At 42.0% G+C, this 56,963-nt stretch overlaps 4 protein-coding genes across 5 annotated transcripts; 2 read left to right on the top strand and 2 right to left on the bottom strand.

Moving 5' to 3' along the window:
* Window positions 1-1,912: 1,912 nt before the first annotated feature.
* c9h19orf44 (chromosome 9 C19orf44 homolog) lies at window positions 1,913-11,512 on the top strand. The gene is made up of 9 exons (XM_062396321.1): window positions 1,913-2,286; window positions 4,793-4,929; window positions 5,054-5,498; window positions 7,170-7,503; window positions 7,996-8,075; window positions 8,810-9,245; window positions 9,458-9,538; window positions 10,612-10,778; window positions 11,074-11,512. The coding sequence occupies exons 1-9, from the start codon at window positions 2,155-2,157 to the stop codon at window positions 11,131-11,133; spliced, it is 1,872 nt and encodes a 623-aa protein (XP_062252305.1). The 5' UTR covers window positions 1,913-2,154; the 3' UTR covers window positions 11,134-11,512.
* A 1,654-nt stretch (window positions 11,513-13,166) lies between these two features.
* Window positions 13,167-19,230, bottom strand: akr1a1b (aldo-keto reductase family 1, member A1b (aldehyde reductase)). Of its 2 annotated transcripts, none has more exons than XM_062396055.1 (9): window positions 19,076-19,230; window positions 17,261-17,356; window positions 16,640-16,759; window positions 16,330-16,481; window positions 15,760-15,955; window positions 15,461-15,660; window positions 14,093-14,165; window positions 13,889-13,975; window positions 13,167-13,472 (listed from the first exon to the last, which is right to left on the bottom strand). In XM_062396055.1, the coding sequence occupies exons 2-9, from the start codon at window positions 17,339-17,341 to the stop codon at window positions 13,407-13,409; spliced, it is 975 nt and encodes a 324-aa protein (XP_062252039.1). In that variant the 5' UTR covers window positions 17,342-17,356; window positions 19,076-19,230; the 3' UTR covers window positions 13,167-13,406. The 2 variants fall into 2 exon arrangements, with proteins under 2 accessions (XP_062252039.1, XP_062252038.1); XM_062396054.1 differs by lacking the exon at window positions 19,076-19,230 and adding an exon at window positions 18,995-19,066.
* An 831-nt stretch (window positions 19,231-20,061) lies between these two features.
* Window positions 20,062-30,996, top strand: uhmk1 (U2AF homology motif (UHM) kinase 1). Its single transcript, XM_062395038.1, has 9 exons — window positions 20,062-20,829; window positions 21,275-21,404; window positions 22,862-23,048; window positions 23,144-23,341; window positions 23,661-23,755; window positions 23,885-23,961; window positions 24,043-24,141; window positions 24,241-24,329; window positions 25,084-30,996. The coding sequence occupies exons 1-9, from the start codon at window positions 20,553-20,555 to the stop codon at window positions 25,228-25,230; spliced, it is 1,299 nt and encodes a 432-aa protein (XP_062251022.1). The 5' UTR covers window positions 20,062-20,552; the 3' UTR covers window positions 25,231-30,996.
* Window positions 30,997-31,981: 985 nt separating this feature from the next.
* On the bottom strand, window positions 31,982-47,544 carry LOC133960438 (meprin A subunit beta-like). Its single transcript, XM_062395036.1, has 15 exons — window positions 45,970-47,544; window positions 45,832-45,859; window positions 45,412-45,462; window positions 45,287-45,324; window positions 44,745-44,823; window positions 44,539-44,656; window positions 38,156-38,334; window positions 37,603-37,821; window positions 35,938-36,087; window positions 34,259-34,474; window positions 33,472-33,728; window positions 33,184-33,394; window positions 32,930-33,106; window positions 32,239-32,492; window positions 31,982-32,126 (listed from the first exon to the last, which is right to left on the bottom strand). Exons 1-15 carry the CDS (start codon window positions 46,102-46,104, stop codon window positions 32,082-32,084), a joined length of 2,157 nt encoding a protein of 718 aa, XP_062251020.1. The 5' UTR covers window positions 46,105-47,544; the 3' UTR covers window positions 31,982-32,081.
* Window positions 47,545-56,963: the final 9,419 nt, after the last annotated feature.

Consider the following 56,963-nt stretch of genomic DNA (forward strand, 5'->3'; position numbering starts at 1 on the left):
TCCAAAAATCCAAGAGGATTCTCCCTACCCTGTCTAGTTCCCCTGAGCAAGGCACCTTACTCCCCCAACATCTGCTCCCCGGGCGCCGTACATGGTTGCTCACTGCTCTGTGTGTCCTGCACCAGATGGATTAAAAGCAGAGGTTAAATTTCCCTACAATTGCATGAGTGTGCCTGTGAATGTCTGTGCATGTGTTTGGCATAAATAAATGTACCTTTGTTCTATTCTATAGTGAAGCTTTGTAAACAGAGATCAGGATCTGTTAGCCTGGATGCCAGACGAACTTAGCCCCGCCCACAACATTTGAGGTCGGGAAGTTTGGTCTGGAGTCGCTCCGTTGGGGAGAAGTTATGCCCGACCGGGCCAATCAGATTGTCAGGGCGGGCTTTATACGAGGATGGACAGATGATCAACGGTAATGTAATCAACCACGTCATCAAAGTGCCCTTGGGTTGAATTCACCCGTTGATCCAGTAGTATAAAAGCATATACTTACTTGTTGCTCCAACATTAAGCAACAGCGTCCCAACATTTGTCTTTCTTGGTGTTGTCTTTATACAACATGTTCCGAGGATCATACAACTCACTGTACTTCTCCACTTCAATTATTAATTTAATGTCATCCATGTTGAAGAACTTCTCCGCTGTTTGCTCCGTTAAATGTCGGGTGTCGGGGGTAAATTACGTATTCTCCACTCAAGCCTATGTGGAGAATAGGTAGCCCCCTCTCTCTCTCTCTCTCTTTATCTGTATCACTGCTTGTGTGGCTGTAGTGGATGGGCAGAGGGGGACATTTAATAATGTCATTGGTCAAATTAAAACTCCAGGACAACGGAAGAGGACTTCAAAGTATGGGATGCATATTTGATCATTTATATCATATAAGATATGTCATCAACATAGTTTAAGATCGTTTTTCAGTGTTTCCTGGTGCGATACACTCGCGTCAAGCGCAAAAAATAGACTCGATGCCGAAACGATCGCTGCACGCAGCCTTGGCGCAGCGCGGTGCTTCAGCCTCCGGTGTGACCCGCACAAAGTTTTAACATGGGAGTGGATGGGAGCCAGCTGTTATTTAAGGCTTGGCGCTGCACTATAGCGTCGCTACGGCATCGCTTCAGTGTCCGGTGTGAACCCGGCGTTAGTAAATAGCTCACAATGCGTCGCTTAACATACGTCACATACTACGTTGCTCTGATTGGTTGTTGGTCTATCCAATTGAGCGAAGAGGAATTTTATTTCCTGGTTCGGTTGAAACACGCCCCATAATCACAGCCCAATGGAGCGATCTCAGACACACATTCTGACTAGAATTGTGAGTCTGACAATGTCAGGCTAGGATCCTGTGCTTATCTCAACTAGAATTACAACTGCAAGGGCAGAATGAACAAAGATACAACAGTATCTGAGCACATGTGTAGTGCTAATTATAATTTGTCTTTACATATAAAAACATGAAACATATGACTTGATTAAAGTCAGATATTAAACAGGCTTAAGGGAAATTACCTGTATTTATACAGCACTTTTATAGTCTTGATGTCCACTGACGTGCTTTACAGTACTGTGCTTTACAGTTGGCCATTCGCTCATACTCGATCAATCAGGGTTCAGCATGCAGATGGGAAGACTGGGATGGAACCGCCAACCTTCTGGTTGGAGGCGGATGCTCTCCCGCTCAGCCACAGACTCAGTTAAAAAAGTAGAGCATGATTGATAAGCTTCCTATTTTCCCTAAAGGAAGAAGAAGTATTACTTTTACTATGATTATTTTAAATATTTATCTATTTATATATTGTAATGTTAGATGACCCGATAACCCTCCACACCAGTTGGTGGCGGTAATGCGAAACAAGGTTGCTTGCATATTGCTACAAACATCACGCAGAAGAACAAACAGGAAGCGCCTCCATGGAAACAAGGGAGTCCATATAATGTTCGCTAATCTGTTTACATCACACAGTAACTCAAATAATCATGAAGGTCTACAACTCAATCTATGACGAACCTTTTATAAATATGCACCGTGTGTGTTGCTAGCCAGTAGCAAGATAGCATGCTATTGGCCGCTAGCTAGTTAGTAACTTTGCCTGTAACGAAGGATGAAACAGTTGTAAACACGCGCGGCTGCTGGTGGAACAACGCAGTGTGAAGATGTGGAAACGAGGCGGGGGGAGCTCCGCACTTGACCGGGCTGAGGAGCTGCTGTCCGCCAAGAGGAGCAGCAGAGGAGACGCTGTTGCTGAGGCCACACAGCGAACTGCACCCACAACACCCCCACACACCGTGAGTCTCCCACATGCGCTCTCATGTTTGTCACAGTGCTGGAAGAAGCACGGAGTAAAGTTCTTATGAGTTAATGTCAAGGTGCTTCCTCTGTTTCATTGTATTCACAATAACTATAGTAAATTAAGTGTACATGGGTATCAAATGTATACGTGCCAGATTCAATGATCCATGTCAAGGTGCAATAGGCTCCTTTTATTTAAATAAGATAATATATTATATAATTGTTCATTTAGAAGTGGATTATTATCTGAGCATAATTTGAATATTACAGCTGCCTAGTACAAGTTTATCTTTTATAAATATTTATTCAGTAGTTTAAGCTGAACTTAAACATCATAGAACGTCCACTTTGCCCTAAATTGCTCAAGCTTCATCACTGCCCCGGCCTGAACAGATCCATCTCTGTGTAGTGAAAGCGCCACCTACTTGCAACCAGAAGTAAGCCTTGTTTTACAACCTTAATTAAACATTAAATTTCCACTGTGTGGTCTGCACTTGATGACCTGGACCACAATAGTTTTTTTTTTTTTTTTAATGGCTCTAGATTTTATGACCCACATGTAACGTAACATGACGCACAAAGTCATGACTTCAGTGTTAAAATTAGCGGAATGATCCAGAGTCTTGATCCGACATCATCGATTAATAACTAAATACATGTGATTATCAGTTTTTGTGAAGAGTAACAGAGACGAGGGCACACACACATACACAAACAAACTCCTGCAGACAGAAGTCCTTCCCGCCGTTAGCCGTTACAGTTTTTTTTAGATTGCTTAAGCACGATCTTCAAAACAGGGCCCGTGTTTCAAACACTAAACACAATCAGCACAACCACACACCCAATCAGCAGAACACCTCAGATCCTTTGCAAAACTAAACACTCTTGTAAAAACTATACACTTATTTATCAAAACAATATTTTTTTGCCATATGAAACACACACGCTTCATATTTCTTAATTCTGCTTTAGCCAGTTACACACTGCTGTTGCTAACCTTAAACACTTTTAGCAATTCCAGTTCACAGTGATTAGTGTACTGTAAGGAAAGTGCAAATATACAATAAATTCACCAAACACTACACAAGACCAATGCTGCAGAATCATGAAAATATAATTTATTTCTCTCCATATGCCCAAATCATCTTTCGAACATGTCAACATGGAGAATCACAACAAAACATGTCCCAGTTTTCATGCTACTACAGGAGTGTGCATAACACTGTAAGCTCGACAATATCAGACAAGCAGAACATTCTGTATCCAGTACAGTTTCAATGAGGGGTACCTGAGCCTTGGGCCGGAGATCGTAAACCCTCCATCACCATGCCGAGAAAAACTCTTTGATTGGGTTTAGAAACGGAGAGTATGGTGGAAGGTATGGTTCTGTAAACTGTGGATGGTGTTGAAACCAGTTCTGGACCAGAACAGAGCGGTGGAATGACTCATTATCCCAGATGACAATGTATTGCATCTGTTGCATGTGGTTTACTGCTGTGACCATGTTGTGTAATCGGTCCAAACATTTGAGAATATGAGGTGTGTTGTAAGGGATCACATTGGCGTGACAGAGGAGGACCCCATTCTGTGTAGTGGCAGCACAAAAGCTGTTGTTACCCCCACGTTGCTCTGGGACATGGATTGTAGCCCCCTGGCCAATGATAATTCTGCCTCTCCTTTTTGCTTTTGTCCTATGAACCCTGCCTCATCTATTTATATGAATTCATGCGATTACCTCAGCATCCATCTGTAAAACTCTCAGAAATATAGTGAAAGACAAGATTGTGTTGTTCAGCATAGATCTGGAATACAGTACATTTACATTATGAAAGTTATGTGTGAAGTATGCAACATCACACACAACATCATTGCTAATGCCGCAGCCGCAGCCTTCTCCACCTCCGAGGATTCCCCCTCTTACCCTCACTCTTCTTCTTTTTTTAGCACAAGCTCCATTTTGGTTGAAAACAGGTGAACTAGGCTGCTGCATTGCTATAGTGCTTAAACCTGATTGGTGTGTCTACAATTAAGCAATGCTGTGTTTAAATGCAAATTGGTTAAACATGGTGTGTTAACCAATTGGCTCATAGGGGTGGTCATTTGACAGGCAGTGCTTTGGAATTGCAAGGAAGTGACATCATGATATCCTTCTGTGTTCAATGTATACAAGTGTGTTTAGTGTTTTGCAGATCACTGTGTGTATTGTTTTGCAAAAAGTGTGAAGCTGACATTGTGCTTATAGTGGTGCAGATCTGGGCCCATGTTTTGCTCCTTGAGTGTCAGGTGTGATAATTGTGTTTATACTTGGGATTTTAGTGTTTATGCAATCGAAAAAAACTGTAATCCAGGTACATAAATATGAATTCAGCAGGTTTTTTATAAAGTGAGCATTTAGAAAACATCAGAGGAGTCTCTTAAAGTGGATCATTTGTAAGGCAAGTTTGACAACAAGCTTCCACTTTTTGTGATGCTGCCTGACCTCGTCTCATTCTCTTCTCCCAGGGCCTCAGACCTCAGAGCTCTATGGGAGGAGGAGGACAAGGAGGGAGCAGGTTTTTGAAGAAGGCGCCACTGTCTGCAACCATCAGCAACCATTCAGCTACCAGCAAGAGCCAAACACAGCAGATCCCTGAGCCAAGGTACGGTTCTGTAGATTAAAAAAAGTCATATTGAGAACCTGAACTGAATGGATGTTTCAGTTCAAATAATCACTGTTCAAATGTTATACTTGTCTTGATTCATCATCGCTCCCCATCTGGTCAGATGTGTGTCATCCTCCGAGACTGCTGCTCTGAGTAGACTGGCTCAAATTGAGAGCAGCCTCCGCAGCCGTAAGCAGGTCCAGGAAGCAGCCAGACAGCCGATCTCTCCTCCACCAGAAACCACCAGTGTGCCGGTCTCGGTCCAGTCCAGCAGTGACCAGAGTCTAAATGGGAAACGTTTCCTCAAGAACAAAGCAGCAGCCAAAACTGCTGCTGCTTCTGGGTTTCCAAATGTGCCAGATGTGGGCGTCAGGTCCAGGTCCAGAGCTGCTGATGCAGAGCTCTCTTTGGCACGCTTGGAGATTAAGTCCATGAGAGTTGTAAGAAGTGTGAATCTGGAAAGTGATGAAGAGGACATGAGGAAACTGCTCGGAGACTCTTTGGATTCAACAGACAACAGCTTGTTAAAACTGGGGATACCGTCCTCTGTGAGAACAGCAGACGAGGTACCTTTAACTTTGATGTCTGAGAGAGCCATGTTATATACTGTTATCAGGATGTGAGATTAATGCCAAAATTTTACATTTAACACATAAGATGCAAGTGTCAGTGTATGAGAAACATGATGAAAAATATGAATATATTTAGAGTTTGGCAGCATACTCCCCATCATGCTCCAGATGATGCAAATTGCAATTACGGAGTCAGCACATATTCGCATTTGAAAATTCATTCTGCATTATTGCTATCAGGCACTATTAGCACTGCAGCCTTGAATGCACAGAGCAGTCTGAATTTAATTACCTTTAATCTTTATAAAAGACTAAGGCCCTGTTCAAATCTGGTATTAGCATCCATCTTGGGTGAACTGATCACATGTGAGCTTATGATCACTGTAACTACATTCAGAGTTTATCTGGAACACATGTTTCCACATACTTTTCACTGTGTGAACACAAATGTTTCCTGGGCCACAATTAAGGATGACCTACTCAGCTGACGTGTCTGACCTGCCACTGTTTCATAATGAATCAAAAGTATTTTTACACCTACCAATATTTCAGATAGACAGATTTATTTGTGGTCACCTCAACACTACATGGACCTGCCACATATTGAAAGTCTTCTTAATGCATAACTATTTGACTTAACTGTTATTGATTCACTCAGCATCCCCTTTTCCTACTTACTTCCCTCCTTCCTCCTCATTGCTCTCACCACACACACACACACACACACACACACACACACACACACACACACACACACACACACACACACACACATACCCAAACATACCCAAATACGTTGATGATACACATCCATCTCTAATATCCAGACTGGCTACACATAAAATGTCTTAGGTTTTGAATGATATGTATTTGCATAGAGCAGGGGTGCCCAAACTATGGCCCGCGGGCCAACTGCGGCCTGCCATCAATTTTGAATTGGCTCGCATTAAAAACAATTTAGAAGCACTTAAGTGGCACTTACCTATAGCACTTTGTAGTTTGGCTTTATTTTTTGAAGAAATTCTGAAATTTAAATTTCTTGATTGATGTTGTTCTGGGTTTGTACCCTCAGGGTTGAATGCACTTATTGTAAGTCGCGTTGGATAAAAGCGTAAGCTAAATGAAATATAATGGACCATTACTGTATGGCACTTCTCAGTTTAGACACTAGGTGGCGCCCAACTCACCCCTGAACCTGCCAGCTGTCCCTCAGTGAGTGGCGCAGACCTTCCTATTTTTTCTGTGTGTGCCCCTCAGAATATAAAAAGTTTGGACACCCCTGGCATAGAGAGAGTGGGAGTAAGATCCATGTGTGAACAGAGCCTATAAGGATCAAGAGCCTAAAGTTAACTTTATTCAAAATAGATTCATGTAGATTCATGCTTGACAGACATCACAGAAACATCTACAAGTCGAAAGAGCAGTTGAACTGATTCAATCTGATCTGTACATGATTGATGCTTTCATCGATGGCATCATGCATCAACCTGGAGGACTATTCCAGTTTTACACTGAAGGAGGATGAGCAGACACAGAAATTTGCATTTGGTGGTTGCATATATCAAATCAGTTCAGTCTCAGTCTTCAAAATCTGTATTTTAAGACAGTGGTTGTTTACATTGCAAAACAAAAGATATCCCAATGCTCTGCTTTCCTCTCTTACAGAGCAAAAGTACTCAGAAGGTCCACTCCACAACTCCTCAAGGTGCTGTTCATCCTTTGCCACCTTCCAACGCAGCACCACCTCGCTCCCCCAACTCTCCCTCCCCCCGTTCGTCTCCCTTTCGCTTCACTGGGCAGGTCCAGGCCCACTTCAGCCCCTCTGTGCTCTCTCCCGTCCCCTCTCCCCCAAGGAGATGGAACTCTGCTCGCAGGATGGCCAGTCCACAGCGCTCCCTCTCCTCCATGTCAGGCCACAGTGAGGTGCACTCTCTGGATGAACTCTTCCCAGTGACGCTTGGCTCTTCCCACAGCGAGATGAGCTCAGTTTCATCTGAAGGTGAGAGAAGTGTACACAACCAATCGGATACATCAGTAAGAGATAAAACGTCAAGAGTCAATGGAATCTTAAGTCAACAGAGTTCCTCAGCGATATGTCATAATATTATTGTTGAGATGGCTTACTAGTGTGAAAGTATCCAGCCTATCATTTTTCATACCAAAGAAGCAACACACTGCTTTTTTTCATTAATCATTTTCTTTCTGAACTCTTTATCTCATGCATCCTAGATGGACAACAAGGTACAAACATCTTTCCATTGTAGAGTTTAAAACAGAGTTTTAATTACTTTACCCTTCAGCATATACCCTTTAAAACATAAATGTGTTTAAAAATGATAATCACCTTAGACACAGCCACCTAGAAATACCCAAATAGTCTTTTTTAATAATTTTTGATATCTTGTGTATTGTTGTACTACTATTAGCACACATGGCAGTTGTGTGAATATACGCTGTTGTTTCATAAAATTTGGATCTTGTGCTATTACAGACTTCAAGATAAATGTGATGACGTTAGATGACCTTGTCCCGGCTTCGTTTGGATTTACAGAGGAAACACCAAAACAGGAGGTGGGCAGTGACAGAAAAATTATAAATAGATCAGTATAATAAAACAAACAGTAGTAAAAAATCCCATACCCGTACAATAGTGAAGGGGTCCTGGCAGTAAACATGGATTAATGGAAATATGGGTTTTATAGAAAAAAACTGGCTTTTGTTTAAAATAATATCATTTTGGAATTTTGACAATAATTTCTACTTACAAACTTAAAATAAACAACATCAGCTGCAATAATTATTATTTTTACTTGTAAAATAATAGATCCAATGACTGTGTAATGTGAAAATGTTGAGTGACAAAACCACTGAGTATTTTTCTTCCAAATAAGTAAGTTCCCATCAGCTACTCTGTTTGCAGCTGCTGTTGTTATATGTTTAGCTCTGATAAACTCACCATCAGACATTACACAAAGCCAGGAGCTAGTCAAAGGCTCAGATATTCCACATGGTAAATTGTTAATATGTTAACAACTTGATCCACTGATCTTAGTGATAACATTTTTTATTATGCTGCTTTAAATGTTTAGCTTTTAATTAACTGTTTGATCATAAACTGTATGAGTGCTCTGTGGAATTCTTTTTTTCTAAATTGTTTTTCAAGCCATCATTATGGTTGATAAGAATAATGGCTTGAATAAGCATAAACCTTAACAAGTATATGCATTTTATGGCCCTAGTAATGGGAATCTTTTCTGATTTCCTGATGGTTGATGTCTTTTGAATCCTTTTTACTGCATGAACAGAGAGAACACAAGGAGAGGGAAGAGGAACCACAAGAGAAGGAGGAGGGGGACATATTTGACTATCAAAGTGACTTTAAGAGTGAGAGCAGGTCACAGCCAAAACACAGTGCCAGCCAGGTTTCAGAGCACCTGCAGGGAGACAGAGATGACGTGGAGGAGGCGTTGGAGGTCAGAGAGGAAGCTTCGAATTCAGACGTGTTCCACGAGAGAACAGAAGACGATTACTCAAGCACTTTCTCGGACACAATTTCACAGACCCCAGGTCACAGTCAAACATCGAAGTCATTCAGCCGAAGCGGAGACTCAAGATCCTCAGTGTCACACGGTCGCAAGACCTCAAGCCACCGATCAGGGAGACGGGCTTCAGAAAGAAAGGTTTTTAAAGAGGCCGCAGTACAGACGCAGCCTGATACCATGTCGCACACATGGTCAACTGGTCAGTCCTACAGCATATTTCATATTGTATTTATGATGTTGTAAAGGCCCCTTTCTTCACCATGGTCACGCTACTGTAAGTTATCAGGATTCATTTGATAATGACATTGACAGTAAAAGAACTACATGTATGATATTTACTGAGTGTGATCTGAAGTTTATGACTAAACAACAATGTCTGTTTCCGATCTCTAACTCCCTCCTTCTCTGCAGGCGTAGCTGCATTTGACCCCACAACCTACATAAAGCCCACCCCAGTGGCTGCTTATACGCTCAGTGCAGAAACACTGGAAGGTAAGAGACAGTGAAATAGAGAATAAGAGACAACATGAACAGACATAACAATCCTTTATATTGATAATAGAATATTGGCAGTGGTTTTAAAACTGCACTAGAACGTTGATGCACTGACAAATATGCACATGGAAGAGACACACAACAGTGCCAGTTTTTTTAATAGTAGCAATGATGTCCACTGAGGAGAATATCTTGGTTTTGTTCAATAAGAATATAATGCAAAATTTCCTCTGAGGTGCCAATTTACTCTGTCCATGTTGCTGCAGCACCATCTGTTGCTGAAATGCTTGGAGCCATTTCACACAATACCTGCAAGAACTTAAAGTAAAAAAGTTTGTCTACCGGATATCAAGTAGATTTCTGGATACATTCCAGATATCTATTGGAGGAACAGAAAAAGTTAAAACTATTTGGGAGTACTAGGGTAGCTTAATATGTTCATGCCATACTGCAACTGAAGGAGGAGTTAGATATTTTGGTGAATACACCTCTTTCCTTTTTGCTAAGTTTGCTAAGTTAATGCTCAATATTAAATTGGTCACAAAGCATTTGGCTTAGGAAAAAGAGTGGGAACAGGTTTAAACTCCCAGCCAAGAGATATCATTTGGTGAGGCTTAGAGATGTGCAAAGTTAGCCAGCTGCTACTTGGATGTAGCTCAAGCTGTAAATAGGCAGAAAATGTCTTCTTAAAATGTCCAAATGTTTAATTGTACTGCATTCTGCCACTAACATGTGGACAAATCATGTTAAGTGTAGTGATGAAGTCAATCATTAAGTGTCATACTGTCACTTTCCTTTAAAACCAAAGCAGGTGAAACTGATTCACAATCACTTGTGCTTCCTAAATGGACAGATTGATAAACCTGAATTTTAACTTACTGTGTTATACTGTGTTGTACTCCTACTATTAAAGCAGACAACACATGAATGCGTATATTCTCCCTGTAAAATTACACATAACCTAAAGTTAGGACTTTTCTTTCAGACTTTTTCTTCACCAAGCTGGCCTATATAAGTGCTTTAGTCTTAGTAGTATTCTTTTAAAGTGTGCCCCATGTCGTCCTCCCCAGCTGTCAGCAACTTCAACCCAACTGCGTTTGTAGTCAATGAAATGCTGAAGCAGCAGCTCGCCTTGACAAGACGGTTCATCGAGAGCAGCCGACACCTTCACTCCAGCCTGGTGCAAAGTCTGGAACCACCCAACTACAGATACACCACACTGGAGGGCACCATGCAGGTAAAAGCACATTGCTTATACACACACACACACACACACACACACACACAATTACTTTCTAGAGTGAAGTTGTGAATGACTCAAGTAAATGACAAAAATGGAAAATTGTGGAGCATTAAAATTCGATTTTCCCTTCACATGTATCTTTGTGCAAGAGAGGAATTTGACTGCTTTCACCAGTGATGCAGCAGAAACCTGTCACCCATATAATTGCTGTTATTTTCAAATTCCATGCTTCATTGGAGCTGTAGTTAACTCACAAACCTTTTACAGCAGTTTTGTATTCTTTCCACAGTACATTCGCAAGCACAGATGTTCCAAACCCCCAATGGAGAAAGTCGTAGAGGAGGTGTAGCAGGAGATGATGACTGTTTGTGAGTGATGACTCCGTCAAACTGGATTAGTGAATCTGCTGGTGCAGAGCAAGAGACAGTTTCCATATATAAAGTTTTACATAGTTGATATTTTTAATTTTCTATGAATTATTTGTTGTCACTTCGTCAAATGCCATGAACAACAAATGCCTTAAGTGTCTTCAGTGAGAAAAACATGTCATCCATTCAGTTAGAATCATGTGATACCAGTATTTGTGAATGGATCAGGCTTTTTTTAATTGTCTTAATGAGTGATTTAAAGGACTTGACTGCCCCTCCTTCCACTGCTGAAATAATATAAAGTGTCCACGCTGTACTTTGTATATTTTCAAGAAACAATGATAAACAGTCTTAAACCTTCATGACTGTGATTTTGTAGTTTTGCATTGGATAAAGTCCAAGTCTAGTAGCTTATTACTCCTTCTAAATCTTCTGTTTTCCACAAGATTACATATTGAAAATGTTTGGTCATTAAAAACTTCCCACCATGGCTTTGAAATGGCCAACTCATAACATATTAAGGTCAAAACCTTAAAATGTACAGCGAAATGCAACAGTTCCCACAATGAGCGAATGCTTTGGAAAGAGGGGGAGAGAGAAAGACAAGGAACATCACATTTGAACACGAAGTCTCGTTGTCGTAATGAAAATATTAATGATAGTCTTTAATTGTACCTTTGCTTCATCAGGTGTTTCAGACTTATAATCGCAATAACGTTAAAATCCAAACCTGAGACTGAAGGTTAATCTGACAAATAAATAAAACATTAAGCCTCTTCCAGCTACTGAGCCCCACCAGGAAGCTGATAGGATTGGTTCCTTAGCTTTGTGACATCACAAACCCTGGCAGTTAGCATCTGTTTTAAAGACTGGTATTTGTTTAAGTGTTAAATGGATTTGTATTTATATAGTGCTTTTCAAGTCTTGATTGTCCACTCAAAGCTCTTTACAGTAGTTTTACATTCACCCATTCACACACACATTCATACAGTGCATCTATTAGCAGCACTTTGTCGTTCTATGAGGGGCAACTCGGGGATCAGCATCTTGCCCTAGGACACATCAGCATGCAGATGGGGAAGGCTGGGGATCGAACTGCTGACCCTCCCCCTTGTTAAGGAGAGTGTTAAGGTCGAAATACTTAGCCATGGAGCTTCTTATTTAGCAAGAAATGTTAAATATATTAAAAGCAAGTTGGGGGACATGTTACCATGTTTAGAGAATTGAAATTATGGAAATGCATTGCTGTCGCAACAGAATACAAAAAAACATCTGCATCACAATTTAAAGTTAAAAAGTTTAAAGAAATATCTGGGACGAGCAGAGGAAAAGGGGAAAATAACTGCAGTTAAGTTGGAAATAGGATGCACAGATGGTCCAGCTCCTCCAGGATGACACATCCATATGTGTGGAAGCAAGAAGGTTTGCTGTGTCTCTCAGCACAGTCTCAGCACAGAGCATGGAGGAGATAGCAGGAGACTGGCTGTTACACAAGGAGAGCTGGACAGGGGCGTAGAAGGGCATCAACCCAGCAGCAGCTCCTTTGTGTGAGGAGAAACAGGAGGCGCACTGCCAAAGCCTACAAAATGACATCCAGAGGGCTACTGGTGTGCATGTTTCTGACCAAACTGTCAGAAAGCGCCCAGCACCGTGCAGCTCGATTGGCATTCACCAGTGAACAGAACTGGCAGGTCTGCCATTGGCGCTCTGTTCTCTTCACAGATGAAACCCCCCAGAACACCATCTTCCAACTCTTTAGGAGGATGCCCAGACGTCGTCAGGAGTGCATGAGGACATATCTATTCATAACTTATTGATCTACCTTTGAAGAATAGAATAAGATTACGTTTTGCTTGTCTAATGTTTTAATATTAAAATCTGCTGCATTGTTTATGTGAATGGACTCAATAGAAACACTCCAAATCTTGTAAACATTTATAGTCTGAGCGAAAAGTCTACAACATCACATTGTTGATTTGAAGAATAAACCTGGTCAAAGACAGACACTTCCAAGTGAGGTAACAAAATGTTTATTTAAAAAATAACACATACATAATGTGTACAGTCAAGATTTTCCAGTCTCCATCATCAACATTAACCTGAAATGATAACGTGCAACAATTCACATGAACGAAAGACAAATTCTGAAGCCAGGATCCAGAACATGTTACTAGTGATGTGCGAGGGTGGTGTTTTGAGGCGTGGAGCTGATGGGGGTAGTTGAAGGCACGAGTTTAGATTGAAGTGCGAGTCATCAGTAGGGGTCGTTGAAAGGGTAGTGAGGATGTCCTGCATCCCGTTGAACTCGTTTTCCCTCGACCTGCAACATCCAAACCAGAGCTGAAACTTTGCCCTCTAGTCTTCACTGATGGGTTTATGTCCACCTCTTCAAACTTTATTTTTTTAAATCACACATTCACTTCAGGTGCCTCTGCTTCCACCAATATGCTTGATTAAATGCAATATGGAGATGTTTAAACTAAAATTTAAACATCTGTAATATTTTGTGCCAATATCCTATTCATTTACCCCATTTTTACTATTTCCAGGATAGAAGGAACCTGATGATAACTTATATCAACATAGAAAAGTTAATTTAGCTTAAAATCTTCTTCTGACCTAACAAGTTGGTCACTATCAAGTGATTATAACAGGCTTCATTATAGTATATCTTAATTATAGTATATCTTACAAACTGGAATAGAACATTAAGTTGGTCAGTGAAACCCCACTTACTTCAATCATTGGCACAATGTAGCGCCAGCCTTTGTTCAACGCTGTAATACTTTTCATTTCCTCTGGCTCCAGGGTAAAGTCAAACAGCTGCAACAGACAATTTCATCAGCATTGTTTGAATTAAGAAGATCATTAAGGAGAACATCCAAAACACAGGTATCTTGATATTGAAGTAAATTACTGTGGCTAATACTCCTGTGGCACCTGAATGTTCTCTTTGATGCGCGACTCCGTCACACTCTTGGGGATTGTTACCACTCCTCGCTGTGTCTGCCACCTGCGGATGCAACACACTACAGTCACTGGAGAGTTTCCTTCCTTTAACCGCTGCATATTTAAGCCCTGTTACCACAAATGAACCATACAATGATAATGCTGTTAACAGTTCTTCTTGATTGTTTTAATTGAGCCTGACTTACTGATACCAATGCATTAAGTTTTCAAAAATCTCCATTATTTGGCCAAACATGAGTTTTTTTTTTACATAATTATGAAAAATCTAGAAAGGAACAGAATACATCTGATCGAGAATTATGAGAGTTGGATATTTTTCAGTGGGAAAATAAACCGGTCATTGTTTTCAATGTGACAGAGGCACTGATTGTAAATAGAGTTCAGTTTGCACCTACTTTCTACATTTGCTCACATGCAGTATTTTTTACTGCATGTGTTGTGTATGTGTTATCAAACTAGTAAGGTTTTTGTATTTAATTAATTTGCTTGTGTCTTGAATATTTGGAGGGTTTTGTTTCTTTAGCTGCTGTGAGTTGAGCTGCCAGGTCCAATGTAGCAGACAACTTAAGACACTGCAGCATAATTTAGTAAATGTTAATGGTGCAGACCTTATTGTTTCTTATAGTCAAGCTAAAACACCAAAAAAATGCTGAAGAAGAGAGATTGTTTTACATAATTAACCAATTCATTCAAAGCGACTTTCCCACTATATTCTTACCGTTTGAGGCGTATTTTGAAGTAAATTCAATATCTTGGGCTTAAACATGTATTGGCATATGTCAGCTAGAATATGTATACGGATATTTTCAATAAATTATCATGATCAAGACAAATACAGAGTTTTACTGTAACAGGGACAATGTTTTAAATGTCTGTATTTATATAGCAGTTTTCTAGTCTCAAAGCACTTTACAGAAAAGACGACCCCTGAGCCCCAGCGGCCCTTCTACCTCAAAACTAATTTGTTCTTTCAGTGCTACAACTAAATAAACACCAATAACTTTTTAGTAAGATAAATAATAATCTAGATGTATCAGTCTGGCTGATTTATGAGGAAGCACAAGCGGATGTTTGCGATCAAAGGTGGGACAGTGTTTAACTTTCACTGCATCAGAGAATAAGTATCAGGAATATATCGATCATTATTGGGACGTGGAATCAATAAAAAATTGTCAATAAAGAAACTAACATTTTTAAATCAAAGTTTGAAAATGTGAAAACCTCAGACAATTTGATTTAAGAAAAGAGCTTAAGTTTAAAAACTCAAAGGGAGATTTTTTTATCTGAAGATATAGTGTATCATTTAGCAAAAACACCTTCACATAATAGTGACATCACCTCAGAATGATCTGAGCTGGGGTCTTTTTATATTTCTCTGCGAGGGTGGCGAACACAGGTTCCTGAAGCACCACAGGTTCATCTGGATGTTTCCACGCCCGGTCAGGGGAGCCCAGAGGGCTGTAGGCTGTCATCACCAAGCCTCGGTCCCGACAGTGGGCCAGCAGCTCTACCTGGGCCAGGTAGGGGTGGCCCTCAACCTGTCCAAGCAAAATAAAGAAACACCAGTGTGACTCAAGACTTTTACTACCAGTTTCTTACCTCAACTCTTTTGTGCAGTTCATTGAAACATCATGTACCTGTAGGACAGTAGGTTTGATGCTGGCAACAGAGAGGATCTCATCTATCTGCCGACTGTTGAAGTTGGACAGGCCGATGGATCTGACGAGACCCTTCTCCACCAGCTTCTCCATGGCAGCCCAGGTCAGCTTGTAGTCTGTGTCGTCATACAGCATGGTGCCATCCTCTTTCCTGGGGAAAGTAGCATCTCCTCGTCTGGTGGATAAAAAGGGGGTGAGACATTTAAGAGATTAAAAGCAACCAAAGACAGACTGAGGAAGGAAGCAGGCAAACTTTACATTTTCCTTTCCTTGTTCCCTCACAAAATTTAGCTCTACAAGTTTCACATTAAATGTAAATAGCAATAACTGTAATTTATCTAATTTTCCCCAAATACCCACAGTCATAACAGGTTAACCATCTTGTCATCTTGAAATAACAACTTGATTACCTTGTTATCTCAGGATACCAAAGATGTTTTCACCTGATTATATTTGAATTACCTCGTTATCAAAAGAATACAAAAGTGGTTTTCTCAGGATAACAAGTTCATTCTCTCATTATTAGACCTCAGGGCAGCTTGAGCTCACTGGAAGGCATGGGGCCAGTGGATGAGGTAGAGGTCCAGGTACTCAAGCTTCAGGTCCTTCAGGGTCTTCAGCAGGGACGGCTCCACGTCTTCCGGGTGATGTTTGGTGTTCCACAGCTTGGATGTGATGAACACATCTTCTCGCCTCAGGGACTTGTGCACACAAAACATGTTGGGTGAAGTCAGAAAAAGTGTTGAAATTATAATAGAGGAATTGTGAAATGAGAAAAAACAGACTATTGATAGAGATATCTGAAAGAGATCAGGATATTAGCATGAGCTTCTCAGGCAGTTTGGTGTAGGTGTGTCACCTTGTTAGGGCCCAGTGTCTCCTGCAGGGCTTCTCCAATCTCAGCCTCGTTGCCATAAATGGCTGCACAGTCAATGTGGCGGTACCCAGCATCCAAGGCCCAAACAACTGCTTGTTTTACCTGCAATTGGGATATAATGTGGCAACCGGTACAGTGAAATACAGATTAGAAAAGATACAAGGACAAATTATTTACAGACATGGGCATCAACTGGTAAATTGTTGAACTTGTCAATATTTTTAGTGAGTACACACTCTCTCAGCAGTTGTCCTTAAAATAGTGTAAACATTAAGATACCATCTGACTGGTTTTGACAGATTTGGTTGATAAATGAGGATCTATGTAGTTATAGCAGCATTAAATAATACTTTGTGGGTGAAGTGCAATGTTAAAATATTATTGAGATACAAAATGTATATATTAAACCTTTAACTAAACCATTGCCTACTGGCATATGCAGCAGACACAGAGCAACACTGACATTCATTTAGAGCTGTGTGTCTCCTTCTGGCACATTAGGGCCAAACATTTAAGCTCTCTTTTTGTTGCTACCATCTACTGACATTTTTTTAGCTTTATTTCAGTTAAATCAAGGGTTGTGAAACCATAACAATGATCTACCTTTCCTGGCTCACTCTTCCACGTTCCCAGTCCGAGCAGGGGCATCTTCCGCCCCGTGTTGAGAACTGCAAAGTCATTCATGCCTTTCAGTAGCGCCTTTAAAAAGGACAAGGAGAGCATGATTCAGATGTGCAAGGAGCTGCTCAGCTCACTAAGATGTTTAAAACTGCAGTAGCAAGAGTATTATGCAAAACTGCAGGGCTCTTCTGGGCCATATGATCTATGCAACAGCATGATAAATGTATTTTCTACAGCTCCACACAATAGAGGAGGGCAATACAAGATTCACTGACGAACTAAGCACAGAGTGATTAACTAGCATAAACTTTAAAAAATAAAATAAAAGGTCACACATCAAGACTAGAAAGGTACTTGCATACCTCCACCAAAGCCTAACAGTCCCCTATTATCAAGCTGCACTTAGTTGCTCAAATGCATAAATATCAGTCCTGTAAACATGCCAAATTTATTTTTACATAACGATCAAATAATCATTCCCTAAAAAGAATCTATGAGACTTTTGAAAAACACCTTTCTCACAAATTAAATATTCAACAATGTTAAAGAAAACACATTCTGGAATCATCCTGATTATCTGCACCAAAATTAAATGGGTTCTTCCCTGACCCATACTGCATCCCTTTATCAAGTTTCATGGATATATGTCCATTAGTTTTTGTGTAATCCTGCTAATAGACAGACCAACAAACAACCTTAGATGGAAACATAGCCGCCTTGACGGTTTTAATAACATACTTGGCGGAGACAACCAGAATGGCAGTAAATGTGATAACATCACCAAAGCCCAACAGTCCCTTAAATTCGTCAAATTATTTTTGGGTGACTTTTCTTAACTCACGACCAGGGTTAAGGGCAGAGAAGGACGCACCTTGTAAAGCCCTATGACACAAAAAGGGGTTTGTGAATATGGGCCGCACAGATTAAGTTTGATTTAATGATTATTTGACTCAGACAGGGGCGGAATCAGTGAAGAAAATACAGGAGACAAAAGTCAGCTGCAGTCACTGTGATACTGATAAATATTTAACAGTGGTTCAATTAACTGTATTACAAACTGTGGCCATATTTGGGAGTGGGACAGACAATGTACTTCAAAAACACCATTGCTATTTGTATAGTTCTTATTTTATTGCATGCTGTTATAGCAGACTTTACTCTCTTGTTTCAGGCTCTGTTGAATTCATTTGCTTTATATAAAGCTCTCTACATTTTATTTCAGGACAGGAACTATTCATTTTAGCAAAGGCAAGTATGCATTAATAAAAGCAAACTAACGTGTGTCCACAACGTGACGTCAGTTAAAGGCAGAATCTTCTGAAGCCTCGGTGGTTTCTGAAATATCTGGGAATAAAAATGTCTGGATCTAAAATCCCAGATCTGTCAGCTGACTTCCTGAAAACAAGTCACGCGCGACAACCGCACCTCTGCGACAACAAGCTCGAGACGTGAAATAAAGCAGCTCACGGGCAGATTTGAGTGCCATTTAAATACAATTAAGAGTACACGCAAAGGAGCATTTAGCACGAAGACATGGCCGGCGATACACTGTTTAATAAGAGCAATAGCAGTAGCATCTGTCATTGTTAATAGATACAGAACTGGACCACTAGCTGCTAAAGCTAGAGCTAGCTAGCTTGAGCTTCTTCCCATATAAACACACTTCCCTGAAGCCTCTCGTGTTCCCGGCTCCCACTGAAGTGTTAGAAGACTCACTGTCCCTCTCAGCAGACGGACAGTCAGCTGTATGAGCCGCTCACGTCTCAATGACTGCATGTGAGCTGCTCGGTCACTTACTTTCTGAAGATGTGCGTTTAAAAACAGGGGCCCTCTGTCTGTGGTCCTGCAGCTGTGCAGAGACTGTCGTGCTTTTCTTCAAGGGTTCAAAAACACCACCTCATTTTACTTGACCCTTCCTGTTCCGGTATGGTGAGTCCTCCTTTTTCCGGTGGAGGAAACCGTATATAGGAAACCACCAGTCATCATAAAGCCTGTAGTCTATGGGCTGGATCTGGGGAGTCCTTAATCAGCCCTTAGTTATGCTGCATACATTATTTATTTTAGTTACGTTTTTTTCCATTCTCTCTCACTCTCTCCCTACATCTATTTTATTATTATTTGTATTATTATTATGATTATGATTATTATGATGATGATTATTATTATTATTACATCTTTACACATAATAATCATTTTTATAGTTTTCCTTATAAAATCTTCGAGGGAGTTTTTTCTTCAGCTCAGACAGTTTAATTTGGTATACTGGTCAAGTCCCACGTCAATAAATGTACATTAGTAAAGGCTGAACCTTATTTTTGTCCTTTTTAAAATGGATCTGACTTTTTTTATCTTCTATTATAGAAAAGCTTGCATCAATCTCTGCACAAATATGTATATATAATCTGTTGATATACCTATGTTAGATATTATCTGTGTATCACTGTTAGTTCGTATGTATTTGTATGAAAATTTGAATTTGTAATGAATAATCTGACCCTAAAATCTAATATCTCTAATGTATTCAATTGATTTTACACTGTGTGTGCAGCAGTTTGTGCTTTTCATCTGATCACAAATTTAAAGTCCCGAGGAAGATAACAAGTACTATGAGAAAGACAGCCTTCAGTGGTCTGAAAAGCTTAGATTGATAAACAAAATACATAATGGAGACAATTTCAAGCTCTGATGGAAAAAATCTGACAGAAATCAGACAAGCCCGTGTAGGTTTACTCCTGACCAGCAGGGGGCAGACTGTAGAAATGTTTCACAGACGTGCAGGAAGGGGAGCAGGAGCGGAAATAGGATTAATATCAACAACCTGAGTTTACAACAACTCCGGTGAAACTTCACAACACTCTAACCCGATAAGCTCCGTCACATTGTAGTGTTCAGTTAAAATGCTCTAACAATATCCGCTACATTATGGGGGAAGGGTGTATATGCTCATCGAGGAAGAGGGTTGTTTTTGTGCTGAAACTCGGTGGCTAGTTTAGCCTAAGGAGCTAAGGTAGCTAATTTTTAGTCAGTTGACGCGTGAAGTCATTTCGACAACCTCGGTGAGGAAACTGTCCACTAATATGCTCGGATATCGCTCCTTGGTTAAGTCTCTCAATGTTGCGGGGGTGGCCAGATTGTGTGCCAGCTGCTGTTGACTCGTCCTGGTAGTTTTATGTGGCGCTGATAGTGCCTGGTCCGCTCATAATGCACCTGCAGCTGCTCCCACCTGTCAACTAGCTGGCTCCTCTTCTCGTGTCCACCCGTCTGCCGTCGCCCAATGGCTCACTGCGGCTCCTCCGAGCCAAAGCCACTGGCACCGTCGCAGGGCAGCGTAGACCAGAGCATGAAGCCCGTGCTGTTCGAGATCTTCGGTGAGATATGGACCGTCGATTCGCGCCTCGGCCAAGGAGTCTCGGCCTCGGTGTACCGGGTCAGCTCAGGCAGGGCCACCACCGCCGCTGTCAAGCAGTTTCAGGTCGACACTCGGGGAGGAGATTACGGGTATCACAAGGAGAGGTCTGTGCTGGAGGACATACAGGGACACAAAAACATCGGTAACGTTAATATTTACATTGCAACTTAAAAATGTTGACCTGTATGCATGTGACAGACAGAGGGACACACGTGTCATCATTGGTATAGTAAAGCTCTCAGACCATTTATAAACATTGTAAATCTGCACTTCGATTCTGCATATCATAATTTACCTAGCAATAACTGATTTCACTTGCATGTCAGTCTCTCAAATTATCAGGTTATCATTCCATAAAACATGGCTAACAACAGTTATGTTTGCAAATATATTGTAAAGGTTTTATTAAAATAGAATAGGCTGTATTTGAGTTTACAGTTCAAGTGAGGTCCTCATTTATCGACATCATGGTATCACTGCTGTTTTTCTAGACTTAACACCGCTGTCCTTTGCTGTCTTGTATACCTGATGTGAATGCACGGTTAAAGGCATTGCTGTTTGTAATGATTTATTCATTCTCTTCACAGTGACACTGTACGGGGTTTTCACCAACAACAGCTGTATGGGTGTTTCCACCCGCTGTCTCCTGCTGGAGCTTTTGGATGTCAGTGTGTCCGACCTGTTGGTAAGAGGAAGGAGTGATAACCAAGGTGGTAGGTGAGTAGTTGAATTTATTGTGATGACCGTGACTGCTGCAGTCGGCCAATTTATAAGTGGAGCTCAACCATGTACATATTCCAGAAATGGTCATGTCTGTGTCTAGAAACACACATGATCATTTGTATCACTGTTTCTAATCTTTGAAGGAACAGTTCTCCCCATTACTCCCCACTAAAGATTAGATTAAACAATCCAACAGTTATTACTTTTGATTTAGTCATACAGGACGTTTCTGTTTTATCACCAAATGTTGATTTAACCTTTAACTCCTGGCCTCCATAAGGCAATGAATATTAATAGCATTTGGTTTGCGAATCTGAAAGCACTTAAAGCTTCATTCAAAAGAGTGAACATTGCAAACTACTGGTAAAACAAATCAACCCACACTAAACCGTTTGTGTTGCAAAATGATTCATGGGAGAAAGTATTCACCTGTCATAAAAATGATCATTGATTCAAACCCTTTATTGTGAACTGTCACAACACAACACAAGTAAAACACACATTAATATTTTAATCCCAAGGGCAGTTTGCTTTGCACAGTGGCATCAGTGAGTTAATCAAAAACATGACTGAAAAGTCACAGCAATACTAGGTGTAATCGGGGTAAAGTCATTATTTGGATGAACAGACCCTTTAAATATCAAAAATCAATTCTAGTATGTTGTGAAAGAAAGTAATTCAGACTAGTCAAAATAGACATGGTCTCAACCTTTTTTCAGTGAAGTACCCCCTTCGAAGAAAAAATTCTGCCGAGTACCCCCTAACTAGCGCAAAGCATTTTTGGTTGAAAGAAAGATGTAATGTGAGTTATTAAGCCTTGTAACTAGACACATTCAAATTTAAAACTCCATCAATGTCCATAACATTGCTCATTTGTAGTGGTCTCTCTTGAACTATTTCGAAATAAAAAGATATAAAATAACTAAAGACTTTTATTATTATCTCAATATAAATAAAGATTTGTGCACCTCAAAATAATTATCAACTTAAAGTGACCTCTTTTGGGATCATAATAAAGATATGTTCTCAAACTGAACTCATGAACTTAATTATAGCTAAACACATCTTCCCAAAAAATAAATCATTAACTTAGTTTTAAATAAAAGATTAGCTCAAAACATATTTTTGAGCTAATTGTTGAAGTTTTCAAGGCAGTTGATGACAGGTGGCGTGTGCCAGGTTGGGTCAAACCATCGGTATGGGGGAGACTCTGTTTTTTTTAGGATATTTAAATTTAAAAGCCTACTGAATATAAAATTTAGTTCATGAACTTACACATATATTTTATTGAATAATTGTTAAATAACAATTTTTCAAGGATTTTTGAATGGATGCTAATTTTAAATATATTTAAAAAAAATCTCAAGTACCCCCTGGAGTACCTTCAAGTACCCCCAGGGGTACGCGTACCCCCATTTGAGAATCACTGATATACTGTATATTCTTGGCAGACCCCAGCAGGGCCACTCCATGTGGCTTGTCCAGCACTGTGCCAGAGACATCCTAGAGGCTCTATGCTTCCTCCACAAGGAGGGCTATGTCCATGCCGATCTCAAGCCTCGTAACATCCTCTGGAGTGCTGACGATGAGTGCTTCAAGCTCATCGACTTTGGCCTCAGCTTCAAAGAGGGAAACCAGGTATGTTTGACTGAGAAGTAAAAGTCGATTAATAGAGGAGCTGGGATAACCCAAGTTTTGTTTTTCTAACCCTGGCTCTTCCTCACCTCCTCCAGGATGTCAAGTACATCCAGACAGACGGGTATCGAGCACCAGAGGCTGAGATTCAGAACAGCCTCGCTCAGGCCGGGGTTGAGGTGGAGGGAGACTTGGGCTGCACAGCCGCTGTGGACCTGTGGAGCCTTGGCATCATCCTGTTGGAGATGTTCTCAGGAATCAAACTCAAAGACACCGTCCGCTCACAGGAGTGGAAGGTATGAGAAAGCTCAATTTAGGCAAAAGGGATGATGTGGTCTTAATTGATGATATGAGTTCATCAAGATTTTTTAAAGGCTTAAGAAAGAAATGAAATGTAAAAGATCTATGAATAAAAGGAATTAAATCTTTGTTTAGAGCAGCAGTGAATCTTCCCCTATTGTCATTAAGTGGAAATTAAAAAAAATAAAAACATTATACGATACATATAGGGCGGAAAGAGAAAATAAGGTTTAAAGGTTTTGGAAATGTCCAATAATGCAGACACTTTATGCAGTACTAAAACAGTATTCTGCAATCGTTGTCCCTCTCCTTTAGGATAACAGTGCTGCCATTGTTGACCATATCTTTGCCAGCAACAGTCTTGCATGCCCTGCCATCCCTGTCTATCACCTCAGAGACCTTATCAAAAGGTAACCTCATCTACTACACTATGAGCTGCACTGTATAATGACACAATCCCGCCTGCAGTGTAAGCAGAGCGTTATAGTCTGGTCTCTGAAATGTCTCATACTATTGATTGGGTTATGTTTTGTCTGCAGCATGCTTCTCATTGACCCAAAGCAAAGATGCACAGCTGAAACTGCGCTCCTGAGCCCGTTCTTCAGTATTCCGTTTGGTATGAGTCCATATTTATGACAAACATCAAGATTACCATATCCCTCAGTGAGCCATATTTACTTATGTGTTTTTGTGTCAGCTCCTCACATAGACGACCTGGTTCTGCTGCCCTCTCCTGTTCTGCGTCTGCTCAACCTGATTGACGACAGTCATCTGCACAATGAAGATGAGTATGAAGGTACAGCAATGTCTTATATATGAAATAATTGTTACATTTCCAGATTTATATCTACTTTCTTACTAGCTTGTAGAGGTTCATGTACGTTGTTGTTCCCAGACATCCTGGATGACATGAAAGAGGAGTGCCAGAAATACGGCTCAGTGGTTTCTCTGCTCATCCCCAAGGAGAATCCAGGGAAAGGACAGGTAAATCTGTTTCATCAGACAGGATCTTCATAAAAAATTCTGTTTAACAAAAAGGGATTCTTAATTAAATTAGCAAAGCGATTTGGTGACAGAACGCCCATACTTAGTTTCAGACACCACACCTTGTTGAGCAAAATATGGGAGAAAATATGGTGAGGGAAAGGGGCAATACAAGCTTATGAATGATATTTTTTGATTTTAGTGGTTCACTGTGTTGTCTTTGTCCAGTACTTGCAATCAGTGTCCACTGGATGCAACTGCAACCTTGCAGCTCTGTCGCTGCTTCTTGAGATAATCCACATACAGTGACCTGTGAATGAATATTAATTCCTTAATTTATAGACAGTGTGTTTTAGATTTATATTTACTGATGCATTTCATTTGGTACTGCCATTGTCTTAAGTATACATGGCAGGACCCTTTTCTTCCAGTAAGGAAGGAAGCCTAGAGGGAAACAAGTAACATGCACTTAATTCAGCAAAGTGATATAGATACAGGCCAGTATGTGGTACTACAGTCATTAAATGTAAACTACAATGAAACCACAAACAATCATCTAAATTTGCAACAAATATGTATTGAACAGATTTGTACAAAGAAAGAATATCAGCAAAACTGCCAAAATCAATATGAAATGTGTCTGCTGAAAGACCTCCAGCTGGAAAATGTCTTGTACTGTGCTGTAATCAGGCCACAGCATACGGTTACATGCATTCACCCACTTATTCATCCATGTCCTCTGTGTGTTCACCAGGTGTTTGTGGAATATGCCAACTCCGGCGACTCCCAAGAGGCTCAGAGGTTGCTGACAGGCCGCACCTTCGATGGCAAATTTGTCGTGGCCACTTTCTACCCTCTCAGCGCTTATAAAAGAGGTTACTTGTATCAAACTGTGCAGTAAAGCCCTGGAGCTCAATGTATATCTTTAGGAACTGCATAGGTCACCAGAAAAGAGAGCAAGAAGTTGTTTCTCCCTGTGAAAAAAGACCTTAGAAGCTATGAGTGGCCATCCTGCTGTTAAAAAATGCATTCAGTTAAAAAGATGTGTAGTTTAAAGTACTGCATGTAAGTCATGTGGCACATACAGTGTGTACGGAAGTATTCAGAACCTTTAAATGTTTCACTCTGGTTTATTGTAGCTATTTGCTAAAATCAAAAAAGTTCATTTTATTTCTCATTAATGTACACTCAGCACCCCATCTTGACAGAAAAAAAAACATATGTAGAAATTTTTGCAAATGTATTAAAAAATAAAAACTGAAATATCATATGGTCATAAGTATTCAGAAATAAAATGAACATTTTGGATTTTAGCAAATGGCTGCAATGAAACAAAGAGTGAACAATTTAAAGGGGTCTGAATACTTTCCGTACCCACTGTAAGTGTTTCATGCAGAGTGTAACTTTAACTCAGTTGTGAGCAGCGTACAAGATCACTCATCACATCTCTGCTGCCTCAAGTCTGGGTGCCACTCAGTACTAATCCATCTGGTGCTTCAAGGTGAACTGCATCTGTTGCTACTTATAACTCTGGGGACAGACTATTTACTGTTCTCTCTTCCATTTTCGCACTTCATTCACAGAAATGACCAATGCTGAGAGAATGTGAATCTGAATAGTTGCACATCTCCAGATCTCTCTAGAAATTGAGTCGAATACTTTCAAGGATGAGATTAGAAACAAGCGGGATTACACTGACCTCCTAGTAATAATGACTGGGTTCTATGTCTGAAACCTAAAAGCCCTTTCCTGTAGCTGTATGCTTTGTAGCTTTTTTTGCATTAGTTACAAGTTACGGAAGAATCCATACGTTCTAATGTTCTTTGGGTTCTACTTAGTCCATCATGGTATCAGTGGACCTGCAGTGCCCGTCAAGCTAACTGTCACACAGGGAAGCTTCAGATTTTTTCTATACAAGTGCCCAATGACATTCACAAGCTAGCTAGCTAACTAACCAAAATGCTAGTACAACAACAGGTTGTGCTGCACCTGTATGTGTTGGTTGCTCATGTAGTTGAAGCAGATGCCTTAGAAAAGAATTTCCTTCCAGCAGTCGTAGTGCTGCTCGCGAACAACATTAAAGACAATGATAATCGTAAAGAAGCATCTTGATTTTCTTCCAAAAACTGCTCAGTGCAAAACATTTTTTTAAACCCGGCCATATCACGTCAGTCACTTTAAGTTAGCTAGCATTAGCTAACATTAGCTTCTGGCTAAACCTAACTACGAACTGGCCTAACATATTGAACTCTGGCATAATTCAATGTTTAATCTTTAAGAGGTAGGATGAATGTTGATTATTCATGCTTTAAAGTCTGGTGTGTAGAAGTGCAACTGGTTCACTGATGTTTTAGAACACAAATATAAAGCACTGCTCCTTCTGAATGGGTAATTCATTGAGTATGTGAGAAAAACTATATTATTTCAATCAGGAGAGACTTGGTTTTTACTTTAACGAGTTTATTTTTTAAAGTGCACAGAGAATGCGAACATTTATAGTCTTTGGCATTTTAGACCCCTGTGTGATGTCATCAGGATTAGAAGGGGGTGTAGTAGAACGTCTTACAGGAATACCCCCCAGGGGTCTAGACACTGGTGGTGGTTCATTGGTCAATCGTTTGTTTAGATGGTCCATATATGAGCATTGTCTTATTGGACTTCCTAAGTGTGACATCCTCTGTCCTTAACCCTCACAAGAGTAAGGAAAAACTACAAAACCCTTCTTGAGGGAAAAACGTAGAAACCTCAGGAAGAGCCGCATGCGAGGGATCCCTCTTCCAGGATGGACAGAAGTGCAATGGATGCCACGAGTAACAGTCTGTTGTCAGGCAGTCAGCTGCCACCTTAGTCCGTGATCGGTTGTCATCGGGATCCGGAAGAGGTGATGAATGTTCTTCTCAGGACTGGAGGAGATTGGGGTGGAGGAGGGGTTGTGCGAGTCACTGCATTGACACTGCTGAGGAAGAGAACAGAAGGGATTTTTAAAGTTTGACAGCTGCTGTGTGACTGGCTGAAGGAAACAGCGCGGGCCTGATTAGATGATTGGGAACACCTACGATCAGCTGACGCATACAGGTTAAGCCCTCCCATGGGCATTCCCGGTATTTAGGACCGCCCGCAGTCAGCTGATCTGAATGGGGTTTTAAGTCTTCCTTACTGAACTTACGCTGAGCTCCATTAATATTCACAAAAATTAAAAAAATATCTGAAGCTTACGGACTAGAAATCTTCTTTCTGACACACTCACTGCACATTCTGCAACAGAAAAAAGAAAAACCTAGAGTAAGAAGAAAATGTCGGAGATTTGTCTATACGGAGTGACTCCAAAAAAAACTATTTTTCTACAATCTTTTATTTGATTGAGCTTGAAATCTTGTCTTAAGACCCCAACGACATGTCTGTAAAGCACATTTAGCAGCCTGTGGTAAATAATCAAGATGGTCAGTGTGGCCCTCAATAATAATTCTGGACTAAAACCCAATGAACAATCTTCGTCTCATAGTCCTGTCAAGGACGGGAACCGAAAAAACAAATGATAATGTCAGGATAGTCTTTTAAGGCATTTGAAGTTAGATTTTGTCTTATGATCTGAACTCGCCATAGTTCAACTGCACCTTATTGAATGATATAACTTTGTTTGTGTTCAGTGATGCCTGTGCACAAGTTATGGTCTATACATAGTTTTGAGATACTGTGGGAGTGTGTTTTGTCTGAAAAGGAGGTTCCTTTTTCTTTTGGATAATATATGGGGCATTTTTGCTTGAACAAATGAATAGTTTCCATTGAAGATCCAAACAGGAGACATGGGTAGAGGAGAATCGTATGTAACAAAGGTCCCCAACTATAATGGAGTGTAAGGGCGTTGCAGTTACATGTATCTTAACCACTTGCTCATGCTCTCTTCATTGAAAGTGTTGGGTTCAGTTTGAAACGAGATGTCCGCATTTTCACAGGAGCTGGCAAGACCATTTATAATGAACAGCCACACACAGCACAACAAATTGTGGTGTGGCTTTCTTTGACAAAAACGATAGCAAACCAGTCAACTGTAATGGTCTTTTACAGATCTCTGATACTGAGGGTTTCTATCCCCAAACATGCATACAGCATGTGGTCTTCCACACTTAACCAGCCGCTTCCCAGTTTGACTTCGAAAGCAGCAATCTTAATATGGCTTAGGGTTGTTTTCATCCCTTTTGAACACAATATTACATGTGAGAGAGATGCCACAACAGGTGATCAGACAAAAGCAAAGATTAAAGAGATGACAAAAGACCGAAACGCATTTGACAATTCGCTAGTGACATTATTAAGAGTAGCATCCACTGAATTCACTTTTTAAAGCTTCCTTGCCACTTTTTAATGCACTGCACCATGATCACGTTCCAATCAATTGTTGTGTTGGTTCAGTAGTCCTCATTTTTCCAATGGAGGATGGTTCTGTATCTGTTGTGTATATGTTAGCATTAGGTTATTAGTGGCTATGGAGTTAGGGTTTGTACTGTTTCTGGTTAACTTAGACGAGGACAAAGCAGGTTCTTCTGTTGATGGCTGCACCTCAGTATTATAATATTTTTGTTCTTACATTTTTTTCCTGCTGCACTCAGTCTGGTGCCGCTCAGACTTGATTAAAGGTTCAGTGTAAAATGGATTTATTGGCTGAAATGGATATAAAATAATCCCAGTGATGTCTTCACATGTGTGTAATCATGTAAATTTTACAAATTGTAAAGTGGCCCTTTATTTATTTAGATTCATTTATATATCTAATATCTATAAACATATTTCATCTGGTGCTTGACAAACTAAACTAATTTTGAGTGTTTATGACAACTGCAGGATAACACAGGTTCTCTTTCATGTTTGGAAGGGGAGGGTGAGGTGAGGAGTATTTACCACTAAATTTGACACACTGAACCTTTAAATCAGCTTAAGCCCTGCATGTAAGCATTGGCAGTCTGAGAGATATTGTGCTGCCACAGAGCTGTGAGCGTCTGCAGTAGAACAATCAGTATGGCAGCATTGTTTTAATATTAGACTCAGATATTTATTCAGGCTGATTTGAATGATATGATACTAAGTTGTGTGCTGCATGCTGATCATTTTACAGTAGGAGATTGTTTAAGTTGAATCCTTAAAACATCGGACCAGTTAAGCACTGGGGTATACAAAATTGTACAGCAGTTTTGTGTTGGTTTACATAATACTTATCAAGTTTAATGATTTCATAGAAGTGGAATAAGTATTTTTCTTTTTTGTTTTAAATATATCACTATAAAATTTGTTTTTCACATTTGGTGTGAATAGCATTTATTCTCAAACTGGGAGTACTACAGTCTTTACAGCACACTGGTTATGTGTAAACCTATTAATGTGACACTGTGGTTAATGCTCGCTGCCACAGTTGACCAATATCAAGGTGGAGGGAGAGAGGAAGAGAGGAAGAGAGAGATGCTGACCATGTGTGTATCACTTGTGTGTGTGGCCATATGCTTGAAGGTGTTTTTACATAATTTTATATTAAAAGGACAGTGACCGAAACAGTCAGTTTATAACTGAAGAGATAAGATACAAACGTAAAGCAACAAAGTGTCTACAACTGATACAAAAGAACTGATTTCCTGTGATTTTTTTTATTTCTAATTTAAAGGTTCCGTTTGTAAAATTCAGTGCAACAGGTGTACTTCTATAAAAAAAAAAGAAAAAGTGGCCTCCATGGAGCGACCCACTTCTGATGTACGTATCAAATATTTAAATATAAAGGGCTCATTCTAGGGCAAAGAAAACAACAATTGATGATTGCACACCAATGCAACTAGGATTATTTTACATTCCATTTCTACCAATAGATTCCTTTCACCAAAATTGTACACGCTGAACCTTTAAAGCTGCAGTAATTATACATTTTCAGAGCCAGAGAAAAGCCACCCAAAGTTACTAAGAAAGCTCCAGAGATAAACTGCAGTCTCTAAAAAATTACCCTTTCTATATTAACACATTCATATTTAGATATTTTCATATGAAATGGGACCCGTGGGGAACTTTATTCAAAGCCAAATCTGATATATTGAAGCGCAGCTGCCCTAAAAATATCATATTCTCAAAGAACTATCGGACAACTAAAACCAAATGATTCAATGAGAACTTGCACAATCCCGTGTTTTTGTTTTGAGTCTGAACAACTAAAAAATGTATTTCATTGTAATATTTAAAAATATCAAAAGACAATCCTTGAGATTATTGCTGTCTTTATTTAATCAAGGTCTTCCTTTTGTTTTCAGCCAGTAAGGTTGTGAAGATGTTTGTTGAATGTTGTGTAAAAGTTCAATTTGGACACTACATGATGTTCATTATTGGGTGAAATGAGGTGTATCAGTTTTTCTTGGTGAAACATTAAAATGTAAAACCTCTTCATGTTTATTTCTGTGTCCAGATCACATATCCTCATTCAGTGGTCTGGCCTCATGAGACTTACTACCGGTCAAACTGTACTGAGAGAGCAGAGGATGTTACTTCTTGTTTCAGAGGAAGCACAATGTCAGGAGGTCACTGTGTAACACACACATAACATTTGTGGACCTGTGTGTTAGTCTATTCTCCAAGATTCATAGCATTCATGTTGTGTTTAGTATCTCAAAAAATGAAATAAAAATGATGCTTAACTTGACCTGATGTTTGTTATTTCCAAATATATTGATGTTGAATATAAGCTACTATATAAGCAAATTTTGTCTTATCTCCCCGTTTCCAGCCTCTTCAATGCACTTTGAGCCAATAAGACAGGAGAAACCACACAACTGCCCCTTTTTCATTGGGGTCTCCACAACTTTAAAAACTTTGTTTTAAATACACAATTTAGAAGAAAAAAAGATCGGTGTTTCAGGCCTCTTGAATTTCCAAATATTTGTATCACAGTAGGCATGGTGAATGAAAAGGCAATAGGACAACAAATTATTGCTAAATTGTATATATTAACGAATATTTCCCTATCATGAGGCCACCTAAAGAGGACAGGTGATAGATGAATGTGCAACTCATCCTGCTGCTGCACTTGAGCCTGAGTAAGTGAGCTCCAGGAGCCCCCCCTCCAGAAACCCCCATCCACTGGCCCACTTTCAGGATCTCCAGCCTGAGTGCTGAAAATGCCTAGAAATGTCCCACTCTTTGTTAGGGAAAAATACAATACATGGGACACGTGTAGGCACTTTACATGATATAGCCAAAATGCCTGGAAATGTCCCGACTATAAAGGGAAGATGTGGTATTGTTCAATGTTACTCACAACAGTTTATTGACATGTAGGTTTAGCCAATAGGAAGCCCCTATGTTGGTATGTTGTGGTCCAATAGGATGAGGCAATGAATGTGGGGTGCGGGGTCTGTCTCACGCCCTTTATTAAGCAAACTCGACAGGCCTGCGATGCAAAACAAATACATCTGCAAGGGCTGCTCACTTGTCTATTGCCCAACATGTGCATGCTAATATGTGGTGGGCTATGTGAGGGGGCCAACAGTCGGGGAAGACAGACAAAAGCCGGGGGAAGCAGGGACATCACAAGGGTTCTTCCCCTAAATTTGAGATGACTTTAAAGTGAACACAATAAACAATCACTATTGAGAGAGAAGTTGTGAACAAAATAATTTGAATACTACTTCTGTCAGGCATTTTATTTCCGAGATACAGCTTCAGATTATGTGAAAACGACTCATGTGCAGAGATGAGACGCGTCCTCTGCTCTGGTCAGTGAGGAGCTCATGCAGAGATCAGAACTGAGGGTAAGTCCTTGGTCGGGTGCTCCTGTGGTGAAAAAGAGATTCAGAATTCATCGTAAGTGTTAGTGCACACTAAATAATAGCTAGAATAAATTGTAATGACTTAAACTTGTGCGGACTCTTATAGTCGGACTCACAGTGGATTGCATATCTTGTAATGTCACCACATTGTCACTCCCTCGCTGTCTTCTCCTCACCCTCCACGCCTTGCCAAGAAATAGTGTGGAAACTAAAAAAATTGCCGCTGAGACACACATTGCCACAACCACTATCACCATGTGGTTACTAGCTGTTGACTGTGGGGTGTCTTGGTCAACAGCCTTCATCGCACTGGCTTCAGCATAGTCTGCAGAGCGAGGCAGAGGCTGAGGTAGCAGCAGGTCAGATATATCTGAGGACAAATACACAACAACCAAGATGTTTCAGAGAGGAAACAGATATAAACTGTGTCTAAATTTAGGGGCTGCATCCTTCAGAGGTTGTGTTTAAAAAAAACTATTGCGACAATCAAGTGATGAGACGTCCAGCACTTGATTGTTATGCTTCAACCAAACAGCTAACAAGTAATACATGAAAATAATCAAGGGGCTAAAAACTGTCTTGGTGTTTCCAACTTTAGCTCTGTTGCTAGGCACCAGCAATAAAGGCGGGACAAAGTAGTGGCGCAGATCACCAAAAAATTTCTGTAGACCGTCTCATTTGTTTCAGTCTATGCAGCCCCCAAAGGAGGATGTCTTCATGGACAGTGTAGACCACGCTGTCTGAAGGATGCGGCTAAAGTGTATAAGTGTTTGTGATGTCCTGGTCCTGTCTGAATGACTTCCATACCATCCAGACTTAACAACAAGAAGGCATCATCTCCTTTGATGAACTGTCTGCTCCTCAGCCTGCTGTGTGTGATGAAGGTTGAGGTCCCCGTTCCTGGGCCTCGATAGTAAAAGCTGCCATCAGACTGCGTCACTTTCGACCCCACTTTCCTTGGGTCATCCCAGTAGTACTCAGTACCTGAGAGAAAATGTTGAACAGTTATTCTCTGTTTGACTAACCCAGCTCAGCAGATGTATATCTTAAACTTCTCTTACCATCACTGGACACCTTATCAGGGTCAGTGGTGACCATTCGGTGCATGTTCATTTGCTCTCTGATGTCAGAATGCTGATCCATCAGGGCCATGGTCGCCTGCTGCCAGGGGCAAGGCCACTTGAGGTTGTGGTCGTTGGGGCCTGAGGTCAGATGGAAGTAGAGACCAATGTACCCCTGACGGTCGCTTCTTCCATTTAGATACGCGCCAACCTGCGGATCAGTGAGCGGCATGAAGTGAGTTCTGTGGATTCAAACAATTCACCCACCCTTCTAAAGAGCACATGTACCTGGAAGGAGTAACCTGCTGGAGAGAGAAAGCGAGGGCTGTACAGTTTTTCTCCTGCTGGTGTGGTGGCCATCAGGCTGGTGATGTTGCGGATGCGCCAGACGTGCTGAGGGCACTTTGTGGACGACAGGTTGATGTCATCAAGAGAGAAACCCCCACTCGATGGACTCTTTCCCCTCACGGCCTGAAAAACCACACGGGCCTTCTGTGCCACGTTCAGATCGACGTTATGCAGCTCCCAGGAACCCATGACACCTCCTGTAACAGAGACAATGTATATTAATCAATATTGATCCCACTGCATTATAGGTGACATTGTTATATAATCTGCACAGCCAGGTTTTCCTCTTTCATTCACTCCTCACTGTGAATGCCTGTTCTCACTCTCTGTAAAGTTGGTGAGTGAGTTTGATCTTCTTTGAAAAGTCTGGAACTAACTGATGGTCACCGCTTCAATTGTCAGAAACAGGTCCGACAAGTTCAAGAGTAATGTTGAGCTGAAGATGAGTTAAAAAGCCAGGAAACCTTTCAAATACAAATAATTACAAATAGAGTTTCTTTGCTGCAGCTCTTCTGGTTTAGGAAGCCAGGAATCATGGGTAATATCCACCAATTAGTTGTGTTTCTGGAGCCCAACAGAATGAATATGTAGAGGGTGATGTTTCTCAGTAAAATTACAAACTGTGGGATTAAAGGTGTAAATTGGTATGTGAATATTGTATCTTTTACATAAAAATCAACCCCTGCTCTCATGTTCCTTCTAATTAGGGCAAAAAGTCATACATTACCTGAAATGCTCTTGAAGAGGTTCAGTTTACCGCTGGGTGTGGCCTTGTCGTACTCTCGCACCCAGATGTTGAGGACATCATCAGCCGCCCCCTTGTTATGGAGGAAGAACTGCAGACACTGAGCTCCAGGTTTGGGGTAAAGCCAGCGACTCTCCAGAGAGGCCTGGTGCCCAGGTTCAGCAGAAGCTGTGCTGAAGTGCATGAAGTAGCCTTTCCCTGGCAGAGCAGCCGAGAAGCAGGTCATACTAAGCATCCACAGTTTCTCATATTTAATTAACTAGCAATGTTTGCTCTTCATTATCGCCTGTGAATAATGCAGAGTCAAGGTAAGTCTGCTGGGAACCTTACCAGAGTTAGAGTTCTTTCTCTCTTGCAATAGTCATAAACAGTTTTTTACGAATGCCCCAAAAAAAGAAAAACATTGAAGGGTCGATGCATACCCTGCACAAGCACTTTATTTCCCAATCAGACAAATAAAACTATATCTTTGAATAATGCCATTTCTTAATCCTCTTGTCTTACGATGACAAATGTTCCATTAGTCTATTGTAAATATGTGGCAGTTCTAGATGTGGATGTAGAATGTGTTTTCTAATGTTATTGGTTGTAAAAGTACAAAACTATAAAGTATAAACAAAAAACGATATGACATCATTCTCTGCCCTAATAGTGATACCATGGTGACATCATACCTACAATGTAATTATAAATTATTATTTAGACTATATAAGCTTCAGGTCATGTCTCTAGTCCTAAAGAATGCCTCAAATAATGAATATGATGTAATTTCTGACTTTTTTGTGACTTGTTCATGACATCAATCATCTTAAGATGTAAGATACGATGAGGAATTATTTTCTGATCAGTATAATTTAGATTTAGATTTTGGTTGACCTTGACCTTTGATCAATAAGCTCCAAAAGTTAATATTCTAGAGAAACTGTCCTCAGTAAAATGGGAAAAGAAAACAGAACATGTGTTGTTGAATTATTTTGTACACATACACATAGGCAGGGTTGAAATCAATGCCCTGCTTCCAGTTATGTCAGTGCAGAGGGTAACAATTGTTATACTGCTGACAAGAGGATGAGTGTTCCCAGTACAGACGCAGGGCAGTGGACAGGAAACCACTCAACTATGTTGTTTTCAAGGGGTAAACTGAATCCAGAAATTGTGAAACATATTTTAATTAATAGGGGGATAAGCTCTGTTGACTATGTGAGGCAATGCATACCATGCATATATATGATGCTCAATTTAAACTGTGTGTAGGTCAGAAATAGGAGTTTGTTTTAAAACATGCAGATTCAACAATGAGCTGTTTATCCAGCAGGTCGATACTGCACAAAGTCCTGAAAGAAGTATGATAATGTTTATCATGAACCATTAAACTATGATCATTAAGCTTGATACTCTGTACAGTTAACGGTTATAAAGCAATTCAGCTACTTGTGTTTTTCAGATACACAAACCCCAAGGTCAGATAGGGAACAGAAACTCTGAAATAAGATCAGAGGAACAGTAACATTTATAACCACACAAAGCTGCATACTAAGTGTAATTTAAACAGCTGTACACCTCACTGTGATCCAATAAATGTAGTGGAGTGAAATTTAAACCTCGCTACTTGAGTAAATGTACATTGTTACTTGCATCCATTTTTAATGATTGATAATCACCTTTGCATTGCCCCATGGCGGTGAAGTCGTGCTGAGGCCCTCCACTCACAGATCTGCGTTGTTCCCACTTTGGGTTCCCAGGTGCCTGGATCATCCCACAGATGTTTTCCTGTTCAAAGTCACAGCTGTCCACAAAGGTGGAAGACTCCGCTGTGGACAGGGAAGAGCTGATCAGACACTGATCCAAGGACTCGAATAACCCAAACTTTTCATTTGTTTTTACTGTAGCGCTTCTTTCATTCATCTCAAAATCCTGGAATTCAAATAAAGTTAATACATTTTTTATCATTCATAAAAAATGTAAAAAAAACTTTTAAAAATGTATGAAAGGTATGAGAGACTGGCCAGAGGAGGGTAAAAACACTACTGAATATCAGATCTATAAATGGCTGATTATCTGTTGCATCAGGCTCAATAATCACTTGATGGAAACTTCTTATGTAATCAATCAGGTCACCTCTGATCCACCACGCTATCATAGATACAGTTTAATTTGCCCTGCATGTACAAAGTGATGCTGATATGATACAGGGTGTTGATACTCACAGTGATTACTATGAGATAAAAAATAAGCTAAAGTAATAAGTTAAACCTAGCAGTGAAAACATGACTGCTGGAATGGGCTCAGTGGGAAATAAATTGGAAATCTTCACTAACAAAGTGAACCTGGATAAGATGCTATAGTAGCCAGTTTACATTGTTGGGATGTTAATCACCTGATTACTAAAGGCTTCAATTGCTATTTTCTGCCTGCATTGCTGGTTGAATACACAATTATAAAATCAATCACTGAAATAAACAATGATCACTACAGCATTTTATGGCATCTTCAGAGTATTTAAACTCATGATGCGTATTAGTAAGAGCTGGTTAGAGCCCAATATTATCAATAGGCTAGATTTTACAATCAGCTTTTGATAGATAAACTCTGATCGTCCATGTCACCCTGCAAGGTTATTATGAGACATCATTTTATAGGGCGATTTGTTTAGTTCAAACACTCCAGGGACCCCTCCAGTGCAGGTTTATGCAGCCTATTCACAGGTAGTACTTACATTTAATCTGTGGTAATGTTTTATAAGACTATGCTTATATGTTCTATTATGATTCTGTTTGGAATCCAGACACATTTGAAATTCTCTTGGTTTTTGACAATCTCAAGGAAAGGTTATATTTTCACTCGTGTCTCTTTGATTGATGTTTTATTTGTCAGCAGAATTATCAAAACCTACGAAACTGATTTCCACCAAACAGGGATGGGGCCTGGGTAGAACCTTCCAGAAGTTGTTTCAATTTCTTTACCCTTCCTCGGTTTTTATGACAAATGAATCAGACCACTTGGTTTTTCTATATTTCTACTAAAGGAACTAGACAATCATGTGTAGCATCATTCAGCCTTGGCAAATGTGTTTGCTATTCCTTGTGTGTCTTCATTGTTTGCAATATGTTTTATGGGCAAAGATAGAGGCAATGATGTCTAACCCTGTTTTTATTGCTTTATGCAATGATGGCATTATTATCTTCCATACGTCTGTATATTTATTTACTTCCTACTTGTATATATATATATATCACTATACTGCTATATCCCCGCGCAAGATGTTGCCTGAGGCCGTCGTCCCTCTAAATCTATCAAACACCTGTCTTTTTCATTAGTTAACTTACTGCAATTGTAGAGACGGTTGAGTTTGGTTAGGTCACTAGCACTGAACCCCATCCTCTGACCAATTACATCCATGAAAGATGGGATGTTGGTAACGATGGTGGGCTCCGAGCCGATGTTGAAGGAAGTCTTACTGTAGTGCATCACTGAGCCGTAGTCATAGGGGACGCCCAGAGCACTGGACACTTTGTCATCATATGTCTTGAAGTTGTGCTCTTTTCCTGAGGAAGGCATAAAAAGAAGCTTGGCTTTCTGATTTTTAGAGATATAGATGGAGTAACAGGATGTATGGATGTATTCAGATGGTAGATGAACATGCGGAGAAAAATTTGTTTGTTATAATATTTAATGCTTTTACTTTATTTACATTTCTATGACATTGCTCTTACTGGATTGCAATGCAGAGCTGAAATATCCTTCTCATCCAACATTTTTTATTTTACCGTTGACCCTGTGTTAACTTACATATGACAAATTAAACTCGAAACTTGAACTTGAAACTTAAATCAGCCATTTGTCAAAGTTGTGACTGTAATTCAAAGTTGTTAACTTTACCAGGTTCAATGCGATCCCACATGATGTTGACGTAATCATCACGGTCAGCTCTGGACTGCTCGTGCCAAAATCCAAGAGCATGCAGGAACTCATGCTCAACAGTTCCAAGACGATCACAGTTATTACCAATGGACAATCGCTGCTTTCCCTCCTGCTGGTTTCCTACAGAGGAGAAGCATCTACAGAGAGGGGAAGCAAAATGCAAGTTTGGCAAAGTGGTTTAGTGCCTTATTATTACAAATATATTAACTGAGCAATTTAACTAATTCATTCTTTATATAGCGCCACAAATTACCTCAAGGCATCATGTGGTAAAGACTATTGTGTACCTGCATGTGTCCTTTGTCCTCAGTGGGGTAATGAGAGTAGTGAGACAAAACTAACATTACATTTCATTTAGCTGACGCTTTTCTCCAAAGCGACTTACAATAAGTGCATTCAACCCTGGGGGAACAAACCCAGGACGACAAGAAACAAGAAAGTACAATTTCTTCAAATAAAGCAAAACTACAAAGCGCTTTTTTTAAATTCAAGGTAAAGTCGGAGGCGGTTTTTGTTTTTAGTTTTCGGAGGAAGATGTGAACATTTTCTGATGTCCGGATGTCGATGGGGAGCTCATTCCACCATTTAGGAGCCAGGACAGCAAACAGTCGTGAGTTTGATGAGTGTTTAGCTCGCAGTGAGGGAGCAACGAGCCGATTGGCCAAAGCAGAGCGGAGTGAACGAGTTGGGGTGTAACGTTTGACCATGTCCTGGATGTAGACTGGACCTGATCTGTTCACAGCACGGTACGCAAGTACTTGTCACAGTCTGCTCATCTCCTGTCTGCTTGTGTTTTTCCACTCACCTGTCTCTGCTCCACTCTGCCAGTCAGCCACACCTCCTCATCAGGGCAACTCTCCACACCTGTGTCAGCCCTGGCTGCATTTAAGCCTGCTCCTGTCTCTGCTTCAGTGCCAGATTGTTCTTGTGTCATGCCTGACTTTCCAGCGTTCTTTCCCCGGACTGATCACCTGTTGCCGACCTGCCTGCCTCGTCTCTGCCCTGGATATTACCTCAGCCTTCTGTCTTCGACCACGAGTTTCGCCTATTCCCTCTGGATTACGCTCCTGCTCTGCTCTGTGGCTACACAGCTCAACACTGGACCTGTCTGCCAGCTAGGTAACCCATCAGCTGTTGACTTTACCTTCAGTCAGCGACACCAGGCTCGCTCCTGCTCAGATCTTGCAGATGATCACTATGAGCAAAGACTTTTCACCCTGCAACTGTTTGAACTGTTAAAGACTGCAGTGAACAATAAAGGTCATTACCGACTGGTATTTAGTCTGCCTGTGCTGCTTTTGGGTCCTCACCATATCCGTGACAGTACAATCTGGCCAGACATGGACCCAGCACACACGCCGATGGATCGCCTGGAGAATGTAGAGGCGATGCTCCAGCACCACAGGGCGCTGCTGCTTTCAAACTCAGCAGAGGTTCAACTGGCGGTGACTAAGCAGGAGCAGGCGTTTACCTCGCTAGCCTTGCAGGTCCAACAGCTCGCCTCAGCTTTTGCTCAAGCTGTCCCTCTGCCTCCAGAACCAATTCAGCCTCCACCAGCCCCGGCTGCCTCTGCCTCTGCCTCTGCTTTCGTCTCGGAGCCTCGTGTGGGGGTTCCTGAACGCTACGCCGGGGACGCAGAGGGCTGCCGCCCGTTCCTCACGAACTGTTCCATCCTGTTCGCCCTCCAGCCCCACACCTTCGCTTCTGAAGACGCCAGGGTGGCGTTCACCGTGAATCATCTGACGGGGCACGCTCGGCTGTGGGGAACAGCCGAGTGGGAGCGTCGCACTCCAGCGTGCTCCTCTTTCCAAGCCTTCGCCGCTGAGCTCCGCAAAGTGTTCGGAGAAGTTTCCCGAGGTCCGGACGCTTCAGGAGGGCTTCTGGGTCTGAACCAAGTGTCTCGTTCAGTGGTCGATTACTCCATCCACTTCCGCACCCAGGCTAGTTCCAGCGAGTGGAACCAGGCTGCCCAGTGCGACGCATTCCTGATGGGGCTCGCTGACTACATTAAGGACAAACTGATTTCGTACGAACTTCCCTCCTCTCTCAACGGCATCATCGAGCTGGCGTCCCGCATAGACCGTCGCATTCAAGCGAGACAGCGGGAGAGACATCAGGGGCTCACAGGACGACGCCAGCCCGCCCCGTCACCAGCGGCTTCCGGGTGTCCGCTAAAAGGGTCTGGCTCACCAGGAAGGAAGGAGTTCCTGGTGAGTCATACATCTAGCTCCTCCTCCAGCTCACGATCCCTGTGCCAGGTCCGCCTGCTACTGCCTGAGGGATCCCAGACCCTCGCAACCCTCATTGACTCTGGCTCTGATGCCAACATTATGGATTCTAACCTAGCTCTGCAGCTGGGTGTCGGTCAGATTCCCCTGCCAGCTCCAGTCTCCACAAACGCGCTGGATGGCCGACTTCTGGGAACTGTTACCCACCTGACAGCGCCTATACGGCTGTTAATCTCTGGGAACCACCATGAAACACTCCAGTTTCACATCCTGCATTCTCCTCGTCATCCTCTCCTTCTGGGGTTCCCATGGCTCCGACGTCACAATCCACACCTTGATTGGACCACAGGGGCGATCCTGGGGTGGAGTCCTTCCTGTCACCAGGTCTGCCTCAAGCAAGCCGCCCGACTACGATCTTCTGCCGGGACCAGTTCTTCGACCGATGTGCTAGGGGTCCCGCCTGAGTATCTGGACTTCAGGGAGGTCTTCAGCAAGGCCAAGGCAACCTCCCTTCCCCCACATCGGCCCTATGACTGCGCCATCAACCTCCAGCCCGGGGCCACGCCGCCCAGAGGACGCCGGTATTCCCTGTCCGTTCCTGAGAGGAGGGCGATGGAGACATATATCAATGACGGTCTAGCGGCGGGCATCATCCGCCCTTCCTCATCTCCGGCTGGAGCTGTTTTTTTCTTCGTGGAGAAAAAAGACAAGACACTCCGCCCCTGCATTGATTATCGTGGATTAAATGACATTACCATCAAGAACCGGTATCCCCTGCCTCTCATCTCCTCAGCTTTCGAGCTCCTAGAGGGGGCCACCATATTCACCAAGCTTGACCTGCGCAACCCCTTTCACCTGGTCCGGATCCGCGAGGGGGACGAGTGGAAGACGGCGTTCAATACCCCCACCGGTCACTACGAGTACCTGGTGATGCCCTTCGGCCTCACCAACGCCCCTGCTGTCTTCCAGGCCCTGATTAATGACGTGCTCAGGGACATGCTCAACAGGTTCGTCTTTGTGCACCTTGACGATATTCTGATTTTCTCCCGCTCCAGAGAGGAACATGTGCATCACGTCCAGAAGGTCCTCCAACGTCTCCTGGAAAACTCCCTGTTCGTCAAGGCCGAGAAGTGTGAGTTTCACGCCTCGTCTGTCTCCTTCCTGGGGTACATCGTAGGGAGAGGGACCGTGGAGATGGACTCAGCCAAGGTTTCTGCCGTCACCACTTGGCCCGCCCCCGATTCCCGCAAGCAGCTTCAACGTTTCCTGGGCTTCGCCAACTTCTACCGGAGGTTCATCAGAGGCTACAGTTCGGTGGCGGCCCCCCTCACAGCTCTTACCTCCTCCAAGGTGCCCTTTCTCTGGTCCACGGCCGCCAATGACTCTTTTCAGGCCCTGAAGACACGATTCACCTCGGCCCCCATCCTCCAAATGACGGACCCTGAACGGCAGTTCGTGGTCGAGGTGGATGCTTCCGACTTAGGAGTGGGGGCCGTCTTGTCCCAGAGAGCGGCCTCCGACCAGAAGTTGCACCCCTGCGCCTTCTATTCCCGACGCTTGACCCCGGCAGAGAGGAATTATGACATTGGGAACCGAGAGCTCCTAGCCGTCAAGTTGGCGTTGGAAGAGTGGCGACACTGGCTCGAGGGGACTAAACTGCCATTTCTGGTATGGACTGACCATAAGAACCTTGAGTACCTCCAGTCCGCTAAGAGACTGAACTCCCGCCAGGCTCGATGGGCACTTTTCCTGACCCGCTTCAACTTTTCCCTCTCCTATCGACCGGGGTCCCACAACGTCAAGCCCGACACCCTGTCCCGTCAGTTCTTGGAAGAGGAGGGGGACAGGACCAACCCAGACACTATCCTGCCTTCTTCCCGTCTGGTGGCCACACTCACCTGGGAGATAGAGGAGAGGGTCAGGGCCGCCGCCCAAGACCAGCCCGGACCCAGTGCTTGCCCTCCCAACTGTCTGTTCGTCCCGCCTGATCTCCGGTCCGAGGTTCTACAATGGGCCCACAGCACTCAACTTACCTGTCATCCAGGGATCCAACGGACCAAGGACGTCGTACAGCGCCGGTTCTGGTGGACGTCACTAGGTGAGGACATTCAGGATTTTGTCAATGCCTGTCCCACCTGCAACCAGCACAAGCCGGCTCACCATGCCCCTGCCGGTCTTCTACATCCTCTGCCTGTGCCTCATCGTCCCTGGTCGCACATTTCTTTGGACTTTGTCACCGGTCTACCACCGTCCAGCGGCAACACTACTATCCTGACGGTGGTAGATCGGTTCAGCAAGATGGCACATTTCGTGCCCCTGCCCAAACTTCCATCTGCCAAGGAGACGGCTAAACTACTCCTTCTCCACGTCATCCGTCTCCATGGCATCCCGGTGGACGTGGTCTCTGATCGGGGTCCCCAGTTCGCCTCAGTGTTCTGGAGGGAGTTCTGCTCGCTCCTGGGAGCCACCGTCAGCCTGTCCTCAGGGTACCACCCCCAGTCCAATGGCCAGACCGAACGCAAAAATCAGGAGATGGAAACGGCACTACGCTGCATGACATCTCAAGACCCTACTTCCTGGTCCGAACAACTTTTATGGGTAGAATATGCCCACAACACCTTGACCAGTTCCGCCACCGGTCTCTCCCCCTTTGAGTGCACCTATGGGTTCCAGCCACCGCTTTTTCCTGCACTTGAGAAAGAAGCATCCTGCCCCTCTGTCCAGAGCTTCATCCGCCGTTGTCGCAGGACTTGGACCCGAGCCAGGGTGGCTCTACTCCGGGCCGCTGACCACTACACCGCGGCATCCAATCGCCACCGCTCCAAGGCCCCGGACTACCAGCCGGGTCAGAAGGTTTGGCTCTCCACCCGTGATATTCCCCTCCGGGTGGAATCCAAGAAACTGGCTCCTCGCTTCATCGGGCCGTTCAAGATCAAGGAGATCGTCAACCCGGTGGCAGTGAGGCTCAAACTCCCTAGATCCATGCGGGTTCATCCCACGTTTCACGTTTCCAAGGTTAAACCGGTCCGAGAAAGCGCCCTGGTCCCTGCCGCGCCGCCTCCACCGCCTCCTCGCCTCATCGATGGAGGTCCCTCCTACACTGTCCGTCGCATCCTGAAGTCTCGTCGGCGTGGGAGGGGATTCCAGTACTTGGTGGACTGGGAGGGTTACGGCCCTGAAGAGAGGTCCTGGGTCCCTGGGAGGAACATCGTGGACCACACCCTCATCAGGGACTTCCATCGACGCAACCTCACCCAGACGTCCAGAACCAGGCCACCTCCCAGACCACATCCTCCGACGGAGTCCCCGAACAACAGCGACGACGCCGAGGACAGGGCGGGTCCCCCCTACTCTGAGGAGGACAACGACACTCTCCCCGGGACCATTGAGGTGGAGATGGACGCTGGACTATCAGACGAGTATTGAATCTTGAGGGACCCCCGTAGTGAGAGGAGGACAAGGTTCAGACACAGATCCTCTCCAAGTTACCCGATAGGTGCGTTCATTGAGGCAGGGAGAGAGCAGAGCCTGAGACACACAGGTCCTAAAGGGAGGAATTCAGGATCTGCTGGTTCACTGTGTCAAATGCAGCAAAGAGGTCTAGAAGTCTGAGGACAGAGGAGAGAGAAGCTTCTCTAGCAGTGTGAAGTTGCTCAGAGACAGCAAGGAGGGCAGTCTCAGTTGAGTGACCGGCCTTGAAACCAGACTGGTGAGGGTCAAGTAGGTTATTGTGGTTAAGGTAGGAGGAGAGTTGATTAAAGATAGCAAAACACAATGTAGTCTTGGCCACAAAAATCTTTTAGCTCTTTGAGCTTTAAGACACTAAAACACTGCAAAGTGAACTGCAGAGTTTGGTGATAATACCATAAGCCAATGTTAGCCTTGGCGGTGTTATGTGCTGTCTGTTAAATCAAGTTTCATGTAGCGTGTAATATTTACATTGGTTAATATGACATGAATATATCAGGTAATGCATTGGGTGCAGCATTTTGTGCATTGGATGTGTGTTATGACTGTTGACAAAGAAACATACAACCAGCAAACATGTCAGGTTCTGGGGTAGCTTTATCTTGTTACATAATGTACACGTCTGAAGGTGAAAACTCAACTCACCCGCTGCCTTTGAACACAGAGATGTAGTTCTTTTCTCCGTTCCACGGTGTGAAGTCAATACAGGTCTTCAGTCTGTACTGGTCAAAGGCCTTTAGGATCACTCCCTTTGCATTCATTTCTATATGTTCCAAAGTAAAATTAAAAATAATATGTTACTTCAGTGCATAACCATGACACGTACTGTGAATTTCCACACAGTGTCTTACCCAGACTGTCCTCCAGGTAGTAAGGAATGGTTGTTGGCCAGCGATACGAATCTCCTATGATGGAGTTTCTTCCGGATGTCTGACAAGAATGAAGAAAACAAGATATACCAAGATGGTGAATAAGAAACCAATGAAGGAGAAACACAACACAACCTTGACCAGGCTCACTAAAATGATTCAACCATAACTATGAGTTTTTTTAACTTCAGACATTCTTTGATTTTTATGCAAAATTAAATTATTAAAGACAGTTGGTTATTTATTCATATTAGAATTACTAAAATATATTTAATTATAATAATATGATATTACGGTAGATTTTATATATATATATATATACCTGAGACACCCAGGTCCTGAAGGGAGGAATTCAGGATCTGGTGGTTCACTGTGTTTATATATATATATATATATATAGAATTTTTCTCTGTACTCAAAATATTCCTTCATGCACCCAGAGCGCCCCACTCAAATAGGCCTGAAGATCCAGTTTACCAAAAAGTCTTTCTCAGAGTGTTTGTTATGTTCACTCACTGACTTACCATGTCGATATCTCCCTCCAGCAGGTCCAGCTCGGCCGCTGCATAGAAAAAATGTGTTTGCATGAGAAAAGCCTAAGAAACATTTGATGACAAACCAAACTAAAAAACTATGAGAGTCCTCAAACCTTGATTGATGTCGAAGATGTCCCAGTCATGACCTTCATCAACATCAGTTTCTGCAGTAGAAAAATAAGTCCAAATTAGATCACAATATGAACTTCAACATACAAACAACAGATTCTGAGATATAAATTACTGTAAAATATGCAGGACTATATATACAGATAAACTCATGCATCCAATTAAACCTATGAAGAAATACGCCACACACACACACACACAGAGAGAGAGAGAGAGAGAGAGAATCTATGCATTTTACCTCCATTTACTATTCTTTCCTTTTTTTAATACAGCCCCAAGAAATAGAATATCACTGCATTAGCAGCATTCAGACTGAAATACATGCATATGGGAAGGATGACATTCTTAGTTGGAACTCCTGAGTAAAATGTTCTGACAAAGAACCATCATATTATCTGACTCACCTGTTTCCCCTGTTAGTGCAGCTGCCGTCTGTAAAATAAATTAAATAAAGCACGTAACATTTATTGAAAAAAATGATGACATGATTTAATTGTGAAACATTAACTGACATCCTGCCTCTCAAAGGGCTTCATACTCACCAAACCCAGGCTAAAAAGCAGAGTAAAGAACCGGAGTGACATGACTCCTGCTGCTGACACACTTTGTTGCTTCGAGCCTTGATGAGTCTGGGGAAGAGTTTCTGCTTTGCTTTTGTACAGAAGAAAGTGCAGCATGCAATAATGTTACTTTTATGACTCTGGTTGGAGAAGATTACATGACTGTGTTATTAATTATTAATTCAAAAGTCATGATAAGCTTATCTGAGAATTTTAATCCCACTAATAAACATGCAATGGTGAAGGTGGTTAGGAAAAAAACAATACAATAAACATACAGTACAAATGAACAGAGCTTGCTTGGACATGGTGTCTATTCCCCGTAGAATATGAGAGTATAACTGCTTGGAGCTGTTTGCATTTACATCAATTATCTAGGCTACACATTGGTGAAGATTTAACAATGTCAATAGATGAGTCAACCAGAGCTTTGATAAAAACAAAGGTCATTTTTTTTTTTTTTTACATTTCATGTCATTTGGTTGACGCTTTTGTCCAAAGCAACCTACATTAGTACACTCAACTTTTATGAGGGGCCATGTAGGGGTTCAGTATCTTGCCAAGGACACTTTGGAATGCAGATGAGGGAAGAGTGGGGTTTGAACCAGCAACCTTCTTGTTTGAGAACGACCACTTTACCCCCTAGGCCACACCACCCTCTGGGTCATAGGTGTAATGTTATCTTATTGCTCTGAAATTTTTTTTTATTTAACGAGCCTCCACCATAATTTGTTTGGGACTCATTTACATTTTGGCTGAGAATTGAAGATTAAACATCCAACATCATGCAAGAGAGATAAAAATTAAACAAATGGAAAGGTAAATGTTTTCATAGTGCTGTTTAAAGTGTATATACCAACTCAGTGTCAACACATGTACTCATGACTACCATGCAAGAAAACAGACTTGAAAGCCAGTGGCTGCCCCTCCATGTTTATTCAAGCCAAATCTGACTTGTTGCTGTTGCCTAATAGTCCAACTGCAACTGCAACCAAAACCAAAACCAAATGATTCGATGATAACTTAAACAGTCCTGTGTTATTGTTCTGAGTCTGAATAATAAACAATGTAAGACAATCCTTGAGATTATTGTTGCCTTTATTTAATCAAGGTCTTCCTTTTGTTTTCAGCCAGTATGGTTAAGCATATGTTTGTTGAATGTTGTGTAAAAGTTCAATTTGGACACTACATGATGTTCATTATTGGGTGATATGAGGTGTATCAGTTTTTCTCAGTGAAACATTCAAATGTAAAACCTGTTCATGTTTATTTCTGTCCGGCTGACAGTGGCCGGTTAGAGCCCTCACGGCATGTGTCTACGGTCACATACGGTTATAACGAACTTTCGTAACGGCGCTAGTGTCCTCGCCACCATGCCAACTGCGATGGTAACTGTGAAAAAACATGCTGTCACGACTTTAATTCCACAGCTATCATGACACAGTTTCTCAAACACGTCAGGTTAGAAGCAAACACTTGGTAGTAGTTAGTATCAGGAGTCCCTGCTGACTGTGTGTGGAAGATGGGGGGGGGGGGGGGGAAGCTAGCTGCTTCCGTGTAGCTTCAAGCTGTTGAATTAGCAACACAGTTCGGAAACAAGACCGGGGAACCGCTGCGCTAAGAAACGATAACATAAGCATTATGACCCGCTGGGTGTCACTTTATTTTTTGAGTTGCCATCGTACACTGTGTGTGTGAAAAGCTCAGCTAAATAATGAACGTGGACTTCTTCTGAGAACTCATGAGGTAGGCTTTTCTCTTTCTTAGTGTACAGTCCCAGCAACACGTTCTTCATAATTCAGTAGACTTATGCGTGTTATAACTTTATAATATGTCTCTTTAAGTTGAGATTCACTTCAGTGATTCCATGTGCTCATGTTGTTTCTCCCTCTGTTTTGCAGCGAACTCCCATCTCTCACAAAGTCATTGAGAAACGAAGACAGGACCGAATTAACCGCCTAAACGAACTAGGGAAAACAGTACCGATGGCAATGGCAAAACAGGTGTTGTAATGATATAATATTTGTGTATTTGACAGTAAACCTTTTACGCAGCTCTTTTACTTGACGCATTAAACCACCAACATCTCGTCCGCAAAATAAACTGAATTTCTCTATTCAGGTTGTACATAAATATGTTGTTACTGGTATATTTGTGTAATTTTTTATTCTAATTATTGTTGAGTGAATTTTTAAGTGAGATATTCTAGCTCGGCACGCAGCCCGGCCATCACGTACCCAACAGTGCCGCCCTCTGCGCACACACAGCAGCACAGTGGATACTTATCACCGGTGAAGGGACTCGATCACCACTATTTCAACTTCATCGGACACATGCACGCAAACACGTTTAGTTTGCACAGTGTGAAACACGCCATGTAAACATGTTTGCTATGTTTTGTTTTTCTTTCTATTTATATAACTGTGAATGATGGAAACCGTTTCTGTACATCCTGTAAATAAATATTTCGGACTTAAATTCAGCTTATTTTGTCTCTATTTAAATTTGCTCATATTAAATCTCAGAGTGTAAAGATCATCGAAGGTACAATTACAACATTGATGCCTTTCAGAAAGAATCAATTGCTCGAAAAAAAAAGAGGAGAGAGAAACTAGTTCTCATATTTAAACGTCAGTGAATTCTTACTAATTTTGTGGAAATGTACGAAAAGGAGATTATAGTCTTTATCCTCGGCACTGCCCTTTATCGTATCATATAAATGAAAAAATCAATTGTGTTATAGGTTATGCTTGTTTGGAGTGACTTCACAATAAGAAGGAAAATCATTTGAACAAGAGCTGGACTCTAACTTTATCCTAGAACCCCCAAAACACCCAGTTTTTGTGGCATACTACCATCTATACTGAACATTTCATAAAGCTCAAAGATTATTATCTTTAGTCTGGCCCACAGACCTGCTTAAGGACTTATCTGTGGGTTTACTGAGTGACACAGAAGGTTTCAGTGTGGCAGACATGAGACCCACTAGGCCACCCTCTACCACCTTACTACCAAACTTAATACACTTAACAAACCATTGATTCATCCAACACTTCCCCTTCCTGAAAATTTACATCAGATGTTTCATTCAAAAACAAGACAATTTGGTTTGTGATGGAGATAAATATTTGGATGAATATGTTCACACAAGCAGTACAAGATAGTGTGATACTGAAGAAATCATAGCACATTTGGAGTTTCCAGGATCTTTGAGAGTTACAGAAGAATGTGTCACAAACAGGATAAAAGTTGCCGCCACCGAACTTTAGCCAAGTTTGACTATTTCCTTATATTTAGGCAAATTAGACTTTTCATTTGGATTAGGAGGGGATGTTATGCATGATGGAGGAGAGGCACCCTGGTTAAAAGGTGGCATTAACCGATGAGTTAAAGTTGGAATTTTCTCCACACAAACAGAGCGAGCAGCTGAGGAGCAACATTACATCTCCATGAATAATCATAAGAAAAACCATGAACCTTCTCTCGAGCCTTTGGAATTAATCCGATCAAAAGATAACTGTTTTTAGTTAGCTGCTGTCTGCTATATGTGACCACATGCATCTCAATAAATGCATCAAACTGTTTCCAGACCCCGTTCTGTCTTTCTTTAAGTGAGTTGTATAGAGGTGGATTGTAAAAAACAAAGAGAGAGGGAAGGGGGGAAACTTCTTGTTGTTCCTTTTCCCCCCTTTAAAACCAAGGAGTCCCATTGTGGAGCATCTGAAAGGGGAACAATCTCTGCCTCCTTGTGCTTCATCCTTGAGTGATTGCGAAGAAAAATAATCAACTCCATGAAATCAAAGTTTCTCTCTGACAGCAGTGCAAGAAAAGCAAAGAAGCAAAGCTGATATGATTGCAAATGTCTCTCTCCTGTGTCAATTCAGGCTCCTGTATCTGAACATGACACCAAAAGACAGAAAACTGAGTTGCGTTATGTGTCCTCATATTTACACGTATGGATAGATATAGGATGGATGCAAGAATAATTTCCGGATGGATGGGTAGATAACGGACGCAGGGATAAGCCCACATTAATCGCCTGGATGGTTGGATAAACCCACATTAACCAGCCCCGGACCAAAAAGGACGGGCAACAAGAGAAAGCAAATGAAAGAAAGAAAAACATTGGGCATGCAGATGGAAGAAGTGACTATACGATAAAAGAGAAAAGGCTTTGGAGAAACACTTGGATCCCTGCGGCGCCAATATTGATTTAAATCCTGACTCGGGACAGCGCCCCCAAGAACGCAGCAATTCTGTCTAGTTTAACCGATCTTCACGAAATTCGATACACACGTGTTTCATGTCACAAGAAACAAAAGGCACCAATATGATAAACGCAACAGGAAGACAACCAATTTGGAGTAAGTGGCCATTTTGGCCATTTTACACGTTTTGTATTATAATGAAATCCTCCAAGAGCTTTCATCAGATCAACTTCAAATCAGTGTCATTAAAAATACATAGAGAAGAGCACTGTTCCTGGCTGCTTTACAATACACAGCTCAAATGAGCTCAGGCGGGGCATGATAACATGGTCAGAATGGTGACATTTCCTCAAACCTTGCTAACATCGTGGTGCGGCAAAGGTTGATCCTTCTCAAAAGGAGATGAAGTTGTCCTTACTGTACTGTGCATTGTCAAATCAGCACCAAAAGCATATCAAATGATCAGAGTCCAGTATTTAACCCTGGGTCATAGCACCACCTCCATCATCAGAGTCCAGACCTGAACAGATCTTTTAGTCTGTATGTAGTGATAGCGCCACCTCCTGGCAACAGGAAGTAAGCTTCATTATACAACTTTAATTTGATTGAGATTAAATGTTTTAATCAATCAATCAATAAAATTTTATTTGTATAGCCCATATTCCCAAATTGCAATTCGTCTCATAGGCCTTTAACAGTCCATGGTCAGCAACCAGCCGGACCACGATCCGCCATCCAGACCAGACGCCACTCCAGTCCTCAGTCACTGTCCACCGCCGCCCACCAGGACCCACCACTAGCCGCGGTCCTGGTCCACCGCCCGTACCCAATGCCAACGCGACCAAGGGTCCGCAACCAGCAGCACGATCAGACCACATGACACAGAATCCTCCACACTGGATCCACCACCGCGACCCCCGAGCGATCCAAAAACCGCAATCCATGGTGCGGCCACAGAGGCCCTGGATCTGCGGGTGATAAAGCAAAGGGATTCCGGGGAAGGGGGCTAGGGATGGAAAAGAGGAAGGAGAAGCTGGAAAGAGAAGCTCCGTGTGTCATGTGTCATAAAATAGAACAAGTTACGTTCTGCCGCACTAATTAGCTCTAACTATAAGCTTTATCAAAAGGAAGGTTTTGAGCCTACTCTTAAACGAACAGATGTTGTCTGCCTCCCGAACTGAAAGTGGTAGATTATTCCACAGCAGAGGGGCTTCTGGCTCCTACTCTACTTTTAGAGACTTTAGGGACAGCAAGTAGACCTGAATTATGGGAGCGAGTGCTCTAGTGGGTTTATAAGGTACTAACAGCTCTTTAAGGTAAAAAGGCACTATATTATTAAGGGCCTTGAAGTTGAGGAGGAGAATTTTAAATTCTATTCTAGATTTAACTGCAAGCCAGTGTAGCGATGCAAATACTGTGCTCTCTTTTCATTGATCTCGTCAGGAGACGTGCTGTAGCATTTTGGACAAGCTGTAGAGTCTTTAACGACTTACTGCTGGAGCCTGATAATAATGAATTACAATAGTCCAGTCTCGATGTAACAAAGGCGTGGACTAGTTTTTCTGCATCTTATTGCGAAAGGATTGTCCGATTTTTTAGATATTACGCTAGTGGAAAAGGGCGGTCCTAGAAATTCGTTTTAAGTGACTATTAAAGGATAAATCAGGATCAAAGATCACTCCCAAGTTCCTGACAGTTTCGTTGGAAGCAAGGGCAATGTCGTGTAGCGCAGCTATATCATTAGATAATGTATCTCTAAGAAGTTTGGGGCCAAGTATTATAACCTCTGTTTTGTCTGAGTTTAATAAGAGAAAATTGCGGGTCATCCAGGTTTTTATGTCCTTGAGACATGCTCGAATTTTAGTTAATTGATTACTTTATTCAGGTTTTATTGACAAGTATAACTGGGTGTCATCCGCATAGCAGTGGAAATTTACAGAGTGTGTCCTGATAATGTTTCCTAGTGGAAGCATATATAATGAGAATAAAATTGGGCCAAGCACAGAGCCCTGTGCACAGATGACTCACTCATTAATTTGCTTATTAAAATCTTTAGACATGAAGGGGAGATTAGATGTTGGTCTATAATTGGCTAAAACCTCTGGCTCTAGGGTGGGTTTTTTGAGTAGGGGTTTGATTACTGCTATTTTAAAAGACTGTGGTACATAACCTGATGATAATGACGGATTGATTGTGTTAAGTAACAAACTATCAATTAGGGGCAGAATTTCTTTAAGTGATTTTGTAAGAATGGGATCTAAGACATAGCTTGTTGGTTTAGAACCTGAGATTATTTTGGTAAACTGATCACAGGTGATCAGAGAGAAACTGTCTAAATAACGGGTAGGATTCTCAGCCGTTTCTGAGATCTCTGCTGTTGGGAGGGTATTAGTGCCAATTGAGGGCAGGAGATGGTTGATTTTATTTCTAATAGTTAGAATCTTATCATTAAAAAGGTCATAAAGGTATTGCTATTTAGGGATGGAGGAATACTGGGTTCGGTGGAGGTGTGACTCTCTGTCAGCCTGGCTACAGTGCTGAAGAGGAACCTGGGGTTGTTTTTATTCTCTTCTATTAGTTTTGAATAGTAGGCAGCTCTTGCTTTGTGGAGAGCCTTTTTATATTCTTTAACACTATTCTTTCAGTCTATGAGGTTTTCAACATTGTTGCTGGATCGCCACTTCCTTTCTAGTTTTCTCGATAATTGTTTTAACTCATTTTTCTGGAAATTATACTGCAGAGCTAATTAACTATGTTTGACATTTTTCGTTTTTAGAGGCACTATTGAGTCTAATGTTAATCGTAATGAGTCTGCAGAGCTATCGAAGAGGTAATCGATCTCAGTGGAGTTCGGGTTTTTAAAGAATTGGATGTTTACATCTACGGATAATACGGGTTTAAATGTAATTGGAATTATTTCCTTCAATGTAGCTACAGCACTATCAGGTAGACATCTAGAAAATGAGTTTTTTATTAGTGGCATATATTCAGTTATTGAAAAATCGAAGGTTATTAAATTATGGTCTGATAGAACTGGATTGCTCGGAAGAACTGTTAAATGTTCAATTCCGACACCGTACGATAATACAAGGTCAAGTGTGTGGTTACAACAATGAGTAGGTCAGTGAACACACTGACTGAAACCAATTGAGTCTAGTATCGAAATAAATGCTATGCTATGGCTATCTTTATTATTGTCAACATGAATATTAAAGTCACCAACAATAATAATTTTATTGGTCTTTAGGACTAGGTTCAGTAAAAACTCAGGGAATTCCGTTAAAAATTCGGTATAAGCCCCCGGAGCACGGTAAACTACAGCAAATATGATTGGCTGTTGGTGTATCCTGGATTGGCGTGGAAGACTAAGAACAAGACATTCAAATGATTTGTAGCTGAGTTTAGGATGCAAATTTACACCGGTTTGCTTGTAGTTCTTGATGTCACAAGGGTACTGCAAGGTAGCAACGTCACGTGCGGCAATTATTACACCTCCTACGAACTTGTGCGGCAGTTCCTGGAGAGGAAGTTCACCATGGTCGGCACGGTTCAGAAGTACAAACCTGAGCTCCCGACCAGGCTGGTCAAGGGAAGAGAGGTGTTCTCATCCAAGTTCACATTCACGCCCACAGCCACGTTGATGTAGGGGTGGGAATTGGCAAAAATGTGACGATTCAATAGTTTTGCGATATTTGGGCAGCGATTCAATATTATTGCGATTCTTAACATATTGCGATACACCAAGTATCGCGATTCGATTCTGCGATATATTGCGATTCATGTCCCCCCTATTATTCAAGGCATTACAAAAAATGAGGAAAATAAGACTGCTCAGTTAACTTCAAATGTCACATTTAATTCTGTGAACAACATTGTCTTCTACACATTAACTAAAGTGCAAAAACTAAGAAAGGGTAGTGCAAAAACTTTTTCCTTTAACTTTCAGCACACTAGGGACGGGAATCGGCAGGGACCTCCCGTATGATACTATCACGATACTTGGGTGGCGATATGATATGTTTGTTTTGGTCCTTTTTTTCTTAAATACTGGACCATGGATATTAGCACGCACATGGAGCATAGTAGCCTATGCTTCATTGTTGTTTGCATATAGTCTATGCAAAGCTAGTGCTTGGGTATGTTTAGATTCTTGTGCAAAAACAAGAGCTGGTCAACATGATCTGGGGTGATGTTGCTCCTCCCCCCCATATATACCCCTCTATAAAACCAATAAATATATGTTTAAAAAAATAAATCGATTTGGGAGGCAGCTTGGCAATTTAAAATCGTCATTCACCAGAGTTGCGTAACTGAATTGAACCCCCCCCCCCCCATCCCTATTCTGGTGTTCTACATCCCAAAGAAAAATAGGAACATGGTGCTCCTGAGCACGCGGAGGCCTACGTCAGCAACCGCAAGGACGGGAAACCGGTAATCGTCCTGGACTACAACCGCAACAAAGGAGGTGTGGACAACCAAGACAAGGTGATCGGAACGTAAAGCTGAAGGAGGATGACCACCCGCTGGCCCCTGGTTGTCTTCCACTACATACTCAACGTCTCTTCCTACAACGCCTTCATGAAATGGCGAGCGAACAACCCCGACTAGATGCGGGGCAAGCGGATCAATACGAGGATGTTCCTTTAGCAGGATCCTGTGAGTACGGAAGTGTCCACCACGGTTGTTAAGTCTATGAAAGCCGCCGCCACACGGAGAGCTCTTGACAACGACGACGATGACGCTCAACCTGAGCATCCGGCCCTAGTGACTGCCGCAGCAGCCCGCTTGGGGCGAGTAAGAGGTGTCAGACATGCCCCGGGAAAAACGACTGTAAAACTCACACAGTGTGCCGCGGGTGAACTAAATACATCTGCTCACTTGTCTATTGCCCAACATGTGCATGCTAATATGCGGTGGCCTATATGAGGGGGCCAACACCCGGGGGAAGCAGGGACAAATACCTGTACAACACAATAGTCAAGGTCCTGGGGAAGATTTGAATGCGCTTCATTTAGCGGAGAATATCTCAACTGTTATAGACTAATATGACCCCGTTGAACAACATGGGATGTGTGCCAAAATCTCTTTCCGGGACGAAAGTCCTTGAAAATGACCACAACAGGTGGTCATTCATAATTTATGAATATAGGCTATACAAATAAAATTTGATTGATTGATTGAAATAGATATAAAAGGTCCAGATACCCCCCGCCAACACACGCCATCATTATCAACTTCATGGCATTGGTGAGAAAGGTCTCCTTATAGAAACTTGATCCAACCATGAAGACATTCCACAACTTTGCTATTGCTTTGACATTTATGGTCACCAAAGCTGGAGGCAACTGTGATGAGATCCATATCGTTTTCGACACTTACCGAAGAGGACAGCATCAAACATGGAGCGAGGGAGAGAAGAGGAAAATCAAAAAACATGGTTGTCCTTGATGTGATATCAACAAACCAAAATGCTCTAGTGATATTAGAGAACTTTTGGTCATCTTCCATTAGCCAAACTGCTTTTCAGGCATTCTATGTTGAGTGGCTGACCACCAATTACAAGGGCACAAAACCGTTACACCTTGGTATATCACCACAGGCATGGATTTGTCAGCGGCGAGTGCTACTCCATTCCCTCGACTCAACTGCACACACGAGGAAGCTGATGACAGGATGATGTTCCATGTGCAGGACATTTTAAGTCACCGGTACAGGATCTACATCACTGACACTTTCATCGGGTGACACAGATGTCTTTGTGTGCCTATTATACCACATAACAGTCAATTGGAGAAGTCTTGGCCTCCAAGAGCTGTGGCTTATCCGCACCTCAGGTGTGAAAAGATCAATATTACCACTTCACGATATCTGCAAAGTGCTTGGAGAGGAGCTCACACAGTGCCTCCCAGCACTACATGCGCTGACTGGGTGTGATACAACCAGAAAAATTCAACTAAACTTGCAGCTCTGAACACTGTCCGGTAACCAGACAACTCTTCTCTGATTATCAAATTCAACTGTCCACAGCTAACAGAGAGTGCAAAACAAATGGCGGAAACATTCTTGGTCAAATGTCTCAAACCGTCAATGTGGTGTATGTATTATTTTCTAATATTTGTGTTGCAGGGGTTTAATTATCAGTAATTATCAGTGACGTCTGTGATCTGTTGCTTTGGCCTTTGGGTTTTTTTCACACTGGGGTTCCGGGTTTGGACAGCAGAGGGGGTGGCTCGTTCATTATCCCTGGACTTGAAGCCAGAGAACAACGTGTCCGTTTCATTCCTGCACTTTTCCCTATTTCAGGTGTAACAATATGGTGAATGCATGCGTTTGTGTGTGTTTAAGGTCGTGGGGAGAGCGCTGGTGCTGGGATACTTGTTGACAGGGGGTTTTGATAGTTTAGTTTTAGAAGAGTTTAAACATGAAAGAGCCGACCGATGCGCCATGCTTGCACAGCACGCCGACAGCGCATGTTCAAATGTGCGCGCAGCGCCTGCGCTGCTGTGTGTGTTGTATTGTGGAGGCTTTACTGTTATTGGATGAATGTTTTCAATGTGTGTATTATGTTGTTTATTCATAGATACCACATATGTATATTTGTATTTTGTATATTTAATGTTCCGATTTTCTTGATGTGTTTGAGATTTGCTTAAATTCTGAAATTGCAATGTGTTTATATTTGTTAATACATTATCCATGGACTTGAAGCCAGAGAACAACGTGTCCGTTTCATTCCTGCACTTTTCCCCTATTTTAGGGGCGTACCAT

Source organism: Platichthys flesus, chromosome 9 (genome assembly GCF_949316205.1).
Source record: "Platichthys flesus chromosome 9, fPlaFle2.1, whole genome shotgun sequence".
Classification (NCBI taxonomy): domain Eukaryota; kingdom Metazoa; phylum Chordata; class Actinopteri; order Pleuronectiformes; family Pleuronectidae; genus Platichthys; species Platichthys flesus.

Excerpts from the sequence above, each read along its gene's own strand:
- c9h19orf44 (XM_062396321.1), top strand. The coding sequence starts at position 2,155 with ATGTGGAAACGAGGCGGGGGGAGCTCCGCACTTGACCGGGCTGAGGAG. Across the intron at positions 5,499-7,169 it reads CTGTGAGAACAGCAGACGAG|AGCAAAAGTACTCAGAAGGT; the intron begins GTACCTTTAACT and ends CCTCTCTTACAG. Across the intron at positions 9,246-9,457 it reads GTCGCACACATGGTCAACTG|GCGTAGCTGCATTTGACCCC; the intron begins GTCAGTCCTACA and ends CCTTCTCTGCAG.
- akr1a1b (XM_062396054.1), bottom strand. The coding sequence starts at position 19,054 with ATGCAGTCATTGAGACGTGAGCGGCTCATACAGCTGACTGTCCGTCTG. Across the intron at positions 17,357-18,994 it reads TCCGTCTGCTGAGAGGGACA|GCGCTACTGAAAGGCATGAA; the intron begins GTGAGTCTTCTA and ends TCCTTTTTAAAG. Across the intron at positions 13,976-14,092 it reads GCATCAAAGAGAACATTCAG|CTGTTTGACTTTACCCTGGA; the intron begins GTGCCACAGGAG and ends TGTCTGTTGCAG.
- uhmk1 (XM_062395038.1), top strand. The coding sequence starts at position 20,553 with ATGGCTCACTGCGGCTCCTCCGAGCCAAAGCCACTGGCACCGTCGCAG. Across the intron at positions 21,405-22,861 it reads AGTGATAACCAAGGTGGTAG|ACCCCAGCAGGGCCACTCCA; the intron begins GTGAGTAGTTGA and ends TATTCTTGGCAG. Across the intron at positions 24,330-25,083 it reads AGAATCCAGGGAAAGGACAG|GTGTTTGTGGAATATGCCAA; the intron begins GTAAATCTGTTT and ends TGTGTTCACCAG.
- LOC133960438 (XM_062395036.1), bottom strand. The coding sequence starts at position 46,104 with ATGCTGCACTTTCTTCTGTACAAAAGCAAAGCAGAAACTCTTCCCCAG. Across the intron at positions 45,860-45,969 it reads TGCTTTTTAGCCTGGGTTTG|ACGGCAGCTGCACTAACAGG; the intron begins GTGAGTATGAAG and ends TTTATTTTACAG. Across the intron at positions 32,127-32,238 it reads TACAAGATATGCAATCCACT|GAGCACCCGACCAAGGACTT; the intron begins GTGAGTCCGACT and ends TTTTCACCACAG.